General features: G+C 44.4%; 1 protein-coding gene and 1 long non-coding RNA gene across 4 annotated transcripts in view; both read right to left on the minus strand.

Annotated features, from left to right (window-relative positions):
- Positions 1–12,403: 12,403 nt before the first annotated feature.
- On the minus strand, positions 12,404–43,390 carry WDR18 (WD repeat domain 18). The gene is made up of 10 exons (XM_036741483.1): positions 43,163–43,390; positions 35,946–36,056; positions 30,996–31,129; positions 30,720–30,861; positions 29,126–29,269; positions 28,509–28,573; positions 28,215–28,339; positions 19,879–20,045; positions 14,670–14,738; positions 12,404–13,808 (listed from the first exon to the last, which is right to left on the minus strand). Exons 1-10 carry the CDS (start codon positions 43,370–43,372, stop codon positions 13,677–13,679), a joined length of 1,299 nt encoding a protein of 432 aa, XP_036597378.1. The 5' UTR covers positions 43,373–43,390; the 3' UTR covers positions 12,404–13,676.
- An 18,946-nt stretch (positions 43,391–62,336) lies between these two features.
- LOC118858492 overlaps positions 62,337–71,762 on the minus strand; it is a 10,818-nt gene continuing 1,392 nt past the window's right edge. Inside the window, exons 4-8 of one of the 3 annotated variants that reach the window (XR_005010942.1) lie at positions 68,996–69,055; positions 67,614–67,782; positions 65,878–66,009; positions 65,405–65,687; positions 62,337–62,472 (exon numbers count right to left, since the gene is read on the minus strand). This is a non-coding gene — a long non-coding RNA (uncharacterized LOC118858492). Of the gene's footprint in view, positions 62,473–64,998; positions 65,688–65,877; positions 66,010–67,613; positions 67,783–68,995; positions 69,056–71,762 lie in introns of those variants that run through there. The other 2 variants (XR_005010944.1, XR_005010943.1) reach the window with 2 other exon arrangements.

A 71,762-nucleotide genomic window follows, 5' to 3' on the forward strand; every position in this document is an offset into this window, starting at 1 on the left:
AATAGACCCTGCCCTCAAGGAACTTACATTCTACGGGGGGAATATAAGGTGTACAAAAGTAAGTGTGGGGGAAAGAGGGAAAATACCATTCCTCCTCCTCATCTCTCCTCCCAGCTCAGTTGAGATCAGCTCAGAATGTGATCAGAAAGTATTAGTGAGGTGTGAAAGTGACTGTAATAGATACATCTGAGCCCTAATCCCTTTATGAAATTCAAGAGGAACCGGAGGCTTTAAATAGTTAAATTCTGAAGAGCTTGGGGGCGATCAAAGGTTAGAAAAGTGTAGAATAAGAGGGGGGGAGTGGAGGATTTATTTTCCCCTCCCTCCAATCAATCAGGCATCTAGCGGTGACCTGACCAGTCTGAGGGTTGGAGATGGTGCCTATGGAAGATGGAATTTCTCTCTTCTCCCCCTGGTTATTGGTCTTATAACTTTGAGTTAATAATTTTTCCCAATTAGATGTAAAAACAATTTTAACATTTTTTCAGATTTTTAATTCTAAATTCTCTCCTTTCCTCCCTGCCTCACTGAGAAGGCAAGCAGTCTGACATAGGTTGTACATATGTAGTTATGCAAAGCAAGACCTATAACTTTGAATGGATAACACTTGGACCAGTAGGAAACACTGCATCCAGCAGGAGGCAGAGTTAGCACTGTGGTGATGTGGTACACAGACAGGCAGCCTACCTGAGGCACAGATAGACACAAAGAGACAATAAAAGAAGCAGCTTCAAGAGCAGGACCTTTGGCAGTTGAGAGAGAGTCAAGCTGAGGAGAGAGCCTGGCTGAGCAGCCTTTCCCAAAGAGAGCTGTGTGAGGATTCTATAAAAGGAACATCAGGAGCTACAGCCTAAATGCAGGCATCTCTACCATCATAGGTTAGATTTGGATTCATTCTTTCCATGGACATTGTGTATATTTATGGGATAGTATAGCCTGGTTTGTGGGAGGAGTGATATGTAGAAAACGTTTTTGCTATGCTGTCTGAGTAAATGTCTACTAAGAGCTCATTGTTAAAGGCTGACAGTTATTGGGAAGTACACTAGTGGGGGCTTTTAAATTCTAAGTGTTATGTACAACCTATATCGAACTGCTTTCCTTTTCAACGGGGATTGGGGTGGGGTGGGAAGGAAGGAAGGAAGAGAATTTGGAACTCAAAGTTTTTAAAGCAAATGTTAAGAATTGTTTTTACGTTTAACTGGGGGAAAATAAAATACTAAATCAATTTTTAAAAATCATAAATGTTATAGAAATACAACCTCACAGGATTGCTCCTAGAATCCAAGAGAGCAGCCTTCTTCTGGGATCCTAATTCATAAATGTAAGTCAGGGGAAGTATCCTAGGGAATGTTACAAAAGTAATTATAAAGTGATACAGTGTAATTTCAAGAGGAAGAGAGTATAATAGTAAAGAAATAGAAACAAAGTAGATGGCCCTCAGTTGGGACGGGGCCACATTGTGGTGCATGAATGTTGTGAAATGTCGCTCTAATGTGAATGAAGACTACAGAGAAGCTTGGAAAGACTTATTCGTATGAATTGTTGGAGGGGAAAGTGAGCAGAATAAGGAAAACGATTTCTACAACGATTATGACAACGTAAATAGAAAAAAACAGCAACAAAATTGAATTATTGTGGAATGACGATGACCAAGCTTGGTCTGGAAGAAGAGATGAGAAAATGGACCTGCTTCCTTTCTTTAAAGTGGTGGGGGACCGTGGGTGCAGAACATTGCACACACCCTAAGATTTGGTTAGTTTTGCTGAACTGCTTTTCTCTCTCCCCAGTGTCCTGTCCTTGAAGAAAGACGTTGATAAACTGAAGGAAGTCCAGAGGAGGGCAGCTGGGATCATGTAATATGAGGATTAGTTTAAGAACCTGGGGATTTGCAGCCTGGAAGAAAGAAGGCTTAGGGTGGCACGTGCCCATCGCTGTCAAACATTGGAAGGGCCTGCGGGTGGAAGAGGGTACGGATGTGTTTTATGAGGGGCCAGAAGGCACAACTAGAAGCAATGCGAGAAAACTGCCTAATAATCAATGAGTTTCCCACTAGTGGAGGTGTTCAAGGGGCAAGTAGGGGATAATGGATAGAGTAACATACTTGGAATCAGCAACATCCGAGTTCAAATCTCGTTTTATCATTGTGGTTTGTTCAGTTGTATCTGACTCTCCATGGCCCCATCTGGGGTTTTCTTGGCAAAGACACCGGAGCGGTTTGCCACTTCCTTCTCCAGTTCATTTTACAGATGGAGAAACTGAGGCAAAGAAGGTTAAGTGACTTGCCCAGGGTCACACAGCTAGGAAAGGTCTGAGGCCAGACTTGAACTCTTGAAGATGCGTTTTCCAGACTCCAGACCAGGTGCTCTATCCACTGCACCACCTAGCTGCCATATACCTATATATGCCCATACCTAGCAGTATGACCCTCTATCTGCCTCAGTTCTTATCTCTGTAAAATAGGGCTAATAATAGTGCTCCTTCCTTAAAGTGTTGTTGTGAGGACCAAATGAGATAACATTTGCAAAGCACTTTTAAGTTTTATAAGGTGCTAGCTATTATCATTGAACAAAATAATGAAATGAAGAAGCCTTAATTTCTAAATATGTCCTTCCCCTTCCTCTCTCTATCGTTATAACAAAGAATATAAAAGGGAAAATTATTTCAACAAAATGAACACATCTGGTCAGCGCATGCAATGGTCCATTCTCCTTATGACCCTGTCTTAGCGAGAGCAGTGGTTGACGATTCCGCAGCACTTGAAAGTTTGTGAAGCACTTTACAGACCTTATCTCATTTGAGCCTCATAGAGACCCTATGAGACAGGCATTACAGATATGATTAGACTTATTTTACATATGAGGAAACTCAGGAACAGATGGTGTGCTTGGGGTCACACAGCTGAATAAGTCAGAGGCAGAATCCTTAGCACTCCCAGTCATTGCCACCAGGCTGGACCAGGTGCTCGTTCCCATTTGTGTTACTTGCTTATACTAGCCTCCTCCCTGGTCTCCTTGTTCCTACTCCCGCTGCCAGATTTATTTTTCTTGTGATGTGTGAGTGAACACGCACACTTAATTATGTCACTCCCCTCCCCCCACTAGACTGAGTCCCATGAGGGCAGGCATTGCGTCCTGGTCATTTTGGGATTTCCCTTCACACTCCAATCTGGCCTGGCATGATAGTGGGGCATATTAGACGGAGCTCTAGATCTGCGATCTGCACACCTGGCCTTGCATGTCAGCCCCAGTACTTACTTGCTGTGTGACCTTGGTTGCGTAAGTCACTTGACCTACGTGAGCCTCCTTCTCATCCATAAAGTGGGAGTTGCCTGCCTCCCCAGGTAGTTGCGACTTTGTAAAACAGAAAGCTGAAAAAAGGGTCAGTACATTTAGGACCATAGATTTAGAGCTAGAAGCATCCTTCAATCTCATCTGTTCGAAGCTCCCTTTATTTTACAGATAAGGAAAGCCGAAAAGGCCAAGACCACATAAGAAGGCACTCAAGTGGCATACCCAGGATTCAAACCCAGGCCCTCTGACTCTAGAGTTTTTGCTCTTCAGTTGTTATTGACAGAATCTCAGAGCTAGAAGGGTGCTCAGAGGCCATCTAGGCCAATTCCTAAATAAACAGGAATCCTGGCCCTCATTTGACCTGTAACAGAGACTCCCCTTGTCCCCAAGGCAGCCCATCCCACTCTGGGGCAGCGCTAAGTGGTAGGAAGTTTTTGTGCCTTTTTTCCCCTAACAAGGTTCCCACCCCCACCCTCACCCCACCTCCCCTCAGCCCCTCCTCTTCTCCAGGCTAATAGAGAGATGAACGGCAGACAAGGAGGCTGCAGCTGTTTCCAAAGATGACCGGAACACAGAATTGTATAAAAGATCCCCTCTAGATAGCATGTCATTATGATGGGTGAGTGTTTGTTGAACCGAAGTGGTAGGCCGGAAGGCTTGGGTAGGGGCAGTTTATTGTCCTGGAGCTAGGAAGTGCTGAGAGCGATCAGGGACCCCACTGTCGAAAACAGAGGCAGGGACAGAAAGGAGAGCTCCCCACTCTGGTTTCTAGCCACGTTCTCAGCCCCCCTCCTGAGGCACCATAGCCTCTGGCAGTTCAGCATGAAGCAGGAGAAAAGGGTTTGAAGCAACACTCAGCTCACCCTGAAGAATCTGTTACTAAGGGTCTTTGGAAATGAGGGAAGATTTCATCCTCATTCCCTGTCCCAGGGATGACTGGGTTGGGTGGGGGTGGGGAGCATCTCTCTCCACCATGCAAGGTATGAGTTTTACCCTGACTGATCCATTGGCACCATCACAGATGGACTTCTGTCACTGGCCACCTTCCCATAGGCATCTTGTTGTGCCCTCTTCTTCCTCCACTCAAGATTCCTAACCTTTTCCTGAGATGGCAAGATTCCTTTGGAGGGGAAGTTATGGCGTAGTGAAGGACACTAGATTTGGAAACAAGAAAGCTGGACCTGGGTTTTGAACCCCACCTAAGCATAATCCTACAAGACAGTCTATACTATCCCCATTTTACAGCATCTATAGGATTCTCTATAGATCTGAGGTGCTTCAGATGCTCCTAGTTACTGATGACATTGGGCTGATGGCATCAAGCCCTAGAAAAGTTTCCAGATTCCTAAATACATCCTGTAAGTGCTAAGGAGACAGTTGGCCTTACTATTCACATAGGGAAAACCAAGTGGATGAACAAAGTATATTTTCCAGAGTATGCTATGCAGTTGGTTGGTCCCTTCAGGGCTGGCCAATCAGCATTTGTATTTTGGACAGACACTGCAGATGGAAAATTAGTTGGTCTCAGGATTGAATAGAAGGAGGAAAGCAGACCCTAAGACCCTAAGCTTCTCCTTGAAGCAAAAGCTCATCTTTTACTCATGATGGAAAGTGCTATCCACAGGCAGAGAAAGAACTATGGAGTCTGAATGCAGATTGAAGCAGACTAGTTTCACTTTTATTTTGTTTTTTCTTTCTTGTGGTTTTCCCTTTTGTTGATTCCTCTTTCAAAACATGACTTATGTGGAAATGTTTAATATGATTGTACATGTATAGCCTATATCAGATTACATGCCATCTTAGGGAGGGGGACAGGAAGGTAGGGGGAAAAGTTTAGAACTCAAAATCTTATGAGTAAATGTTGAAAACTAAAAATAAATAATTTTTTTTAAAAAGGAGGAAAAAGTTCATCCTTTCCCCGTCAGTATTTTTCCAGTTATGTTGTATGATGTCAAGGAATTAAAAAGTATTGAAGTACATGGTGGACATGTGCAACACATAAGCATCCAATAGGTGAAGTGGTAGAAAGGTGGTCGTGGGAGAGAAGCGGGAACTAGAAAAATGTGTAGGGTGGGGGGTGGGGGTGGGGTGACTAACTGGTTGGCAGCCTGAGGGCCCAAGGACATCAGAATAACGTCCAGACATTGGGAGTCAGTCAGTCTTTGCAAACAAGCTACACATAGGATAAATAGGAGATAATCAACAGAGAGAAGGTAATGGTATTAAGAGGGATCAGGGTGGAGCCAAGATAGACATTTAGAGGGAGCAATCCAGCTGAACTCTCTCAACATTCCCTTCCAAACAACTTTAAAATAACACCTCGAATTAAATTTTGGAGCAGCAGAGCCAGCAAAAGGTCAGAGGGAGATTTTTTTCCAGCCTAAAAGAAGTTAGGTTGGCAGGAGAGGTCTGTGACACTGGGGTGGGGGTTGGCCCAGTGCACAGTGGCAACACCAACAGCAGCAGGCCTTGGAGGCAGTCATGATGGCAGGGGCAGCAGCAACTTTGGGAGCTCTCAGCCCAGACAGAGTAAGGGGGTCGAATAACTGGTCAGAGATTATAGGAGACGATTTGCTGGCACCAGGTACAGCTGGCACTGATCGGCAATTCTGTTGCTCATAATACAGTTCTGGGTGGGGAGGAGCACTGCGGATTGGTATGGAGGGAGTAGGGCCCCTGGTCGAAGTTCCAAGGCAGAGAGGAAACTTCCCTGATATCTTGGAACCAGAGGGTAAAATAGAAATGGAAAGAATCTACCAATTACCTTCTGAAAGAGATCCCAAAATGAAAAGTCCCAGGAATATTATAGTTAAATTCCAGAGCTCCCAGGTCAAGGATAAAATACTTCAAGCAACCAGAAAGGAACAATTCAAATATCATGGAACCATAGTCAGGATCATACAAGATTCAGTGGCTTCCATATTAAAGGAGCAGAGGACTTGGAATATAATATTCTGGAAGGCAAAGGAGCTAGGTTTACAACCAAGAATAATCTACCCAGAAAAACTGAGTATAATCCTTTGGGGGGAAAAATTGCCTTTCAAATATTCCTGATGAAAAGACCAGAGGTGAATAGAAGTTTTGATATTCAAACACAAGACTCAAGAGAAGAATAAAAAGGTAAACATGAAAGAGCAACCATAAGGGACTCAATAAAGTTAAACTGTTTACATTCCTATATGAGAAGATGATACAGGTAACTCCTAAGAGAATTTTAGTATTATTACAGCAGTTAAAAGGAGTTTAGACAGAAGGCATGATATAAGGGAGGCAGTGGTTAGAATCAAAACAGACTTCTGAGAAGTGACAGGATAAAAAAAAAGAGAAATAAACAGGAGAAAATGGGATGGAGGGAAAAAATGATCAGAACTGAAAATGTAGGGGACAGCTAGGTGGCACAGTGATTACAGCACCAGCCCTGGAGTCAGAAGGACCTAAATTCAAATCCAGCCTCAGACACTTGACACACTTACTAGCTGTGTGACCTTGGGCAAGTCACTTAACCCCAATGGCCCTGCCTTCCCCCCAAAAACAAACAAGAACTGTAAATGTGAATGGGATGACTTCACCCATAAAATGGAAGCAGGTAGCTGAATGGATTAGAAACAAGAATCCATCAATACGTTGTTTACAAGAGACACAATTGAAACAGAAAGACACACAGAGTTAAAATAAAGGGTTGGAGCAGTATCTAATATGCTTCAGCTGAAATTAAAAGGTAGGGATAGCAATCATGATCTTAGACAAAGCAAAAGCAAAAATAGATCTAATTAAAAGATAGTAAGGAAAACTACATTTTGCTAGAAGGTACCATGAACAATGAAGTAATATCAAAATATCTTCCAGAAAATTTCTCTGATAAAGGCCTCATTTCTTAAATATGTAGAGAACTGAGTCAAATTTATAAAAATCAGAGCCATTTCCCAATTGATAAATGGTCAAAGGATATGGACAGGCATTTTTCAGAAGAAACTGAAATTAACTATAGGCATATAAACATTCTCTAAATCACTATTCATTAGAGAAAGGCAAATTAAAACAACTCTGAGGGACCACTTCACGCCTATCAGAAATGACAAATGCTGGAGGGGATGAGGGAAAATAGGTACACTAATGAATTCTTAATGGAATAGTGAACTGGCCCAACCATTCTGGAGAACAATTTAGAACTATTTCCAAAGGGCTATAAAACTGTACATACAATTTGATCCAGTAATACCACTACTTGGTCTGTATCCCACTAGAAATGAGAATTATGTCATCCCACTGGAAGAAGCATAAAGAATAGAGGGATGAAAATCATACCGTGCTTGACCTCAAGCAGCTTAGACTATTTTGAGGGGAAGACACCATGTGTACACATACAGGCAGATACAAAATTTATACCAAAAAAAGGAGATAATTTTACAAAGAAGGACTACAGGAATCAGGACTGGGCTCACGGAAGGGCTGGCTCTTGGAAGGAGGCTCAGGATTCTAACTAGCAAAGGAGGGAGTGCATTCTGGCATGAAGAATAGCCAGCTTGGGTAAAGGCACAGAGAGGAAGATGAAGTCGGCCTGGACTGCAGAATGTGTGAACATGTACTAGGCCTGGGAAAGTAGGTTGGTACCGATCTGTGAAGAGCTTTGAATGTCAGAGGACTTCGGATTGAGTCACAGAACTTTGGACTGAAGAGACTAAAGGGACCAATTAGAGGGCTAATACAGTAACCTAGGGGAGAGGTAATGAGTTGTGGCCAACTCCATGAGCTCATTTAGGGTTTTCTTGGCAAAGATATTGCAGTGGTTTGCATTTCCTTCTCCAGCTCATTTTAACAGGAACTGAGACAAACAGGGTGAAGTGATTTGCCCAGGGTCACACAGCTAGTGTCTGAAACCAGATTTGAACTCATGAAGGTGAGCCTTTCTGACTTCAAGCCCAGCTCTATGCACTTTGGAGCCACCTACCGGAACTAGGATGGTGGTCATGGGAGGGAAGGGGACAGATATGAGGCCGAATTGACAAGACTTGACAATGGATTGGACATAGGAGGGTGAGAGTAAAGTCTGGGGTTGTGAACATGTGAGGCTGGAAGGAGGCTGTTGTGCTGGACAGTTAAATTTGGAAGAGGAATGGCTTTGGGGGAGGAGGAATTCTGCTTTGAACATGCTGAGCTGGAGATGTCTAGAGATTATTCAGTCTGAAATGTTCACTACGCTGTCAGTGATGTGGGACTGAAGCCTGGGAGAGACTAAAGATAGACAATCAATCTGGGAGCCATCTGAATAAGGATAATTGAGCCTAGTGGAGCTACACCACGAGTGTAGAAAGGAGGGTGGCTGGAGACAGAATCTTGGGTGCTGTGAACTGCTACAGAGCAGCAGCAAGAGTCTGAGTTGGGAGAATAGATAGGAAGAAAGAGGAACTACTGCTCAGGGCAGATGGGACAGTGATAACCAACAGGTAAAAAGTGGAGCTACTTCCACTTTTACTTTGCACATCCTCCTCCTAATTCCCAGAATGGGCCACCAACCAGTCTCTGGACTGAAAAGGTCAAAAGGAATTGATAGCTCCCTGAGTAGGGAGCAAGGAAAGGACCTCACTGCCTTGGATGACTTCCAGGAACCCACATGAAGCACATCCTAGGGTACTGAGGGCACTGGCCAAGGGGATTGATGAGCCAGCTGTCAGTGACCTATGCAAGGTCACAGAGAATGGAAAAGGTACAAGAGGGCTAGGGGGCAACATGGTGGTGCAGTGGAGTTAGGAAGATGTGAATTCAAATTTGACTCTGGATACTTACTAGCTGTATGACCCTGGGCAAGTCACTTAACCCCTACTTGCCTCAGTTCCTCTTGGAGACATGTTGGGGAAGGAAATGGCAAACCATTTCAGTATCTTTGCCAAGAAAACTCCATGGACAAAGGTCCACAGGGTCACAGTCAGGCATTACCGAACAACTAAAGGACTAGAGCCAGGCAAATATTGCCCGTTTTTAAAAAGGCCAGGTAGAGAATGAAGCCTGAAAACTATGGGCTCGACTTCAATTCTTGGGGGAAAAAAATCTTATGTGAAATACTAAAGGGTGGTTAGCAAAAATCTAGAGAGGGAAAAACGCCAGCATGACCAGGTCAAACCAGTCATGCCAGACTAACCTTGTTTCCTTCTTTGGACAGGGCTACTAGGCTAATAGATCAGGAGAGTGCAGCAGTAAATAGATGACCTAGATTTTAATAATGTACTTGACAAAATCTCTCATGCAACTCTAGAAGAAAAGATGGAGAGGTGCGAATTAGGCATTTAGTTAGTTGGATTTACAACTGGTTGGAACAGGATTGTCATTTAATGACTCGGTGGTAGGTCTCTAATAGAGTGCCCCAAGGATCTGCACTGTTCAACATTTTTATCAATACCTTGGGAAGTCATAGAAGGCATGCATGTCCAATTTGTAGATGACAAAGCTGAGAGGGATAGCTGACATTCAGGAATCCTATCAGGATTCATTAAGATCTTAACAGACTAGAACACTGGGCTGAATATTATACAGTATCTATGAAATTTAATAGGATAAATGCCCACACTTGGGTTCAAAAATTCACCTTCACAAGTGTAAAATCAGGGTGCCGTGGCCAGACGGCTGCTCATATGAAAAAGCCTGAAGTTTTTCATGGACTTTAAATTCAGTATGAGTCAGTGTGAGATGGCAGCCAAAAAGCTAATGTGACCTTGGGCTACACTGAAGACCAGAGAGCTGTAAAGCAGTAACTAGGACAGGATGAGCAGAACTTTGTCTCAGGGTGCAATAACCTACGATGTCCCAGGTGAGAAGGGATATTGATTAAAGTGGCAAGCATGCAAAACAGTGAAGGATCTCAAGTTCAGACAGAACATGACAGGCAAATATACCCCCGATTTTTAAAGTATTTTAAAGGTTATCACGTGGGAGACACATTAAAATTTGTTCTGCCGGAACAAGGGAGAAAGCTGCAAGGAAACAAAGGTAGGCTTGATTAAAGGAGTACTTACTTAACAGAGATGATTCAGGAAGCGCTGGGCTCCCCCTACCGGATGCCTCCTAGCAAAGGCAGGAGCAGGATGCCCACTTATAGTGAGGATTCTCATTCCGTTACGGGTTGGCTTTGATGGACTGAGATCCTGTAGGAGCTAGAGCCAGTCTCTTACTCTAGGCTTATTTCTTTGTAAAAGCAGCAAGCTCAACTACCTGCTCTGATTCCATGGGCAGTCAGCTTGTCTCCGGCTCCCAGGGACCCCAATCAAGCAAATTTCTTTCACTCGCTGCCTGAGTGCCTGCACTAAGGCCATTAGCTGGGAATGATGCTGTATCACATCCCATTTTAGGATATTGACCAACTGGAACCCACCCAGATGAGCCTGACCAGGGTGGGAAGAGGGCTTGAGATCGTCATATGAAGTTCATTTGGGAGTGTATAGTTCAGACCTGTTCTCACGTTCATGTGCAGATTTAGGAGGAAGGAAGCACTTATCGAATGCCTGTGTGCGCCAGGCACTGTGCCAAGAGCTTTGTAAATATTATCACATTTGATCAGTAGGTGTAGGAATGGAAGGGACCCCAGAGGCCACCTGGTCCAGACTCCTTTTACATGAGGAAACCAAGCCTTAGGGCGGTTGGGTGATTTGCCCAAGTTCAGAGATCCTACATGTCAGAGGTGGGATTTTAACCCACTCAGACTCCTGACTCCAGAGCCAGTGCTCCTTCCACTATACCAGCTAGATGGCACAATGGATAGTGTCAAGACTTGGAATCAGGAAGATCTGAATTCAAATGCTGCCTCACTTACTAGCAGTGACCCTGGGCAAGTCATAGTCCCTCTGCCTCAGTTTTCTCAACTGTAAATTGAGGATAATAGCAACCTACCTCACAGGTAGGTTAAGAATGGAGATCAAATGAGAATGCACCTTTATAGCTTTGTTAACATTGGGCAGCAAGGGGCCCACTGGATAGAATGCGGGGCTTGGAGTCAAGAAGACTGAAGTTCAAATCCGGCCTAGGTTTCCTCATCTGTAAAATGTGCTGGATAAGGAAATGTCAAAGCATTCTGGTATTTTTGCCAAGAAAACCCTAAGAACAGGTCATGAAGAGTCAGACATGATTGAAAATGATGGAACAATAAACCTTAAAGTGCTACAGAAAATGCCAGCTGTTACCAAACACTTAAGGGAGGATATTCCTGAGATTACCAGGCTCTCTGTGAGCTGCAGTGGTTTAAAAAGCAAAATACTCCATGGGGTTGTTCATTCCTTCAGTTATCATTCTGGTGATGCCTAAAGACTCAGATGGAGCCCGGCTGATGAATGGGAAACACAGACCAGAGACTGACACCCCCTAGAAATAAGAATCCCATGATCTAACAAGGCATCTCAGAGGTCTGCACTTACACAGAACCCTCCTCTAGGACCTTCGCTAAGTGATCACCCACTCTCTGCTTAGAGAGCGCCAGTGAAGGGGATGTTACTCCAAGAACAGCCCACCACACTTCTAGCAGCTCCATCTGGAAGTCTTTTCCCTTTAATCTTCCCCAGGGCCTTTGGGTGTCCCACACCTTCATCCTACTTCTGTACACTGCGGGAGGCAGAGCAGGCCTAACCCCTCTTTCTTTTTCCCTGTGGCAGCTCTTAAGGTGGCTATCTCATTCTCCCTAACTTCTTTTTCTGTAAAACTGAGCCTCATGTGATTGGTTCTCAAGCATTCTCCCCTTCCTGGTGGTCTTCCAGCTTATCAGTGTCCTCAGAGGGTGCATCCCTGAGCAATTACCGATATAACTTAAGGACAGAGGACAGTGAGGAGTTAGCGGGCAGCTTAATGCTCTCATCACTGCCAGAAATTACCAAATTGAATAGTTGATCCATTTGACCTGAATTTGCCAACCAAAATCTACCTTGTCCTCTTTGCCTTAGTGGGTTGTTCTAAAAGAAGGCACCAGTAAAGCTGTGAAGGCTACGAGCCAGTAAAATGATCTGAATGCTGGATCGACTCCAACTCTGGCAGAGCGAGATGCTGTAGTGAGCTGGAATGAGGAAAGAGGAAGCCAGGGGTGCGGGTGGGGGTAGGGCTAGGATGGGAGCAGAACCAAAGGAGGAATCATCCATTTCTCAAGTCCACAAGTTTTTCAGGAGTCCTATAGCATTAAAAATTGTGTGAACCAGTCCAAATTTGCCAAGGATTACTATCGGTTTACAGAAGAGGGGCTTGGAAACTCTGCATTAGATAATCGTTAGGTTGGGTGGAAAGCAGCCCATGAAAGGATTATGTGTTCACTAAGATTAATTGCAAAGATTTAGGAAACAGAGGGAATGGGGAAAAAAAGCCCACACATCAAGACTAGGAAGGAAAAATACCCACATAGGTTTCTGACCCTTTTTTTGTTTAAAAAAAAAAACAAACAAAAAAAACCAAAAACAAACAACAATAAAAAACCCCAATTCTCTCTCTATATATATAGAAAGATGTTTTCCTGAGACCAAGAGTACCAAGTCTCCAGGGTAAAACAAAAACAAACCAAACCAGGTCTGGAGGGACCTGGAAAAACTATATCAATATGGCCCAGGCTACCAAAGGTCCACTGGAAAGAACCTTTGACTCGGTCAGGTTGAGGATGTTGGGGCCAAGTCTGAACTTGGAGCCTCCAAGTTTGTCTACCATCTATTGCTTTGCCCCAATCTTTAAAAAGGGGGAGGAGAAGGTGTAGAGAACAAAGGGGAGGGGAGGGAGAGGTTGACCCAGTTATTTCATGGGGATGCTCCCTCTTGGGCTACAGGTAACAAGTAAATTGATTGGGGGGATCAATCAAGGTTAGTGGAGGGAGCTAGGGCCTTCACCTCAGAGGAGGGAAGAGACAAAATGAAAGAAAAAAAGCCCTTTTATCAAAATCCAGGATCTCTTGGACTAAAAAACTGTAAACTGCCCCTTAGTTGGATGGTGACGTGTGCTAGCTGTGTTATCTGTGGCCCCAGGAGACCCTGAAGTGACACGGGCTCCTTCTCCTCCTCTGTGTGCCCGGCCCCCCCTCAGCCCCTGGGTAGTTCGGAAGAGTCAGGGTCTGAGCAGACAAAGTTGCGGCCTCAGCTCTCACCACAAGTGCAGAATCTATGGCTGTTGGCCACTGTGTGCCCCTGACTGCCCCATGGCCCAGGCTGTCATGTGAAGGCCATATGTTCAGAATCACCAGGGTAGTCTATACCCAGAAGGGGGAGTGGTCCCAGTGCATGTGACCAAACCATGGGATACGGCCACAAGGAAATGTTTCATCCCCATAACTCATAGCTGTCAGGAGGCCCGCGGACTGCGGGGACCAACTCCACACAGGTCCTGGGGCTGCATGGCAGCGGACTTCTGGGCAGCAGGCCGGGCAGGTGGAGAAGGGAGTCATTTGGGCGGCTTGGTGATGATGTGGCTGGAGAAATCAAAGAGGTCCTTGTTGATTTTCCGCAAAGTGTTCACCTCTTCCTCCAGTTCGGTCACACGGATTTTCAGCTGCTCCTGGTCTCCTAGGGAGTTCTGGGGGGACAAGAGACAAGGGGTGGGAAAAGGCAGGCTCTGGGCCATCTTGCTTGGGGAAAGCTCAGGCTTCCTGTGTCAGATTAGAGGAAGCCCTGGATTCTGAAGGGGCAAGTGTTGCTGGGCCTGAGGTCCCCCAAGTTTGGGAGCCTATGACAGTGGAACACAGACTCCTAGTGGTACATCCAAGTTGGGAAGGCCCTGAAGGGGGGGCTCCAGACAAACTGGCCTGCTGTCTGAGGACTTGCTCAGCCAGGTGAGTAGACCCACCTCCAGCCTAGCCCCAGGGGCCTGCACGTTGTGGACAGAAAACACTCATGAAAAGCAGCCACTGAGGTCTTACTCTGCACGAGTTGGGTGAGAGCTCACAGGATGCCGCCACAGACCTGTGATGTATGCGGCTTCAGGCAGCACTCCCACCCCAGCCCCCAAACCTGAGAGGCTGCCGTCTGACTCTGGAGGGAGCTTTCCTTGTCACAGATCTGCCACAGACCATGGGGCAGGATTTGCAGAAGCCAATTTTGAGAGAACACAAGGAAAAACTTGAGTGTCCAACAACAAGCTAATAGGTAGGTGATGAACTCCTCGTCATCAGATGCATCCAAGCAAAGAGGGAAGGCAGAAGGGATTCCTTCTCTGGTGGGGCTTGGGCCTCTGAAGGCCCCCTGGCATCAAGAGGTTAGGATGCTGGGAGCTCCCTTTGGATCTCTGCTGTGACCTGAACAGTCTGCTCTCTGCCCCGCCTCCCCTAGCAGAGAGTTATGGCTGTCCTAGGGAGGGCTGGCAATGGCCACTCCCTGGGAACTGTCTCTGTGCATCTGAGCTCGATCAAGGCCGGGAGCTGCGGCACTCCAGACTCACCTTGTCCAACGTAGTGCACATCACGGAATGCAGCTTCTCAGCTCTCTCTAAATAGCTCTTCTCGGATCCCTACAAGAGGAAGGAGGTGGGGGTTTTCTCTCCATTTATTACACCCTTAATCATGGCCATTTCAGTAAAATCAGGGGTGAACATTACCCCTGTATCCCACCCCAATCAGGGACTGAAATTTTCACTGAAAAAGTTTCCAAAGCTTTTGACCTTAACTTTTCCTCTTTTCAGAGTCAGAGGGAGGGCTGGGAACCAGGTCTCCCGGGCAGGCCTAGCTGGAGGCAACTTGATTCCTGCCTTGGATCCTGGGCGCTCAGTTATAAGCCTGACCTACACAGGACTGAGTCAAGGCCCTTGTGTTGTGATCTGACCTCACTAGTCACACGATAGCCAAGTCTTATTCTTTTCTGGGCCCCAGCTTCCACGTACAAAAGATGACAATTAGACTAGACAAGTTCCCTTCCAATTTGGACAGCCTCTCAAGGCCCTTCCAGCTCTGACTTTCAGAGTTCTAAGGACCCTCCCAGTCCTGATGTCCTGTGTTCTATATTATGAGGGCCCTCCCAGCTGACTTTCAGAGTTCTAAGGACCCTCCCAGCCCTGACATTCTGTGTGCTAAGGTTCCTCCCAGTTTTGATGGTTTTGATAGATTCCATGTAAAAGAAGCTGGAGGAGAACAAGACAATGATTCTGATTTGAGACTTTAACACCAGAGTTAGACAGGATGCGACCTAGGCAAGAAGCCTAGCCAAGCTGTTCTACAACAAGGAAGGTGATCCCTGGGGAAGCAGAGGGGAACGTGCTGTGTGGAGGTGGGGAGAGGCCTCTCCTCCATCTAGGCTGCCGTCCTAGACAGTAGGTAATCCCAGGAAGAGATAGATGGGCTGGTTCTTTGATGCTTGCAGAAAGAGATTTGTTTCTTGGCTCAGGGCTGTCTGAAAGTTGTGCCTTTCATTAAGCCTGAGAAGGCTGCTCTCCACAGAGGCGTCCTCTGAGCAGAGTTAATCCATCAGGCCTGACAGCTCTGACTGCTTTCTGGAAAGCTAGGACAAGCCTGACAAGAATGGCAAACTGGGCACCCAGCATCGGGCATACCCTGACTAGTCATGTTCCTGCAAAGAGAACCCCCCTCCCTTGTTTTAGAGAGAGGGCCACTGAGGCACATGAAGAAAGGACTTGCCTGAGTTAGTGATGGATTCTCTGTGCTCTTTTCACTACAGCAGATTGAATGATGGATAGAATGGGGTCCAAGGCTTTGCCTTCCCTTAACATGCTGTGTGTCATCAACCCAAGCTAGTCAGGCAGACGGCAGGCATTCCATCACTGCTTACTGTGTGCCAAGCACTGGGCTGATACAAAGAAAGGCAAAAACCAGAGCCTCTACCCTCAAGGAGCTCATGAGCTAATGGGAGCAAACAATGTGCAAACAGCTCTGTGTGTACAAGATCTACACAGGGCAAAGAGGGGCCAATCTCAGGAGGATGGCACCAGCACCAAGAGATGTACATAGCAGGATTTTAGCTGAGATCCAAGAGCAAGCAGGGAAGGCTCTGCCATGAGGCAGGGAGAGCATTCTGAGTATGGGCAGGGAGCAAAGGTAGGAGCCTGAGCTCCTGTCATCACCCATGATGGCAACAATGGTGTCCCTGAGTGGGCGCCTCTGAAAGGACAGAAGATGGCTTGGCTGTGAAGGAGCCCAAAGACTAAAGTGAGGAACACACAGTGCTTATGACTCTGGGCAAGGCAGCACCCCCTTTCAGCCTCATGGGATCCCAAAGGCCATCAAGTTCAACCCTTCCAGTGACCTGCCCAAGGTCACACAGTGATCACGTGACAGAAGGCAGGTGTGGCCTCTTCCCTGTACCAGGCTGCCGCCTCAGTTTCCTTATTTGTCAAATGAACTGACTACACTCATCTATTCTGGCTGATCATCAAGGTTCCTTGTACCTTTAAATCCTACCAGGCACAGGGCTGTGAGCATGTCTCTTGGGAATCCATGCAGACCTTTTTCTGTCTTCTCCTTTTAGGGCTAAGCACTACTGTTCCTTTTCAATCTTGGGGCCAAACACTAAACTGCCCCAGAAAAATGCCTCCCTCCCATGTCCTCCTGGGCCTTAGCCTGACTCCCATTTTCTTTGTACTTGAAAACTGCTGTTTGTTTCAGCCCTTGCCTAAACGTTTACAGAGCTGGGCCAGACCCATGCCACCTGGGTCTGATAAGCATTTCCTATTTACCTCAGCCTGCTTCGCAGCCCGCCCTCTTGTCAGAGTTCTGCTGTGGTCATGGCTGCTGCCCCCACGCCAGGGGAATGTGCAGCGGAAGCTCCATGCCGATGTGTGTGATACACAAGGACAGTGGGATGGTGGGTAGCGTGCTAGGCTAGGGGTCAGGAAGATCACGGTCTGAATCTTGCTTCAAACACAATACCTAAGGCACCTGTGTGCCTCCTGTAGCTCCCTGCGACTCTACAGTTCATCTGTGAGTTAGGACTTGCCTTGATGAAGGGAATTCCCACACTGGGAGCTCCCTCAGTGGCTTTACATGGGATCTTAGGCAGTGTGACCTCATCCAACCCACTCTTTGTGCTCTGGGTAACCCAGGGCTCAGGGCCTGTGATGAAGAGATCTGTGATCTCCCTGGTGGGCTTACACCTCCCACCAATGTGGATCATAGGATCAGAGATTCAGAGCCAGGGGGCCCCTCAGAGGCCATCTGGTTACTAGGGCCCAGAAAAGCAAGTGGTCGTCCAGGGTCACACGGGGTCCTATAAGAACCAAGATCCAAGTGCTCTGATGCCAAACCCCCTACCTTTCCATTTGAAGAGGGCAAATCCCTTTTTTAAAACTCAGACTGGTTTTGTGAATTATTGTATGTTTGGGGAAAGAAATCTCTCCCTCTGACAGGCTGGCCTCTCCATGTTTAGCCAGGCCAGTCCTCATACAATGGACATGCTGCCCAGCCCTTACTTGGAGCCTTTCCAGGTGGATAGGGCCTGCCCAAATTTATGCCTTGCTCTAAAGAACCCAGGACCCCCTCAAAGCCACAGGGAAGCCCTAAAGGAGGAGGTTGGTGAAGAGTAGTGATGACCCGTCCATATGTGGCTCACACCTCCAAGGGTAAAAGCCACTTATTCCTGAAGTCTTTTCCATGCTAGCCATTGTCCGATGTTGGAGAAGAAAGGTCCCTTTCCTGGGAGACAGGGCTTGTCTGCAGATAAAGCCCAGATCAGTGTAATTGAATGCTTACCTGGATCTCATAGACTTCAATGACTCCTCCCTATTCTCCCTTAATCCTAGGGAACACTTAGGTTTTAGCACAGTTAACAGGATTTCCACATCTTTCCACACCTAACCTTGTGAGGTTGCTGGGGTAGAAGATATTGTCCCCGTTTTACAGATTTACAGGTGAGCAGACTGAGGCTCAGAGGGAAGCCTCCCCCAGATCACGTAGCCAGCCAGTGGCATGACCAGGACTAGGACTTAAGTCTCTGCCTCCCATATCTACAGATTTCTGAGGGACTTCGTGCTAGAAAGGTGCAAGAAATTTACAAGTTATCCCTCTAGTCCAGCCCCCTTCATGGGTAGATGGAGAAACTGAGGCTCGTCCCTCCCTTCCTTCCCGTTCCCATTGCTGGCACTAACCCCTCATGGCTGGACCATCACCTGACTTTCCTGGAGCTTCTTCCCCCATCCTGTCCTGTCCCCTCCCCCTATTGCCCCAGGGAGCCTGTAAGTCCTGGGTGAACAATAGTAGAACTTCCCTGCTCTTTCTTTTCTTTTCGAATTCGTTTTTACCTTCAGGTGTTTGTTGTATTAAAGGTAAAAGTCCCATCTCCTGAGCCTGGCATTCAAGGCCTTCTCAGTCTGCTTCCATTCTCCCTTTCTAGCATATTATCCTGTGCTGCACCCTGGGGACTTCATTCTATCCAAAATATCTGTCCTTGAAATATGCTTTCTCCTTTCCTTCTTCTCTGCAATGGCCTTCTTCTTTCCCACTGCCAGCTCTCACCCCTGCCAGCTGTTACAGTCCTCCCCATCCTTCTAAGCCAGGTGCAGTTTGGGACAGCTTTCCTGACCGCCTGACCAGAGTCTTCCTCAGACAGCCACCATTCCAGTCATTGTCATTCACGTGATTACTGTAGCTGGATTTGATTGGTGGTGGCCCAGCTCCTACTCATGTGCCTCTTCCCAGCTGGTGCTCTATGTCCCCAGGGCCCTGCACATAGCAAAGCCTTAACCGATGTGTGTCTAACACAGGCCTTCACTTTCTGTGTGTCCCGGGCCCCTTTGGCGGTCTAGTGAAGCCGGTAGACACCCTCTCAGAATCATCTCTTAAACAGCATAAACTCCTTAGGATTAAAAAATGGAAATGCCACAATCTTACCTTTTTGGTAAGCAAGGCATAGATGGCATACTTATCAAATTCACAAATGTCACAAATTTGGTGACTTAGCTAACAAGGTCAGGATCCAAAAAGACCTTGACAGGCTAGAGTGACAGGCTGAATCTATAAGATGAAACCTACTGGGGATAAATGTAAGGCCCTACTCCTGGACTGAATAAAGCAACCACACAAGTACTAAATGGCAGAGTTGAGGCCAGATAACAGCTCCTAAGAAAAAGATCCAGGGGTCTTAGTGGAGTACAAGCTCAGAATGTCACAGTATGACATGGCAGCCAAAAAAAGCCAAACAGTATCTCAGACATCATTAAGATCTCATCTGGAGTAATGTACTCTGAGTACCCCATTTTAGGAAGGATAATGACAAGCTACAATTCTTCCAGATAAAGGTGATCAAGACAGTAAGGGGACCATGCTATCTATATAAGAAGTAGTTGAAGGAAGGGAGGATGTTTATCCCGAAGTAAAAAATGAGGAAGGACATCGGGGCTGTTTTCCAGTATCTGAAGACCCTTCGAGTAGAAGAGAGAGATTAGGTTTGGGGGCCACAGGGCAACCAAGACCCCCAGATGGAAGGTGCAGGAAGGCAGATTACTGTTGTTGCTTAAATAAAAGATGGAAGATCACTTGTTGGGGTGGCACTGGTAGGAGGCGCTCAAGGGGCAGCCACATCCTGGAGGGCCCTGGCTGCTGGCTAAGAGAAATGATTTATTGACTCTCCTTGATGTCGCCCTTCGAGGCTCAAATCCCAGGAAGGACAGCTTCCCTCCCCAGGCCTGCTCTGCCAGACATCGGTACCTGCCGGTGCATGCCGAGGCGCAGCATCACTGCCTCGTTCCCCGATCCTTCACTGCTCTCCGTTCCCAGAAGGTTCTTGCTGAACTTGGGCAGGGGGAGGGTTGGCTTGCAGTCTGGGTTGAACATGCTGGCTGGGGCCAGCACAATGAAGGCATTGGTGACAGGACCTAGAGAAGAGAACAATGACAGGTTCTCAGACACAGCCTCTCAGAAACAGACTGGATGACTCAGCAACCAAAGGGAAAATGCTCCAGCTGTCTGCAGCGCAGTGGGGGTGGGGGGTGGCACGGGGTAACTTCTTAATTTCACTCACAGCAACCTCTGCCATGACTGAGAGCTACTTCCTTTGGTGCCCTGGCCAGGTGTGAACAACTCCTGAGCCAGGAAAGAAATGAAGGGTCCCTAGGGACCATCACTTTCCTTCTAGGTGGGGCAGAGGCGGGGGTCTCCCTCTCTTGCCCAGAGCCTGGTCCAGAGCTCTCAAGTGCTGACCTTTTCCGTTTGCCCAGCCTGGGCTGGTTCACCTCATCACCATCATGGGCTGCCAACCTCAAGAGAAGCTGCAGAATCCGAAAATGTCAGCACTCAGAGGCCTCAGAGATCACCCAGTTTGGCCTCCTTGGTTTAAAGATGAGGACATGAAGTCCCACAGACATCATACAGTGAATTTGATGCTGGACTCAGGAAATTTTGCTGCGAAAAGAAAAGGAAAAAGCCCAGGTCTCCCATTCTCTGCAGAACAGCAGTACGAGCTGGGCAGGAGTCCCAACCTCTAGGGCAGGGCTTCTTCACCTACATAATGTCCTCAGCCCAACAGGACTGTGGAGCCCTTCTCAGAACCATGTTTTTAAATGCACAAAATCAAATGCAAGGATTACAAAGGAAATCGAGTCATCAGAACAGTCATCACTCCCAAATAGCTGAGCCCCTCCTCCCCGCACTGCAAGGCCGCAGCCATGGGTTTGTGTCCTGTGCCCAAGGATGGCCAGCCTGATGCTGGAAGAGCTTCCCAGGGACGGAGGATGGCCTGTCTACTGCTTGGTGAGACAGGGATATGTCTCAAGAAGCTCTCCACTGCTGGGCTGGAGGAGGCTAAAACTGGGGGCCACAGTGGCTCTCTGAGTCTCTCACCAATCTCAACATCAGGGGAGTCAAACCTGAGCTCTGTGAATTTGTTTTTAAAAAAAATTTTGCTAACTAGGTTTCACTAGTAGTGGCTTTCTCTGTGATCTTCTCTACTTTACCCTACATTTACAAACATGATTCTTCACCAGCCTGCCTGCCACAGGGGTCCAGGACAGGAATCCACACCGGGTCTTTGGGGCAGTGGAGGAAAGTGAGTTTTCACAACTTCGGTACATCTGCAGATGAGGGCTATGGGTCCCCTCATGCCATGTGCAGCCATCTCACAAAGAGGCAGACTGCTCTGCTCCCCACCAGCAGGGTCCTGAGGTCCTTTCTGGCCCTAAAGCTCTATGACCAGAGGCCAATGCCTCCTCAGTGCAGACTTTTTGGCCTCCAGGAAAGCAGCCAAGGAAGGCAGGGCCAAGGGGCACACACCAGAGGCCTGACATCCCCTTTGTGAGCTATCTCCTTGGAGGATACAGACGAACACTGCATGTTCTGGCTGCAAGGAGATGTAGAAGGAAGCCTTGCTATTCCAACTGGCCCAAGTGGCAAAAGGGAAGGCCCAAGGCTGAAGCCAAGGTGACGGAAGGTGAGAGTAGGGAAGGAGTCAGCTTCTTCAGGGCAAATATCCTTGGGGCTGGGCTGGGGGAGGGGGGTGCTCATTCTTTTTTCTTTCTTTCTTTATGCCCTGTCATTACAGATTTATGGTTTCGACCACACTCATCCTTCCCTTTGGAGTTCACTCACAGGTCAGGCATCATTACAAAAAGGCAATTAGCAAAGAGCTCTTTGGGGTCTTAGGAGAGGAAATGAGCCCGATAAATCGCATAAATAAATGGCTGCTGAAGCCCAGGCAGCTGGAGGTAATTATTCAGTGCTGCCTGGAGCCCTTCTATTCCCTGGGGGAGGTGGGAGAGCGACGTCTCAGACGCTGTTTTAGGGAGCCAGGAAGTAACCTGTGACCACAAGTAGGGTGGTACGAACCTGGGCTCAGACCCGAGGGTCTCTGAACACCGCTTCTAGCTCCAAATCCCAACTGTATTGCTACTTCAGGCAATCAACACATTTGCACCATGTACCTCCTGTGTGCCAGGAAACTACTGACTTACAGAAGAAGGTGATGTCCCTGAACCCCAATCATACTGAAAGCCATGGGGGTGCAAGTGGGGCAGGGGCGGAGAGGACAAGGAATCTCATTGGGGTCCCATGTGTCGCCCCTAGCCTGGACGACCCTGTTCTGTCTTGCCTGTAAAGCCCAAATCTCCATTTTCTCTCCTGGCTCTGGGCTTAAATGAGTCGTCTGACATCCTGCTCCAGCTTAACAAATGTCTGCTGAGTTGTTCAAGGCTGTCTACTCACTAGGGAGGCTGGGTGAGATGGGCAAAACACCCTACTCCTCCCTCGGAGCAGGCCAGACTCTGCCCACCTGTCCTCCTTCCAACCATTTCTGCAGATCTCTGGGAATGAGATGGGCCTAGGCAGCCTTTCTCCCTTCTCTGAGCTTCTGCGGCCAGTCTAGACAGGCAGGCTAACATTTTTAAAAGACCCATGTCTGATCATTTGCCTAAAAAGGGGCAGCAGGAAGGAGCTAAAGAAGAGGTGCCAGGATTCAGCTGCAGGACGAGGCATTCTCTGCCAGTCAGCGCTGATAGCTACCTCTCACTTTCACTCCTATACCAAGAGGATGCTCCATGTGGAAATCAGGGCTCAGACAGGGCTCCCAATGGGGCAGCCCCTCGGAGCAGATGCAGACTGACTCCTGGAGGAGCCAGGGCAAACACAAATGGCATAGAATGTCCAGTCCCCAAAGAGAATCACCACATGTCAACTACAGGAATCTAAGGGGACCTGGCAGGACCAGCAGGAAGGCTGAATTTGCTGGTGATGTGGCAGCTGCATAAAATCCAGGGGGAACAAACAGAAAGGAATCTAAAGATGTGTCCGGTGGAAGAAGGAAAAGGTAGCAGATAGGCAGAGTTGTAGGCCCTTTGGGAGTAGGGATCCTCCCCTTCTTTTCTACACTTCAGGCACCTGGGCCTGCGCAGGTTGGATCCCACACTATACGAGAGTGGGAGCACACAAGGAGAAGGAGGGATGGCAAATACTCCCTGGACAGACACCCAAATCAGGCCCCAGAGCTGGACTGTCCAACTCTGGCTTTCCAGGGCCTTCAAGTGCCCAATTCTTAGTTTCTTTCTTTTTTTTTTTTGAAGGGGAGAAGGCAGAGCAATTGGGGTTAAGGTATTTGCCCAAGGCCACACAACTAGTAAGACTGTCAGGTGTCTAAGGCTGCATTTGAACTCAGGTCCTGTGCTCTACTCACTGCACCACCTAGCTGCCCCTCCAATTCTTTCCTTTAAAAAAAAAATACACACACACACATACACACACACACACACACACACACACATATCTCGTGCTGATATCCTATGCCAGAGGTGGGGAACCTGTGGCCTTGAGGCCATATGTAGCCTTCTAGGTCCTTGGGTGCAGCCCTCTGACTGAATCCAACTTTTACAGAACAAATCCTTTTATTAAGAAGATTTGTTCTGTTTAGATTGAATTCAGTCAGAGGGCCACACCTGAGGATCTAGAGGGCCACAGGTGGCCTTGAGGCTGCAGGTTCCCCATCCTTGTCCTATGCTTTCACATCACCTTCCTTTCCAAAAATCTCCGTCCTCACCTAGCAAGCCCTTTCTTGTAACAAAAACAAACAAACAACAGTTTGGCAATGACATCAACTGAGTTGGACAGAATAGAGGACGTTCTACACATCACTCCAGTGAAGGGAGGAAGCTGCATTTCTTTCAATTGGTCGTTGGGGTTGCATATCTAGTTCTTTCAAGGGGTACAAGAAAATTCTAAAAGCAAAATATATTTTAAATAAATAAAATAAACAAATTTATTTAAATAAATAAAAAACTGCCATGCAGTGGTTTGGGGCTGGCTTTTTGTTTTTTGGAGAGGAGTGAAGGATAAAAAGATTCACTACACCTGAGTAGTGTTAGGAATCACAAAATAGAAACAAATGATAATAATTAACAAAAAGGTGTTGAAATGTCCAGTTTGGAAATATTTTTTTAAAAGAAATCGAGTCCCGTGGCAATAGTTAGTACTGAAAGGGTTATGAAAGGATAGGCACACTGATACATTGTTAGTGGGGCTGTGAAGTGGTACAAAAAGAAATGTGGAATTATGCAAGTAAAGGGACCAAAATTTGCATACCCTCTGAACCAGAAACTCCTATTACCAGTTTATACCCCAAAGGAAGCCATTGATATTAAATTATTTCTAGCAGCACTTTTGGAGATAACAAAGAATTGGAAACAAAGTAGATGCCTATCAATTGGGGAATGGCTACATGATACATGAATGTAACATAGTGCTACGGTGCTCTAAGAATTGAAGAACACAGAGCCAAGATGGCGGCTGGAAAGCAGGGACTTGTGTGAGCTCCCCGCCAAGTCCCTCCAAAAACCTATAAAAAATGGCTCTGAACCAATTCTAGAACTGCAGAACCCACAAAATAGCAGAGGGAAGCAGGGCTCCAGCCCAGGACAGCCTGGATGGTTGCTGGGTGAGGTCTATCATGCATGGAACTGGGAGCAGAGCGGAGCAGAGCCCAGCGTGAGCTGCACGGATCAAACAGACCAGAAGCCGGGCGGGGTGGCCCCTAGCGCCCTGAATCAGTGAGCTGTGGCAATTGTCAGACTTCTCAACCCACAAACACCAAAGATAACAGAAAAGAACTGCAGAATCCACAAAACAGCTGAGGGAAGCAGGGCTCTAGCCCAGGACAGCCTGGATGGTCTCTGGGTAAGGTCTATCGCACACGGAGCTGAGAGCGAGGAGAGGAGCAGAACCCAGCATGGGCAGCAGCAGGTCCCACACCAGGAGCTGGGCGGAGCGGGCCCTAGAGCCCTGAATCAGTGAGCTGCAGCAGTTACAAGACTTCTCAACCCACAAACACCAAAGACAACAGAGAAGGTTAGTGGGAAAAGCTGCTGGGGACAGGGTGATAGAGTTCCCAGTTTAGCCACCGCCCCGGGGGCAGCAGAGGTTGGGTAGCTACAGAACTACAGCTGCAGTTGCTTCCAGCCCCAGGCCCACCTGGTGGGAGGAATTAAGTGGGGGATCAGAGCAGGAGTGAAGAGCCTGCTGAAAATCTGAGTCCAGTCTGGGTTGGGGGTTCTTGGGGAAGAAGGAGTGCTGGTGTGGGAGAGCAGGCTGTAATAGCTCTGAAAACAACTGCGCATCCCCCTCAAGCTTGGAACAAAGTACTCTTTACTCTACAAGCAGTCATACCCCACTGAAAAACTCAAGGGTCAAGTAAGTTGGCTGGGAACATGGCCAGGCAGTGAAAACACACCCAGATGCAGTCTCAGACTCTGGAATCTTTCTTTGGTGACAAAGAAGACCAAAACATACAGCCAGAAGAAGTCAACAAAGTCAAAGAGCCTACAACAAAAGCCTCCAAGAAAAACTGGTCTCAGACCATGGAAGAGCTCAAAAAGGATTTGGAAAAGCAAGTTAGAGAAGTAGAGGAAGAGAAATGAGAAGGATGCAAGAAAACCATGAAAAACAAGTCAATGGCTTGCTAAAGGAGACCCCAAAAAATACTGAAAAATACACTGAAGAAAACAACACCTTAAAAAACAGACTAACTCAAATGGCAAAAGAGCTCCAAAAAGCCAATGAGGAGAAGAATGCCTTGAAAGGCAGAATTAGCCAAATGGAAAAGGAGGTCCAAAAGACCATGGAAGAAAATACTACCTTAAAAATTAGATTGGAGCAAGTGGAAGCTAGTGACTTGATGAGAAATCAAGATATTATAAAACAGAACCAATGGAATGAAAAAGTGGAAAACAATGTGAAATATCTCATTGGAAAAACCACTGACCTGGAAAATAGATCCAGGAGAGATAATTTAAAAATTATTGGACTACCTGAAAGCCATGATCAAAAAAAGAGCCTAGATATCACCTTTCAGGATATTATCAAGGAGAACTGCCCTGATATTCTAGAGCTACAGGGCAAAACAGAAATTGAAAGAATCCACAGATTGCTTCCTCAAATAGGTCCCAAAAAGAAAACTCCTAGGAATATTGTCACCAAATTCCAGAACTCCCAGATCAAGGAGAAAATACTGTAAGCAGCCAGAAAGAAACAATTTGAGTATTGTGGAAACACAATCAGAATAACCCAAGATCTAGCAGCTTCAACAGTAAGAGATTAAAGGGCTTGGAATATGATATTCCGGAGGTCAGTGGAGCTAGGATTAAAACCAAGAATCACCTACCCAGCAAAACTGAATATCATGCTCCAAGGCAAAATACAGACTTTCAATAAAATAGAGGACTTTCAAGCTTCCTCAGTGAAAAGACCAGAGCTGAATAGAAAATTTGACTTTCAAACACAAGAATCAAGAGAAGCATGAAAAGGTAATCAAGAAAAAGAAATTGCAAGGGACTTACTAAAGGTGAATTGTTTTGTTTACATTCCTACATGGAAAGATGATGTGTATGATTCATGAGACCTCAGTATTAGGGTAGCTGAAGAGAATATGCATATATATGTGTGTGTGTGTGTGTGTGTGTGTGTGTGTGTGTGTGTGTGTATGTATATATGTATGTGTGTGTGTATATATATATATAGAGAGAGAGAGAAACAGCGGGCACAGGGTGAGTTGAAGATGAAGGGAAGATATCTAAAAGAAATAAAATCAAATTAAGGGATGAGAGAGGAATATATTGAGAGAGGGAAAAAGGGAGAGATAGAATGGGGTAAATTATCTCTCATAAAAGTGGCAAGAAAAAGTGGTTCTCTAGGAAGGGAAGAGGGGGCAGGTGAGGGGGAATGAGTGAATCTTGATCTCATCAGATTTGACCTGAGGAGGGAATACCATACACACTCAATTGGGTATCTTACCCCCCAGGAAAGGAGGAGGAAGAAGATAAAAAAACAAAGGGGGGATGATAGAAGGGAGGGCAGATGGGGGTGGAGGTAATCAAAAACAAACACTTTTGAAAAGGGACAGGGTCAAGGGAGAAAACTGGATAAAGGGGGATAGGTTAGGAAGGAGCAAAATATAGTTAGTCTTTCACAACATGAGTATTGTGGAAGGGTTTTACATAATGATACGCATGTGGCCTATGTTGAATTGCTTGACTGCTTAGGGAGGGTGGGTGGGAAGGGACGAGGGGAGAGAATTTGGAACTCAAAGTTTTAAAAACAGATGTTCAAAAACAAAAAAAAAAAGTTTTTGCATGCAACTAGAAAATAAGATACACAGGCAATAGGGTATAGAAATTTATCTTGCCCTACAAGAAAGGAAGGGAAAAGGGGATGGGAGGGGAGTGGGGGACAGAATGGAGGGCTGACTGTGGAACAGGGCAACCAGAATATATGCCATCTTGGAGTGGGGGGGGAGGGTAGAAATGGGGAGAAAATTTGTAATTCAAACTTGTGAAAATCAATGCTGAAAACTAAATATATTAAATTAAATAAACTAAAAAAAAAAAAAAAAGAAATAAAGAACACAGAGAAGCATGGAAAGATCTACATGAACTGATGCAGTGCAAAGTAAGCAGAACCAAGAAAACAACATGCACAGTGACGACAACAAGGGATGTGGAAGGAATGACACAGAGAATCAAAACCGAATTAATAAAGTTCCAAAAAGGAAGTGGGACCTGAATGAAGAGAAAGGAGAGGGTGCCCCCAAGCTGCCCCTCTGTGGCGGTGGGAGAGCCACAGGGGTTATACACTGCACATGTTAGCAGATTTTTTTCAATGTATCAATCATTTATGCTGGGAGATTTTTTCTCTCTAAAAAATACTTCCTGTTATAAGGGAAGGAGAGCAGGGACACATTGGGGGTAACTATGATGACAAACAGAAGACATCGTTAAAAACTCATTCAAAAAAATAAGTCTGGTCCTCTTTCTGTACCAGGAGCTCAAGACTCTACTCACGAGCAGAGACAGAAACATTCACTGGAAAATGTTGAGAAGCTCAATTTCTTAGCTCACAAGGAACATCCCTCTCTCTCCCCGCAGCACCCCAGGGGAGGGCTCAGCGCCAACCTCTTTCTTCCTTTCCTGGCTGCATCTGTGTCCCTAGGAGATGGGCAGTGGGTGAGTGCCCAGTGGTGCTACGAACCCTATCCTGGAGAAAGGGAGCTCCATGGATCAGGGACCCCTCCCTACCTTTGTGGCTCACGGTCCGAATGCACTGCTTGCTCTGGATATCCCACAGTCTCACCGTTTCATCATGTGAGCCTGACAGCAACAGGCTACCATCGGCTGACACTGAGAGACACGTCACCTGGTTCCTAGGGACAGAGGGACACAGAATGGCACCTGGGTTCTGAGGAGACAGTGTGAAAGACACGTATGTGGGGGCAAAGGAGTAGGCCCCTGCCCTCCCTTCCACCCAGCCTCTTGGACATGACTTGATTCACAAGCACAGAGAAGCCTCCTCTCCTGTGTCAGCCCCCTCACCGGTGTCCTTTGAATAGCTTTCCATTCTCCTGTTCAGTGCGGAAGGTCTTCTCTCTCTGCCCAGGCTACAGGGATCAAGCAAGAAGGAAAGGGAATAGGATGAGGGAAAGGAGGGGCCAACGATTTCACAGCTGGTGCACAGGTAGTAGGCATTCAGGGAGCTCCTTCAAGCTTGCCAAGGATGCTCCATCCATGATTAGCTCAAGGAGGCAGGGGCTACAGCTGTGATTGTCCCCACTGAACACATGAGTGCACTGAGCATAGAGATCTTAGGTAGATGACCGCCGATGCTAAGAGTCAGGGGCAGGTTTTGAGCCGAGGTCTTCCTGACTCTAAGCCCAGCATGCTTTTCACTGTGTACCACACCAGGGAAGATGGAGACTTGGGAGGTTCCAAATTGCGGCTACTTGGGCAAGACTGGCGTGCTGCTGGAGGATCTGGCCAGTGAAAGATCTCACGTTCTTGACTTGGCTTTGTGCCAAGCAGGGGGGAATGGAAACATAGCCAGAAAAAAATCCCTGGGGAACTCTGCCAAGAACCCAGATGAGTCCAAAGTCCCATAACTCTGAGTGAAGGAGGGGACGGAAGGGCTGCTGGCTTCTTCTCCCAATACTCACCCAAGAGAAAAGGTCAACCTGGAACACAGACCCATCGCTGCCCCCGCAGAAGAGGTGGTACTCAGCCAAGTCCATAGTCACGGACATGATGGCCATATCGAAGAGAACAGAGAGGAGCAGTTCACCGGAAGAGATCTCCCACAGCTGGGGGGGACATAAGGAGGACAAGACTATGTAGCTCTGCAACTGATTTGGAGGTTAAGAGCAGAAACCAAAACATCTGGTGTCCTAAGACCTAGAACTGGAAGGAAACTTGAACACTAATTCAACTGCCCCCCCTCTTATTTTATGGGTGGGAAGAGACTTGTTCAAGGTCACACAGGTAGTAAAGCAGAAGAATCAGAATTCACCCCCAGGTTCTGACTCTAAAAGGCGGTCTTTAAGCAGCAAGTGACAAAGATGCCCACCAAACATCAGAGCAGAGACAAGTTATCAGCCTGTGAGGTTTTCACTTCCCATTCCATTGCTACAGGGACAGACAAGCGAAGAGGCAGAGGAGTCCCCTTCTACCAAAGGCAGGGCCGCCAGGAGGCAGAGTGCTTCCCTCATGGGTAGCCCTTGAGAAGGGGGCTGGGACGAGAGAGGACTGAAATGCCAACATGTCTGTGGTGTTGTGGGTCTTCACAGACCAAGCAATATTTCTTTCCTTAAATAATTCATTATTTGGATTGTGAGATACTGGTTAAATTTATGGGCCTCAGTTTCCTCATCGGTAAATTGGCAAAATGACAGGGTTGGACAAGAAAATCATTCAAGTGCCTCCGAGTTCCAAATCCCATGACACTAAGAAATTCCACTCTAAGCTAAAAACAAAAAACAAACAAACAAAAAAAACATTGCTGACAATGCAAGAGATCTAGGTTGAGAGGCAAAGGGAAGATTAATAACAACCAACAAGGGAGAGGGGAGGGGGAAGGGCACCGGGGCATCAGGCCACCTCGCATCTGACCACACGTGTCCCAGGCTGAGTCACTCAAGGCCCACTCCTCAGAAAGGGTCAGACTGTCCCTTTCCCTCTGAGCCAATCTCTAAGCTCTGCCCTGGCTGCCTGCATTCTTCCAGTGGATCTCCTCAGACAAGGGGCTCATTTCAGCCTAGGAAAGCAAACACTTCACTTCTGGCATCATTCATCCTCTTCCCTATCGCTTTGTACAAACAAGTGCTGGGGATGTGCCCCTCAAATCTCTTGGAAGCTGTTCTGGGTAAGGGGGTCAGATCATCTCGGTGAGATGCGGAGGCTGAAGGACAAATGATAATGACCAAGCAGGAAGAAGTCCAGATGTGTTAATCATGCAGCTTCCCTCTGAACAAGAAGAAGCTATAAACCTGCAAAGGGGATTAGAAACTATCGGAAGGCCTCGAAGCTCTTAAGAGACAGCAGGAAAAAAAAAAAAAAAGCCTGATGGCATTGGCAAGACTCCATCACTTAAAAACAAAGGTCCAAACCTGAATTAACTGCAAAAGACAACTCCTGGGACTAGATCCAAAGACTTTAACTCTTCAGAGCCTTCAGCTGGACTGTGCTGTGTTCACTGACAGGTCAGTCATAACTCTGAGAGAACAGATTCTAGGAAGTACACTTGCCACATCTTACCTTCACCGTCTGGTCCAAGGAGGCAGTGGCGGCTCGGGCCAAGGGTCCCCCAAAACCACAGTGCAGGTCTGTGATGGGAAGTGTGTGTTGAGACCACACATGGCGGGGATCGGGAACTTTGGATTGTTCCACCTGTAACACACTAGGGGAATGGACAGAAAAAGAGAGAGGCAGTAGGCCTTGAGGAATAAACTGCCAACTCCCACCGGTCCTCCCACCTGGCTTGGGAAGGCCCGTGGATGCCCAAGACAATAGCAGGAGCAGGGCTTCCCTTACCTATGGAGGCTCCACACCAAGGCCAGGCAGTCTTTGCCACCTGAGAGGAAGTGACTGCTGTCATCTGTAAACGTCAGGCAGGAAAGGTCTTGGTAGTGTCGGTTCAGGATGGCCAGGAGGTTCCCTGTGGAAACCTGAGAAGGAGAGGAGTAAAATTCTGGCTCTACAGACAGGAGAGCGAGAAGTGGGAAACTTGCCCAACAGCCCAAACATCAGATACGGCACGCAAGGGCCAGAGCCAGGAGAGCCGGATCCCAAGCCCCAGTCCCACTTCTCCAAGGCCTACGGTTGGTCAAAAGTCACTTTGCTCTCTTAATACTGTTTTCCCCTCCATAGCTGGGGACAGTTGTACTTGCATTATCTATCTCCTGGGGTTGTGGTGGAGAAAGCACATTGTCTTAATTCTAGGGTCCCCAGGAGAATGTAAGCTACTGGAGGGCAAAGAGTGGTTTTTGGCCTTTCTTGGCATCTCTAGTAGTGAGCCTGGCATCTGGTGCTTAATCAGTGCCCACTGACTGACCACGGCCAGGACACAGGAGGCAGCGTGAGGAGAGCTGGATCTTGAACCCGACATCAGGAGGGATTGACCGGCCATGTTGGGGGAGGAGATCCCCAGACCAGGAGGTGGAAGACCCCATCCTGGCTCTGAGCTTCCTGCATCTCAGAATAAAGATGATCATTCTGATGCCTCCTTTGAGGAAGATATGCCATAAAGCAGCTCATGCCCTGCCTGGTTCCCCTCCTCTCTTCACATCTACTACTGTGAAGCAGGCACCTCTTGGCAGTGATTATCCCAAGGACTCTGTAGGCTCCCTATTGTGCTGCCAAGGAAGATTGACGTGGAGGGTAGAGGAGTCTCCATGGAAGAGGGGGCATAAATGGGATGCGTCTGCTTCATTAGCAGAGTGAGTGCCTGGCACACAGTAGGTGCATAATATATGCTAGTTAACTGACTGACAACGGCGAGCTCACATATCCACAGCAGATGCCAGTCCCTGAGATTAATTTGTTACTGTCCCAAAAATAAGCATTCTTTCTGTCAAATTAGTGCAGCCAGATGATGTCAAAGACAGGCTCCCCATCAATAACGTCCCAAGGGACAAGCTGTCATCCCAACCACGCTGTGCTATGCAACAAGAGCCTAGCCAAGTGCTTAGAATTCAGCCAGGTCAGTGGCTATGCCCTACCTGCGGCTGCTGGAATCCCGTGCAGCCCCGAGGGAGTAGGGTATGAAGAAGAAATCAATTCAACAAGTACAGATTGGGAAGTGTGGCTAGATAGCAGCTAATCTGAAAAAGATCTAGGGGTATCAGAGGACCAGAAGTTCAGAGTTAAGAGTGTGATAATGGTAACCAAGAAAGACAATGCAACCATAGGCTGCTTGAGAGGGGGGTTGGGAGGGGGGGCATTCTATCCAGAATGAGGGAAGTGTTGGTCTCAAGGTTCTCTGCCCTGGCCATACGGTTTGTCTGCATTCCATCTCCCCCATTAGACTGTGAGCTCAAGGGCAGGGAATGACTTTGCCTTTCTTTGCATCCCCAGCCCTTGGCACAGTGCACCACAGTAGGTGCTTAATAAATGGTTGTTGCTGTTGTTGTTCCTGTATCTAGAGCTCCGTGTTTAGTTCTGGTGGTGTCAGCTCCCAGGGACAGTGACCAGGCCAGCGCAGGGCCTCAGAGTCATCTGACGGGGGGATTCTCTGGTAGAAGATGGGTCAGAAATGTTCAGCTTGGCCAGAGAACTAGGAACAACGGACAGAAACTGCAAAAGAGCAGATTTCGACTTAAGGAAAAAAAATCCTAATGATCAGAAGAGTCTGCAAATGGAATAGGCCGCCTTGGGAAGCAGGCAGCTCCTCCTCCTGGAGGACGTGGAATCCCAGATCGAGAGCCCAAAGGGACCTTGGCTCCCACCTAGTCCAACTCTCTCACTTTATGGAGGGGGAAGCTGAGGCCCAGAGTGGCGAAGCGGCTTGCCAGGGTCACATGGCCAGTGTCTGAGGCAGGATTTACACCTAGATATTCCTGTCTCATGCCCACTGCCCTATTCATGATGCCACAATATCACTTTACAAAAAATTAATTTTATTTTTAAATTTTGAACCTAAAACACCAAAGAGACGAACATTTCCATTTTTAAAGAACATAAAGAGTTGTCCAAAAATGTCCATCTTGTGCCCTTTGCTTTTTTAAAAAAATATAAGGGAAGAGAATGGCTGTGCTTTGGGTGAGATGGTCTGTCCTGCTTGGTCTTGCCCTGGGTCACCCGGGCTCCTGGGCCGAGCCCTCCCTCCTGAGGCTAGGTCCCTTGGCTCTTTGGGGTTCAGAGTGCTGCGTTTGCAGGGCCCTCTATGGCATCTGAGAATGGAGTGCCAAAGACCTCGGAACCCATGGGTGCCTGAGCTGTCCTGGTTACAGAGCTGTTGCTGCTCCCTAGGGTTTTTAAGGTGTCCCCCTCACCCCAGGATTCCAATCACCCTGGAGCTTTCTTGGGCTAGGCCTCTGCTCCTGCTGACTCCAGACAGCGCCTTGGAGGCCACGTGTGTTTCTGGTCCATCTCTACTCATGCTAGAAAGCTACTGGCTTTGCTGACAATACTTTCCTATTGCCCATGGCCTACTGGCTAACTTTCTGTGTAGGTCTAGAGTGGAGGTAGTCACTCATTGTATTTTCTCACTGGATTTCTGGTTTATTTTTCGGTCTGGTGCAAATTTTAGGGTTCTGCTATCACAGCCATGTGGGAGCTGGGGGGCTGGCCTCCATTCAGTAAGCCATCTTGGCTGCAGATTCTCTAGGTAATTTCTCTACACCAAGTCTGTACTTGTTGGGGAAACAGTGGGGGCAGGGGGACTCAGGTATGAGTCAGATGACAGCCTTGGAGGTTCTTCCAACTCAAAGATTCTGTGACTCTCTAGCCCTGATCATGCCGCCCTCTATTCTGGCCCATCTCTGTTAAGCTACGGACACCTTTCTTTCACCAAAGTATTATGACTACACGGTGCTGGGTTTTTAGGATGGGAGCAATTACTGAATAGGAGAAGAGGCCTCAGTGGCCTCTCACAGTAAGCAGGAGTGCCCTTTACAGAGTCCATGACAGGAGGGCATCCAGTCTCTGGACACAGGTCAAGTTCAACGTCACCCTCCATATCATTGTGTGCTGTGACTGTGGCAGGAAAAATGATCTTGGAAGTGAGTGGTGAGCACGGCATCCTGCTGGGACACCACACAAGGTTCTGAAGTGGAAGAGCTGAGCTCTCTGCTTATTCTCAGGGAGATCCTGATTGAATCACTGGGCCTCTCTGACCCTCACAGTCTTCATCTGTAAAATGACACTACACATACTTACTTGCATGACTTAGTTCATGAGGGCCATAAGACAACAGGAAAATACACATCACATCCCTGCATTATGTCCTGTGCAATCCTGCCCTAGTCCTATTTTGTGTCTCAGTTTTTCCCACCAGAGAAGGGGACAATAAATACTCTTTGCCCCAGGTATAGTTCACAAGGATTTCATGGGGGGATGAGCTAGCATCTGACGAATCCCCCTTAGAGAATCATTACTAAGAATAAAGGAGAAAAGAGGGTCCGAAGATCATGGTCAAAAGTGTCATGGGGGACAAGGTGGGGGAAGGGAGGGGGACAGCAAATTTCTCTCTCTGTACGTAACATGGGCTATGAAACATACTTTCCTTAACCAAAGCAGATAGATGCCCATGGGTTGGAGAATGGCTATAGCGGTGGTGGCACAAGCATCAATACAGCATTCCTCGATAGTAGGAAACGGCACATGTGATGACTCCAGAGAAGTCTGGGCCAACTTATCAGAGTGAAGTGAAGCGCTCCAGGGAAACACTACACGGTAAGCACAACGTAAACAGAAAGGCTGATGGGCCAAAGAGGAAAGAGGAGGCACCTCAACCTTAATTGGCCTTCCTTGAAGGGGAACAGGGAAGATTACAGGTGGGCAACACCACCAAGAACGTCCAACTTTTCCCGTGCATTGATTGGTTTTACTGAACGATCGTCTCCTTCATTCTTTGTTCTAAGGGACGGCTGGTGTGTTGAGGTGGGGAATACTTTGGGAAATGCAGGTGATATAAAAACAAAATATATTAACACTTTTCTAAAAGCCTAATTTTCCCATGCTCCTATTAATGGACTATCAGGGAAGTAGTGTTAACAATAATTAAAAGAGAAATAGTTAACAAAAGTATTTTAGTAAATAGCCCAAGTGTTATATAATTAGGAAGATGAATTTGCTGCTCACCCGTGACAATGTTGCATATTATTTTGGGGCTCTCTCTTGTACTGTTATGTAGGCTCAAACTAAAAATTTGTCGTACATAACTTGTAGCTTTGAGCATAGATAACACTGTCTCTGTCTGTCTGTCTGTCTCTCTCTCTCTTATGGTAAAACCTACTATTCACAGATCCCAGATTACCAAATTGAATCCCAAGACCCAAGGCTAACCACGAGGCCCCAGAGGAGAAACAGCTGCATCTAGAGTTGGGAAGATTTGAGTTCTAATCTGGGCTCAAATACTTACTAGTTGGGTGACCCTCGCCAAATCACTTACCTTCTGTCTGCCTCAGTTTCCTCTATGAGGACAATAAGGGTACCCACCCCCCAGGGTTGTTGTCAAGATCAAGTAAAACAGTATTTGTAAAAAGCACTTAGCACAGAGCCTGGCACACAGCAGGCACTACATAAATGCTTACTCCGCGCCCCCCCCCCCCCCAAGAAGAAAGAACAAACCAAAGGGCCAGATTTCTGGACAACAGTGGAAAGGAGTGGAATCCTTAATTCCGGCCCGAGAAGATGGAGGACTCAAACTCTGAGTACCAACAGACAAGGCCGGATAATTCTGTCATTGAAAACAGTCTTGATCCAGCCTCGGGAGAGGATTCTGCTCCACAGCCAATGCCACCCAACCTAAGATCTACTCACCTCCCATAGGTATATGCTCTCCGCAATGCCCGCCAGGACGTAGAGGCCATTGGGAGCCGCGGTCAGACACGTCACCAGTCCGGGGCACACAATCTTCTGTTGAAGCTGATCCTGTGGGCAATACAACACAGACGGGGTTAGCACTGAGCTGATGGAGAGACTCACTTTCCTTTGCCTCTCCCTGAGTGACAAGGCCACGGTGTGCTTAGCAGAGTGAGCATTCACCACACCCCTCTTCGGATGAAAGAAGCTGTGAGAGGCCCCCTAGGTCAGGCTGCTCAAGGGCGGGGACAGGGACAGGGACATCTTAAGTGGAGGAAGTGAGGACAGCCCAAAGCCACAATTCCCATCTGTCAAGAAGATAGTAGCAGGACCTGGGTAGAATTGTCAGACACACTTCTCAGAGAATGTCTACTGGGTCTATACTTCTTGCAACAGAGAGGGAGGCAGAGTAGATATGCAGATGGTTACACCTGGAAGTCAGCAGGGATCTGGGTTAAATTTGGTCTCCAGAAATCACTTGCTGGCAGCTTTGAGCAAGTCACTTAAACTTGCTGGGTCTCAGCTTTTTCATCTATAAAACAGGAGTAGTAACACATGAATTAATGAATGAAAAAGCATTTATTAAGTGCTTACGGAGTGACAGGAGTTGCCTTGAGGATACAAATATAAGAAAAGCAGAGAGCTACAGAGGGGGTAGTGTCACTCCAGGCAAAGAGGTCAAAGGTCACCTCTTGGAGCAGAGCCCAGAGGGCAGCTGGTGTGGTTTGGAGATGGCTGGGGAATACTGTGCTTTGAAGACAGTGAGGGGCTTTTTTTTTGTTTTGTTTTGTGTTCTTTACAAATTGAAGGTCTGTGGCACCCTAGTGTCGGGCAAGTCTATTGGTACCACTTTTCCAACAGTATACACTCCCATCCTGTGTCGTCATCACATTTTGGTAACTCTCACAATATTTCAAATGTTTTGTTATAATGTCTGCGATCAGCAATCTTTAATGTTACTACTGTGATTGTTTTGGGGCCCCGTGTGTCCTGCTTGCTCCACTGACCAGCCATCCCCAGTTTGCCATCCCCCACAACCCTATTCTCTGAGACACGATAATATTGAAATCAGGCCAATTAATAACCTTACAATGGCCTCTAAGTGTTCAAGTGAAAGAAACAGTCAATCAGTGGGGCAAACTTCACTGTTATCTTATTTTAGGAAATTGCCACAGCCACCCCAGCCTTTAGCAGCCACCACCCTGATCAGTCAGTGGCCACCAACATCGAGGTGAGACCCTCCACCAGCACAAAGATCAGGACTTACTGAAGGCTCAGATGATAGCATTTTTTTTCTTTAGCAATAAAGTATTTTTTAAATTAAGGTATGTACATTGCTTTTTAGACTTAATAATATCGCACACTTAATAGACTACAGTATAGTGTAAACATAACTTTTATATGCAGTAGGAAACCAAAGAATTCATGGAACTCGCTTTATTGTGATATTCACTTTATTGCAGTGGAACACACAATTTCTCCAGGGTATGGCTGTAATACCTCACATGGCTATTCTAATGAAAACTGCAGGCATTTTATAAATCTGAGTTATTATGCAAAGATATATAAGAGCCTTAGATAATAGGAAAGGAATTCAAACATTTATTCAACACCTCTTTTGTAGAAGGTGCTGGGTATACAAATGGGGACACACATTAAAAACCTTCTTTTCAGTTCAACTGAAAGTATTAAGAAATAAATATTTTTCTAGTCTGCAGTCCTTTTCTATACTGTTTATAATGTAAGAACAAAAGGCCCAGAAACTGTGACTAGGTAAAGCCTTTTGTCTAATTAAGATCTTGGCCTTGCCCAACCCTAGAAGGGATGAAGTATTTATAACCCACTAAAGCAAAGTACCTGGATTACTATCACTCACCTGACACCATTCCCCCCCCATCATTGCCTTGGTGTGGGCAGAGGGACTTGAGTAGCCCAATGAAACTAGGAGCTATGCTCTGCAGGATTACCTGAGACAGACAGACAGGTCATAGTGAAGAAGTCTGACAAAAGGGGATCTTTTTAAAGGAAATGACAAACCATTCCAGTATCTGTCAAGAAAACCTCAGGGACAGTGCTAAAATGATAAGAGGTAACACTGGAAGATGAGCCACTTAGGTCTGAAGGTGTCCAACATGTTACTGGGGAAGAGCAGAGGACAACCATAAGTAGGGCCAGAAAGAAGGAAGCAGCTGGGCCAAAGCTGAAAGGAAGCTCAGCTGCAGATGCATTTGGTGGTGAAAGCAAAGTCCGATGCTGTAAAGATGAGTATTGCACAGGAACCTGGAATGTAAGATCCATGAGCCTTCAGGGTAAGCTGGATATGGTCAGACAGGAGATGGAAAGTTTAAACATCAACATCCTGGGTGTCACTGAACTTAAATGGATGGGAATAGGTGAATTTAACTAAGGTGATCACTATATATACACCACCATGGGTCCCTTAGAAGAAATGGAGTAGCCCTCATAATCGATAAAAAGGTGAGAATAGCAGTGCTGGGTGTAATCTCAAAAATGACAATGATTTCCGTTAGAATCCAAGACAAACCATTCAATATCACAATAATAAGTCTATGCTCCAACTACTGATGCCAAAGAGGCCAAAGTTGATCAGTTCTATGAAGACCTACATCTTCTAGAGGTAACACCCAAAAAACATGTCACATTCTTATAGGAGAATGGAATGTTGAAGAAGGAAATCAAAAGATCACTGGCATAATAGGCAAGTTTGGTCTTGGAGTACAAAATGAAGCAGGGCAAAAACTAATAAGAGTTTTGTCAGGATAACTCTCCGGTTACAGCAAATACTCTTTTTCAACAACCCAAAAGGTGAACTTACACATAGATATTACTAGATGGTCAATACAGAAATCAGACTGATTATATACTTTGCAGCCAAAGGTGGAGAAGCTCTATACAGTCAGTTAATACGAGACCTGGAGATGACTGTGGCTCAGATCGTGAGCTTCTTATTGCAAAATATAGACTTAAATTGATGAGAGTAAGGAAAGCCATCAGACTATATAGCTATGACCTAAGTAGCATTTCTTATGAATATGAAGTAGAAATGACGAATAGATTTAAAGGATTAGAACTGGTGGAGTGCCTGAAGAACTATGTACAAGTTTGCAATATTATATAGGAGGCAGCAACAAAAAACATTCCAAAGAAAAAGAAGAACAAGAAAGCAAAATGGCTGTCTGATGAGGCTTTACAAAAAGCTGAGGAAAGAAGGAAAGCAAAAGGTAAAGGAGAAAGGGAAAGATATCCAACTGAATGCAGAACTCCAGAGAATAGCAAGGAGAGATAAAGTATTCTTAAATGAGCAATGTAACGAAATTGGAAAAAAAAACAAAACCAAAACAACAGAATAGGAGAGACAAGAGATCTCTTCAAGAAAATCAGAGCTATCAAGGGAATGTTTCAAGAAAAAATGGGCATGATAAAGGACAAAAATGGCAAGGACTTAACAGAAGCAGAAGAGGAGGTGGGGAGAACACACAAAAGAACTATACAAGAAATATCTTGACATCACTGATAACCAGGATGGGGTGGTTACTGATCTAGAGCCAGATATCAAGGAGAATTAAATCAAGTGGGCCTTAAGAAGCATTGCTAACAATAAGGCTAGTGGAGGTGACAGAATTCCAGTGGAGCTATTTAAAATAAAGATGATGCGGTTAAAGTGCTCTGTCCAATATGCCAGCAAATTTGGAAAACTCAACAGTGGCCACTGGATTGGAAAGATCAGTTTACATTCCAACCCTAAGAAAGGGCAATGCCAAGGAACGTTCAAATTGCCAAAGTTATGCTTAAGCAAAGTTATGCTTAAGATTCTGCAAGTTGGCCTTCAGCAACATGTGAACTGAGAATTACCAAAAGTGCAGGCTGGTTTTCGAAGAAGCAGAGGAACTAGAGACCAAATTGCCAACGTTCACTGGATTATGAAAAAAGCAAGGGAGCTCCAGGAAAAAAAAGCTTCATTGACTACATTCAAGCTTTTGACTGTGTGGTTCACAACAAAACGTGGCAAATCCTCAAAGACATGGGAATATCAGATCATCTTACTTGTCTCCTGAAGAACCTGAATGCGAGCCAAGAAGCAACAGTTAGAGCCAAACATGGAACAACTGATTGGTTTAAGACTGGAAAAGGAGCATAATGAGGCTGTATATTATCACTTTATTTATTTAACTTATATGCAGAGTACATCATGCAAAATGCCAGGCCAGACAAATCAAAAGCCAGAATTAAGGTTGCTGGGAGAAATATCAACAATCTCAGATACACAGATGATACCACTCTGATGGCAGAAAGTGAAGAAGAATTAAGAAACCTCTTGATGAGATTGAAGGAGGAGAGCCTAAAAGCTGGCTTGAAGCTTAACATCACAAACTAAATTCTTGGTAACTGGTACCATCACTTCCTGGCAAACAGAGGGAAAAGAAATACTATGGCAAATCTGGACAACATACTAAAAAGCAGAGGCATCACCCTGTATAGTTAAAGCTACAGTTTTTCCAGTAGCAATGTATGTCTGTGAGAGTTGAACTATTAGGAAAGGTGAGTGCCACAGGATTGACGCTTTCAAATTATGGTGCGGGAGGAGACTTTTCAGAGTCCTTTGGACAGCAAAGAGATCAAATCAGTCAATACTGACACAGGCTACTCACTGGAAGGACCAATGCTGAAGCTAAAGCTGAAATACTCTGGCCACACAAGGAGAAGGCAGGACTCCTTGGAAAAGACCCTGATATTAGAAAATATTGAAGGCAAAAGGAAAAGGGGAGCGTAGAGGATGAGATGGATAGGCAGTGCCATGGAAACAACGAATATGAATGAACTTGGACAGACTTAGAGAGGTAGTGGTAGAGGTAGGTAGTTAGCACAGTGCCTCTTATTTGGAGGCAGAAGGGCCTGGCATGCGATGGTCCATGGGGTCACAAGAGACTACCAGACAGCACAACAACAAAGCCTCCTTGGCCGTGGGGGATAAGGGTATTGAAGACAGGGAAGAGCAACCTACAGGAGTGCATCAAAGAAGGAAATGAGTAGTTTTAAGAGCCCATTAAGTGACTATTGTTCTATTAAACGGTGTAGACCCCAAACTGACTTTTTCCTTGTTTAAGACTCCTACAAATGCCCAAAGGCAAGAGGTGATGCTACAAGTGGGCATTTTTCTCTCCAAAAGAACAATGCTTGAATTTAGAATAATGGTAATTAAAACCCTTCTAGCACTCTTCTGCTTAATATATTTATTTCAACAGGAGTATGATCATCTCTGTCCCCAAGTTTATAGTCTATTGGGAAGAGAGGGGAACTACAACATGGACACAGGGATAAGAAAGGGGTGTGATGGGAGAAAGGAAGTAATTTTTTTTAAGTGCCCTAGGAGAAATTTGAGAGAAACACTTTAAGAAGAGGAGCTAAGAGGAGGGAAGCAAACATTCTAGATGCAAAGGCAGGCTTTTATAAAAGTCCTATGTGCATGAAAATCACGAAGGTTAATTAGTATGAAATAAGGCTGGAAGAGTAGGTTGCAATCATGCTGGAGAAAGAACCTATTTTGTTCCCAGACCTGCACAAAAGACAGATTATTTTAAAGGAAGGAAGACTGGGAAAACCCAGAAGTAGAGAAACCAACTGGAGGTTTTACTACAATACAGTAAGACACTATATCCCAGCAGAATACTGCGACGGTTTGTTTGGTGGTTTTATTTTGGTCTCCACTTTCCCCAAAATTAGCAGAGTGCTTCTTATTTAATTAAAATGAATGCTAAAGTAAAAGGGTGCCCATAGGGGTGGAGACAAGAGATGCTGTCCTAGTAGAAGGGAGACTGCTTGGCTGAGGTGGGAGCTGGAATCATGAGGAGCTGTTTGGTCTTAACATGGAGAAAGAGGAAGAAACAGGGTGTAGCCTCCCCTTTGGTAAAGGAGTGAGGTGGGGGGAAGTAGAATCCCCAGCTGCCTTCAAACCTTAGCTCTAGTGCCCACCCTCCAGGAAGCCTCTCCAGACGTCCACCCCACTGCTAGCGCCTTCCTCCCAACTACCTTCTATCCACTTTGTATGTGTTCTGTGTTAAGTTTATATGCACACGCCCCTGTGCATGGTTAAATCTCTTCTACCTCAGTTACTGGTGCCTCATCCACAACGTTTTATATATTAATATATGTAATATATAAATAAAACCTATTTTATATTTTGTCTGAGAGGGAGCTTGGGGATAGTGCTTAATGCCAGAGCCTTCTCTCCGTAATTATCTCCAGTGTATCCTGTCCATATCTTGTCCTACATGGATGTTGTCTCCCTCATTAGACTGTGATCTCCTTGAAAGGAAGGACCATGTTTTTGCCTATCTTTGTATCCTCAACGTGTACCATGTGCACAAATGCCTGGCACATGGTAGGAGCTTAATAAATATTTAGTTATGGACTAATGAGTCACAGTTCTGTATCCCAGTATTTTGTACATAGGTGTACACACACACACACAGTGCCTCCTCCAGCTGAATGACTTCTCCCTTTTTGTGTTCTGTATCCCCAATGCCTGGAGCATAGTAAGTGCTTAATAAATGCTTATTGTTTGGCTGATGACCGGAAGACCCCTCAAAGGTGATCACGTCCAACACCCTCCTCGGAGCGGTTTAGAAACGGCCACCCAGGGGAGGGATAACGATTTACCCAAGGTCACCCGGCTGGTGGGAGGGGGCAGGGCCAGGGCTGGCACCCACGCCTTCCAGACTCTGGGTCCAGAGCTCTTTCTAGAGGATGAGAAAGGAGGGAATTTTGAGAAGAGGAGAGATCGGTTAGGCTAAAGAATGCAGGAGGAAGAGGAGGGCAGGGATGGGGAAACACATGGGGGAGGAGGAGCACGCACGAGGGGAGAGGAGAGACGCAACCAATGGGAGCCTCGGGTGGGCTCAGCCACGCCCCCTTCTCCCCTCCCCCTCCTTCTCTTACGGACGACCACGCGCTCTTCACCCCCGCCCCCACCACCCTCGGGGTAGCCCAGAAGCCAAGCTTTTGCCCCTTCTCCCCCCCCACCCCTCTGCCGCCCCTTCCCAAGGCGGCTGCGTGCGCCCGGCCGCCCAGACCGAACTTTTCTAGCCCACAGGGCCTCTCCCCTCCCCTCCCAGCGGCCGCTCTCGCGCTCTCCCGCCCCGCGCGCCTGCGCGAACCTTCCGCTGCAGCTCCCAGGCGCAGATGTAGTTCTTGCCGAGCTGTCCCGCCAGTAGGTGCTCGCCGTTGAGCAACGCGAGGCTGCGGGGCCCGGTCTGCCCGCCACGGTACGTGTGGAGGCTGGTGCCCGAGTGCAGCTCCCACACGGCGCAGTTCCACAGTTGGCCCGCCGAGTCCGTACACACCGCTACTTCCACGGGCGCCGCCATCTTTGCCTCCCGAACACTAGCCCCACCTCCCTGCCCGCGCTGCGCGGTGATTAGCCGAGAGCTAGCCCCGCCCCCTGCTCTGGTTGGGGCAGGGATGAGCGGGTAAGGGCTCAGCGCCCTCTGTAGGGCGGGAGGACCTAGCCACGCCGACTCGTTAGCGTCTGGCCCGCCCCACTCTCTAATGTGAGGCGGTCCACGTGGGAGGAAGCCTCTAGCTTTTATTAGCAGAGACCGCGAGCAAGTCCCTTAACTTCCCTGAGCCTCAGTTTCCTCATGCATAAAACGAGGGGGTTGAACTACCTAGCTTCCAAGATCCCTTCCAGCTTTCTAACCTCTGAGACTGTATCATATCTGAGTCACTGTTGGTTAGAAAGTTAGCCTTCATTTCACAAAAACTCGTCCTTCATTTTCTTGCTATGTAAATTTCCATAGTCAATTTCCAACTTGCAATCCAAGTAATTGTATTCCAGTCTCCAAGGTTCTATGTTCCAAGGTCCCTCCCAGCCCAGACATCGTGTGTTAAGTAGTGGTACGCTAGCAAATGTTTAACAACTGGGTCTCCGGTACCGCGTTTTAAAGTTTAATCCTCATTATTAAAATTTTCTACATCACTTTCTTCAGTTTAGGATGACTAGCAAAACAAACAAAAAAAAAGCCCTAGAAGATCTCTCCCCACTCTGACATTCTCTGTTCTAAGGACCCTCTAGATCTGACTTTCTATGATTGTAAATGAAATAAATCATAGACATAAAGCAGTTGGGAACTGTTGTCTCCTCCCGTTAGAATGTTAAGTTCCTTGAGCACCAGGACTGGCTTCACTTTTGTACCTGTCTCCCGGTGCTTAACATGGTGGCTAGCCGTTGAGAAATACTTTTTTCCTTCATAGAGTCTGACATGTAAACCTCTATAAAAATGTGAGTTATGGAGTGAGGCTGAAAGCTGTAAAGCAGGGAATAGAACCCCTGGACCTGAAGTCAGAAAAGCCCAGGTTTGAATCTAGCTTCAGACACTAGCTATGTGACCCTGGGCAAGTCACTTCACCTCTTCTTTGGTTTCCCTTTCTGTGAAATGGAAATAATAGCATCTATCTCCCAGAGTTGTGAAGATAAAATAATAGGACATTTATAAAATGCTTTATAAACCTTAAAGCACTATATTTTGCTGTTCAGTTGTGTCTGACTCTCCATATCCCTGTTTGGAGTCCTCTGGTCTAAGATACTAGAGTGGTTTGCAATTTCCATCTCTGACTCGTTTTACGGATAAAGGAACTGAAGCAAACAAAGTGAAGTGACATGCCCAGGGACACACAGCTATTAAGTGTCTGAGACTACGTTTGAACTCAGGTCTTCCACTGTGCCATCTAGCTGCTCTAAATCGCCATCAATACTAGCTATGGTTTCTTATTATTTGCATTTTAAGCCAGTGCCACAATTCTGGATGTGATTTCTTTGAACCCTCTAAGGCTGTACTAAAGAGCTGTTCTCTATGTCTACATCAACGTATCACAAGTTAAAGAAATAGAAGGAGGAAAGAAGGAATAATAAAGATAACTTCCTTTATCCTAACACTGTCTTAACAAAGTCCTTTCCTTAACTCTCCTTTGAGGGAGTCAGGATAGATTTTTATGGAACATATTTGATGGTCATCTGAAGGTCTGAGATTCAGAGGAAGAAGATGGGGTTATCAGTAGGGATGGGAGCTAGAAGCCAGGTCTCCCAATTTGCAGCCCAAGGCTCTCTCTGCTGCAGCATTCATGGAATACTGGGACAAGAGAGGAGGGACAGGCGGGTACTCACACCACTGTAACCTGGGGAGGTGGGGAATGAGTCTTTCTTGAATCGATCCCAGCATCCCCTTTCCACATGCCTGCTGTTGTAAAATACCATCGGCCTCCTGCGTGCTCAATAATCATTGATGACCACAACGGGAGAGCCATAGCGTCCAGTACTGCTGAGTAATCCATCGGCGTGATCTTCAGAGGCGATTCATTGATGTCTTCCTGGGAATACAAGGTCAAACGAGGCAGAAAGAAGAGAAGGAAGAAAGGAAGGGTGGGAGGAAAGAAGGAAGGAAGGGAGGAAGGAAAGAAGGAAGGGAGGAAGGAAGGGAGGGAGGAAGGGAGGGAGGGAGAGAGGAAAGAAGAAAGGGAGGGAAGGAGGAAGAAGAATGGAAGGAAGGAAGGAAGGAAGGAGAGAAGAAAGGAAGGAAGGAGAGAAGGAAGGAAGGAAGGAGAGAAAGAAGGAAGGAATGGAGGGAGAGAGGAAAGAAGGGAGGGAGGGAGGAAAGAAGGAAGGAAGGAAACAAGCATTTACCAAACACTAGTTATGTGCCAGCCCCTGTGCTAAGCATTTTATGAATATTACTTCATTTGATCCTCATAACCACCCTGAGAGGTAGGTGCTGTTATAACTCCTATTTCCTTATTGAAGAAACTGAGGCCGGCATTAAGTGACTTGCCCAAGGTCACATGGCTAGTAAGTGTCTGAGGGCAGATTTGAACTCAGGTGTTCCTGACTCCCGTATCGACTGTGTCCAGTATCGACTGTGTCGAGTAGGTACTTGGTCAGAGAGTGGGAAGCAAACATGGGGAGGAAACAGAAGCTGTCAATTAGAAGAATGTCAGGACAGGCAAGGACCTTAAAACATGGAACATCTATTCCAGCTCTCAGAATATCCTGATGAGCAAATGCGGAGCATGCCCCAAAAGGCTATTCTAGAAGAACAAAGGTGGTGGCCTGAACAGGATGGATTGGAGGAGGAAGAACTGGGGACCCTTCCCAGGACACGGGGTTGTCTCAAGGCAGTGGGCACTGCTGACCCTTCTCTCATCTCGGAAGTTCTCCCAGCTTAGCCTGTAGTACTGTGCTCTCCTTGTGTGAACTAGAGTTGACAGTGGCAGAAACAATAACCAGAAATCCTATTCAAAGGCAGTTAGAAGGAGTAGTGAATAGAGTGCTGGATTTGGAGTCAGGATCGATAACCTGAGTTCAAGTCATACCTCAGACACCTGGAGCTGTGTAGCATTGTGGAAGTCACTTAGTTGCCCTAAGCCTCAATTTCCTCATTTGAAAAATGGGTAAGATACATAGGTTGTATGATTATAATATGTGTAAAGCACTTTGGAGTCAGTCAATAAATGTTTATGAAACACCTACTATGTGCTGGTATGACAGGTGAAATCTGAAACAACCAAAGGAAACAAAGGTTTGAGTGTCTGAGTATATTGATTTATTAAGTAATGCATACCAATGGCATGACAAATTGGGACTAGGCCTCCTTAGCTTGTTACTGGACCCCAAATACAGGGGGTGACAGATTTTTATGCATTAAAAGAAAACAATAAACAGGATATAAACCAGGATACCAGATTAGGTAATCTAATTTCTAATTGGAGGAAAGATTAGGGACTTTCTGAGTTGGGAGGGGGATGAGCAAGTTTTGGGAGTTGGGAGAGGGGATAGTGAGCAGGTGGACTTTCCCAGATGTGAAACAAAATGTCACTCAATTCCCATGATTAGCAAGCAGGTAGAATATATAGGAAAATGAAACTTAAGTCTCAAAATAGAGTCAGTTTTATAAGATGGAGTCAGTTTGGTTCACACAGTTCTCTCAATTCCCCTTCTTTGATTCATGGGGGAGGGGCCAGTCCAAAGTCAAATTTATAAGTTTCTAAATGCTCACTATTAAAATTCTGTACCTAGAAAAGACCACTGGGAAGCATCCTCTCACCTCGATTAGCACAACAGCTAACACAGAGTCTAAGAGCAGTAATGATGGTATCCCCTGTCAAGTTAAGCTACAGGTCAAACTATTTAGAAGGCTCACAATGGACTAATTTTGAGAGGAAAGATTTACATGTCACCAAGATAACCAAGAAAATTCAGAAAACATAAATACCATGAAACAAAAAGCCAAAGTAATACAGTGATGATCATCAATATTAAATAATTCAAGTCTCCTTGTATCCTAGTAACCCATTCCCAATGTCCATTTAATCAGCACATTTTTTCTTGAGTCCCAGATGTCCCATGGAGTTGTCTGGTCCCTGGAAATATCTTCTCTAGGACATTTTGGAATGGGCTTCATTCCCAGGACTGCTCTTGACAGGGGCTCTGCTTTTCTAGTTCCAAGTCATTTGAAGGAATTCCTTGGCAGTTCTGCTAAAATTTGCCAGTAACAAGACTTATTACAATTTTGTAAAATTTGGTTTTCCAAACCTGAAACTTCAGAGCATTTAAGTTTTTATATGCCACTTGCTGATTCTTTCTTTACCTAAACCCTGTGCCTGATATACGAGTCTAGAAAAAAAAATTATGAGGGTCTGGCTTGTAAAATGTACCTTTCTGTTTTTTAAAAATGATCAGACAGGTATTTTGAAATGGGAAAATAATTTCACTTTCTTTACAATTATCAATGCAATTTTATATGTAAAATCCTTAATCTAATTTTGAGAACTTAACATATGCAATGCTGGGATTTCCTACTAGAAACATTTGGATGGCAATCATATAGATATGTTTAGAAACCCCTGATACATCTTTGTCTTAATACTTTATCTAATTCTTGCTTAGGAGGATATCATCCATATATTATCATTTTAGCACAAATGCAGATTAAAATTTTAAGATTTTCATATTTGTATCCTATTATAGTAACTCAGAGATGTTCCAATATTAATCTATTAATTGAGTTAGTATTTCAACAACAAAACTTCAGTTCAAAGCTGTTTATTGAAATTTGCTACAAAAGGAAAAAGGCAGGACATAGTTTTAACAACATCAAGACATCAAAGGTATAGACAGCCCTGACATATATCATAACAGAAGGAAAAACTCCCTTAGCTCTGTTTGATTTCAGGCACGAATCACATTTGACAGCCAGTCATATGACAAAGCTCCACATTATTCACAGGTTCCTGTTGACAAAGAAAATGGCACAATGGGAAAACTGAGTCAAGAGGATTTTACCTTAGGCCATGCTGAGGTCATCCCCTCAACTCTTTCGAGGGACAGACATCCACCTGGAGCAGTTCTCATACTGTAGAACATGCCATTTTCTTTTTTTTTTCTTTTTAGTTTACAACACTCAGTTCTACAAGTTTTTTAGTTCCGAATTTTCTCCCTCTCCTTCTTCTCCCCTCTCCCCCGCAACATGGAATGTAATCTGATATAGGTTCTACATATACCTTCGCATTAAACTTATTTACACAATAGTCAAGTTGTAAAGAAGAATTATAACCAATGGAATGAACCATGAGAAAGAAGAAACAAAACCAAAAAAGAAGGAAGAAAAGAGAGCAAATAATATGCCTCAATCTGCATTCAGACTCCACAGTTCTTTCTCTGGATGTGGAAAGTTTTTTTCATCATGAGTCTTTTGGAGCTGTCTTAGAACCTTATATTGCTGAGAAGAGCCAAGTCTATCAAAGTTAGACATCACAGATAACCAAGTGTCAGTGATCATGTATAATGTTCTCCTGGTTCTGCTTCCCTCACTCAACATCAGATCACATAAGTCTTTCCAGGTTATTATGAAGTCTGCCTGTTCCTCATTTCTTATAGCACAATAGTATTCCATTATATTCATATACCACAACTTGTTCAGCCATTCCCCAATTGATAGGCATCCCCTTGATTTCCAATTCTTTGCCACCACGAAAAGAGCTGCTATAAATATTTTTGTACATATGGGTCCCTTTCCCATTTGTGTGATCTCTTTGGGATACAGCCCTAGAAATGGTATTGCTGGGTCAAAGGGTATGCACATTTTTATAGCCCTTTGGGCATAAGAACATGCCATTTTCAACTTGAATGGTGGACCATTGGTTCAATGGGCATTTCAAACAATCATATCTGAAATTAAACTCAGAACAATATTAAATCACGATCCTGACAGATTTTAACTAAAATAGCAAAATTTCACTAGTCACAGTTTAGGGCTTGAATATTACTAGTTTTCTCATGTTGCCCTAGCAGTTGCATTTCATTTATACTTCACTTGTAAATTAAAAATAGCTATATTCTGTAGTTCTTCAAATTACACATGCAGTGAATACATGAAAGGTAACTCATATTAATGTATTGAAGTTATATCTTTAAACCACCCTATACATTTTCATAATTTCAGATGAAAATATACTCTTTAATATAGTAAACTTGTAAATTCCTCCATTTGACAAGGAATGAGAGAGGGGATCCTATTTTCTCAGTTCTAGGTTCTTAAACTTCAGTACTTTAGAATTTTTCAACATCTGGTCAGCAGGACTGATAAGATGTTACGATCTAGCCTAAATACAAAGTCTCAAGGGACCTCACAGATAAGGATATCTTAAAGGGCCTGTGCAACCTTTTCCCCCCAAACAGTAAATTATTATGATTATTATTATCTATTTTAAAACAAAATATACCCCATTAAATAGTTAATAGATTTTAAATATCTATTTTTATCACATTCTTTTAAAAGCTCAATTTGTAATCCAACAGCACTAAAAGTTGTCTAACAGATTTCTGATACAATAAAAGAAAAAAATTTTAGAAACACAATAATAACATACACAACAATATTATGTGTTTAAAACATCAAGCAAAACTCATTACCAGTCAGATGATGTCAGTTCAGCCAAATGCATTTCCAAATTATCTTATAAAGGAAATCATTCATTTTGTCACCTTTGGCATTTTATACTAATCACATTTAAAACCTGGTATAGAGTTATCCAGGATGGAGCAATTGCATTCAATTAAAGAAATGATAATAATAACAGTCGATATTAATATATTGCTTACCATGTGCCAGCCCTGTGTCAAGTGCTTCACAATCATTATATCATTTGTTGTGGTCCCCACACCACTCTGGGAGGTGAGTGCTAATCCTATCCCCTTTACAAATTAGGAAACAGAGGTAAACAAAGATAAAGTTACTTGCTTAAGATCACACAGCTGATAACTTTCTAAGACTGGAGGGTAATTCAGGTTTTCCTAATCAATATGTTTTTCTAGAAAATTTTTCGTTTGATCCCACAATTAATAAGAGAATATGTTTCACTATATAATAATTTAGTTATAGGACAAATCTCAACCAAATTAAATGTGGATTTACAACCACAAAGTCAAAACCTCAATTTTCCAGAGCGCCTGTGCTTTAAAATTTAGAGCCCAGAGTTAATAATTAGCTTATTTTCAAAGGTTTGAGGCAGCACTTTTACCTTTCCATAAACTTTTAATTATTTTCTTTCAAAAATAACCCAAAAAAACAAATCAATTCTTTTCGTGTTCATTATCTAGTCCCATCCTCTTACCTTTCCTGAGGCTTTTCAGTTTCAACTCCCATGGAAAGATAGGGAGAAGCTCCAAGCAGTGGCCTAACATTTCCATCCCCCTACTTTGGAGCCCAGGAAGTTTCAAAAGATTGCACTTTCAGGAGCAGATTTTCCAGTCGTATCCTACACTACCTAAAGAACTGACCTTCACTCTACATAATTTCTCCTTTGTAATTTAGCACAAAATTTTTAAACAACTCCAATTAATTGCAATACTGTTACCTTTGGGGGTTTCTAAGAGCTTACGAATGCATGAATTCTTTCTAATATTCTTTAGCGACCTTGTTTCTAATTTACCTAAATAATTCTGTTATATAAAGCTTTGAATATTCTACTTAAGGTTTCCCAAAAGACATTCCTAGTTCCTGGTCACCTCTCTCTTTCTCATCATTGTGAATATCTATCCCCATTATCCAGAACAGGGTCTGGGCCTAGGCAACAGTAGGGGTGGGGTAGGAAGTCCTCCCTCATAAATTTTTCTTCAGTTTAATTTACCTTTTACATTCCTTAATTAAATTTTATTCATTTTAAAGTTGCTCCCTGATTTAAATAAACTTTTCTCTTTCCTTGGTCAAGAAAGGGTTAACAAGAGGCAGTTCTTAAGCACCTGAACTTTCTTTAATTGGTGAAACGGATTTCCTTTATAGCACAACAAAAAAAAAAAAAAAAAAAAAAAAAAAAAAGCTCTATCAATCTCCAGTCCAATCACTTTAATCTGAGTGAATGAAGATCTCTTTCCCAACTCCAAATCCTTCCCTCCATAAAGAGGAGAGAGATGCTTAAGTTTAATTTATAAACCTTCAAAATCTACTAAGATGTTTTTAAGTTACCATAATTTAGAAATTTACAGTAAACATACTACATTTCAGTTACAAATTCAGTTTCTGCTTCATTTATAACACCACAAATTTCTACAAACTAGGAAAAAGTTTTCCTTTCTTTGATTATCTGACTTTATCTCTGTAACCCCAAACTGGCCAGGCCTGAAATGACAGGGAGAAAGTATCTTGCATGTTTTTTTTTCTCTTTTTTAACCTAATCTCCCACCAGAAGCCAAAAATGGGGGTTAGTTCTGCTTACTGGGACAGAGAATTTAGCATCAGATTACAGAAAGCTGGGAGATCTGCTTCAAGTATGAAACTATGAAACTTAATTAATTTTCCTCAGCATTCTAAATGCTTTGGCTGCAGCTTTTCTACAGTTTTTCTGGCTGGCTGGCAGCATTTTTCCCTTAGAAATTTTCTAAGTAGCAGAATCTACAAATAAGACTAAATACAACACAAGACAAAGATTTTTCTGAAAATTTTACAAAGGCATTAAAAAATGCAAAACAATAAGATGGGAAAAGTTAGTGTGCACAATTTTCTAAAATCATAGTAACTGAAAATCCCTCCTTCAGGCCAAATTTGGGACCCATTTGGATTTTTATATGTTGTAGACCAATCTTAATTTCTTTAATAATAAGAAAGGCTAAGTCGAGACCAAAATAGGTTATCAGTTTAATCTCTTGCAATTGAAAACCAAATTTCACATAATTCAACGGCTCCCAGTACCAGTCTGTTAGTCACTCACTAACTATGGTTATTTGTGACTACTGGTCGTGCCGTGCCATTTGCCAATATGGTTATGTGTGACACGTAGTGTGCACTCTTCTCCAATTTAAATAGAGGCTTACCTATTCACTCAAAGGCACTTCCAAGGAAACACCTGCCCCAACAATGTGGGAGCTTACCTTAGCTCAGAAGAATTTGAAATCAAGACAGAGTCTGACCGCAACCTGCCTTGGCTCACCAAAAACTGTTATGGGAGAAATCTGAAATAACCAAGGGAAACAAATGTTTGAGTTTCCAAGAGTATTGATTTATCAAGTGATGCATGCCAATTGCATAACAAATTGGGACCAGGCCTCCTCAGCTTGGCACTGGACCCCAAATACAGGAGGAGACAAATTTTTATGCATTAAAAGAAAATGATTAACAGGATATAAAACAGGATAGGAGATTAGATAATCTGATTTCTAATTGGAGGAAAGATTAGGGGGCTTTCTGGGTTCGGAGGGGGATGAGCAAGTTTTGGCAGTTGGGAGGGGGATAGTGAGCAGGTGGGCTCTCCCAGATGTGAAAAAAGATGTCACTCAATTCCCATGATTAGCAAGCAGGTGGTATACACAGGAAAATGAAACTGAAGTCTGAAATGGGGTTAATTTTACAAGACAGAGTCAGTTTGGTTCACACAATTCTCACAGTTCTCTCAGGGCACTAGGATAATTGCTGGGATACAAAGAAGAGCCAGAAGCCCTGCTGTCAAGTAGCTCACAGCCTAATAAGGGGGACAACATACAAACTACTCCATAGAAATGAGATGTGTATAGAATTAATTGAGCAATCTCAGAGGGAAAGCACTAAGGTCAAGGAGGACTATGAATGGCTTCTTGAAGAAGGTGGGACGTTTAATTGAGCCTTGAAGGAGGCCAGGGAAGCCGGGGGAAAATGTGAAAAGGAAGGGAATCACAGGCATGGGGGCAGAATACTGGATTTGGAGTCAGGTAAGCAGGGTTTAAATGCTGCCTCTGACACTTTACCCATGTGGCTTTGGGTTAGTTGTGTATTCTCTCTGGGTCTTAGTTTCCTAATCTGTAAAGTAGGGGGCCTGGGCTGGATGACCTCCAAAGGTCCTTTCTGGCTCTAAATCTATGATTCAGTACAGCACAGCTGTTGAGTCTGAGTGAGAGAGGAGAATATTGACAGAGATGGCTAAGTCAGGAAGAGAGGCCAGTTTTTCAGAGGATGGTGTTAAGCTCTGTTTTAGACCTGCTGAGTTTGAGATAGCAATGGAATAGTCAAGTGGAAATGTCCAAGAGACAGTTGGAGGCTCAGGGATGAAGAGGAGTCAAGTGATCGAGGTACCATAGAGGCATCACCTGGAGTCACCTCCGTGGGTGTAGATAGAGTAGGGGAGAGGGTGAATGTATATCAAGAGAAGTAAATGCTGGAGATTGGGTCCAGAGGGGTCTCTATATTTAATGACTGAGATTTGCAGTGTTCTGTGTATACCATCACTGGATCCCCATAATGAGCCATCTCCATTTTATAGATAAGGAATCTGAAGCTCAGAAAGGATGAGTTATGGGGCATCTAAGTGGCTGAAGTGGACAGAGCACCTGGAGTCAGGGGGACCGGAGTTTAAATCCGGCCTCAGACACTAGCTGTGTGACCCTGGGCAAGTCACTTAACCCAAAAGGGGGGGAGGGAGATGAATTATTTACCCAGGGTCACACATCTAGTAAGTGTTTGAAGTAGGATTTGAACTCAGGTCTTCCTGTCTCCAGGTCCAGTACTCTATTCATGACACCTCCTGACTGGAACAGGGGAAAGAGTTCTGGCCCTGGAGTCAGAAAACCTGGATTCGAATCCTGCTCCATTAACCAATTTTAGGTTGTTCTTGAGTCCAGGCTTCTTCAAAGAGTCAGGAGAAGGAAAAGGAAGTAAGGAATAGTTAGTCAGAGACTTAGGAGGACAACCCCAAGCAAGGCAGAAGAGAATCACTAAAATTCTAAATCAGAAGAGATCTCAGAAGCCATCTGGTATAACCCATCCCTGAATCTTCTCTTCAACAAACCCAAGAAGTGGGCAGCATTCACTGAGAGATGGCCTGTGAGGAGGAGCCAACCCACTCCCTCCTGAGGAAGCCCATTCAACTTTGGGACACTTCTGATGCTGGGGAAGTTTTCCCTCACATTAAACCCAAATGTCAAAAAGAGCAAATCTGATCTCATCCAGAGCACAGCTCTTTAAATATTTGAAGACCACTATCCAGCCTTCCTTTCATCTGTTCTTCTTCAGGCTAAACACCTCAAGTTCTTTCTTCATACAGCATTATCTTGGTTGCCCTCCTCTGGATACCCTCCACTTTAATCCGTGCTCTCCCTCTAATGTGGCACCCAGATGTGAACACAACATTCCAGATGTGGTTTAACCAGGAGCAAGTATGGTACAAGGAGTCTCCTGATTTCCTAGTGCTAGACGTGAAGCCTCTCTCTCTTGTAAAATATAAACATTTATTGATATCTTTTGCCTCCTAATACAGTCTGAGGTCTCTTTAGCTTGCATAAATAGATCTTGTAGTCCACTAAAACTGCCAGATCTTTTTTTTTTTTAAAGATGAACTGTTCTCTAGCCATACCTCCCATTTTGTGCTTATGAAATTGACTTTTTGAACCCAAGTGTAAGTCTTGACATTTATTTCTAATTTCATCTTATTAGACTTGGTCCAATTCTCTAACTTATCAAGATCTTTATGGATCTCGATCCTGTTGTCCAATATATATTAGCTATCCGCTTTTAGCTTTGTGTCATTTGCAAATTTGATAGTTCCAGGAAGGAGAGGAAGTTCTGAGAAGAAAGGAAAGGAAGAAGCCCTGAGTTTCAGTTGTGGGTCTGTCTACCACGCATTATTGATATTGAAACACATTATTGATATTGAAACACATTATTGATATTGAAACACATATACATACATATACATACCTCTCTGACCCTCAGTTTCGTTATCAGTAAAACAAGTGTAATAATCCTTACATTCTTCCACTGGCATCTTCTGATGAAGGTGATCCTGGGTTCTAGGAGCCTATGCCAACAAAGGCATAGTCTCTGACTTAGAGGCTTATTATGGGGAGATGAATTTTTTGGTGACAGCAATTCTAGAATCCTGGCTACTTACAACTGAGGTGTGAAAAGTCTTATACAACTCTTGACCTTGTGTTCACCATGGGGGATTTAATTAGTTTGCTGGGGAACTCTTGATAGTTAAAGGCTGAGAAAGAAAAATAGAAAATAGTCCCCAGTCCTCAGTGGCCCTCTTCTACTTCTGTGGTGACAGTGGTAGAGTTGGGGGGAAGGGAGGCAGGGGTTGCTAAGGATCACATTGGCCCTAGACTGCCTTTACATGTCATCTTTTAAAAAAATTAATGGGATAAAACAAGCATTTCCATAATATAGTATAATAAAAACAGATGATTGCACATGAAACTGCAAATCTATTATGTACAACTTGCTTTCCCTTTAAAGATATAATAAAGTTCTCATTTAAATTTCTCTTTTTCTTCCCTCTCCCCTGCCTGAGAGATGGCTACCATTAGACACAAATAGGTATATATGTGTAAAATTATTTTATACATTTTTCTATTTATCGGTTTTTTCCTCTGGATGCAGGCAGCATCTTTCCTCCTATGTCCTTTATAGTTAATTTAGGTATTTGTAATAGTCAAATGACTTATTCGCTCGGTCAATTTAAAAACAATATTGCTGTTACTTTATACAGTGTTCTCTGGGTTCTGCTCACCTCTCTCTTATTTCATTATTATAGTCCACCTTAATGGCCAGAATTCAATAGGAGATCCTTGCCTAGTAAATGGTGCCATTGCTGGAAGAATTGAATCATATTAAGGCATATGCCCCAACAAGTATAATATAACAGAGAGTTTCTAACAACTAGAGAGTGCCCCAAAGTGGAATGAGCTGATTGGCTAGGTAATGAGTTCCATGTTACTCAAGATATTCAATAATTGGAATCTGATGAGACCACCATTTGCTTCAACACTAGGTGGCAGTGGTGAGTCATAAATAACAGGGCGGTTGAAGCTTTTCTTCGGGGCCCAGGGCTATTCACTTGGGAGAGGAGGGGCGGGGCCTAAGCTCCCATCCTTTCAGCTGCCCAAAGGGAAAAGCCCTCGGAGACTGAAAGGGAGGATTGGGGAGGGAGTCCCTCTTCCCCTATGGTCAGGATTGAGAGCAGGTTCAGGCACAGAAGGGAACCCCGCCCCATACACACATCCCCCGCCCCCCCTTAGTGCAGGGATGGCTTGGGGGCTGGAGGGTGGAGGGCGAGCACGGAAGGCCAGGGTTTATTTATGGCAGGAAGCAAAGCGTGTCTGAGATTCCCCCTGGGCCAGAGGGCAGGCGAAGGGGCCGGACCTCTGGGGGCTTAAGGGAGTCTCAGAGGTTAGAAAGGCCACCTTTTCTGAGTGGGAGGGCATTTCCAGACCCCTCTCTTTACTGTCTCCAGCCTTTCTCTTTCTCCAGACCATGGGATCATAGGATTTAGGTCTGAGAGGGACCAGAGACATAGTAACTTGTCCAAACACCCCTCTCATTTTACCCAGGAAAATGGCCACAGATCCAGGGTTAGGCTTAGGAGATGGAGACCAATGAAGGCAGAAAACATCTTCATAAAAGCTAACATTTCAATCTCACTTTAAGGTTCCTTTAAAAAAATTTTTAATTGACATCTTTGGTTTTTGCATTTTTGAAATGTATTTCTTGCTCCCCTATGGAGAGACCCACCATCCTATAATAAAGAAAAACAGGGGGGAAAGTTCAGCAAAACCAACAAATTACTCCTGTCTGACAGTACGTCATCGTTGAGTTGTTTCAATCACGTCCGATTCTTCCTGGCCCCATTTTGGGGTCTTTCTTGACAAAGATACTGGAGCAGCTTGCCATTATCCTTCTCTGGCTCATTTTACAGTTGAGGAAACTGAGGCAAACATGGTTAAATGACTTGCCTAGGGTCACACAGCTAATAAGTGTCTGAGGCCAGATTTGAACTCAGGAAGAAGAGACTCCCTGGTTCCAGGCCCAGTTTGCTATCCACCACAACACCTAGCTGTCCTGTCTGACAATACATTCAGTATTTTACTTCCCAAATCGCCCCCTCCCCCAACTCTTACATCTTAAGGGCTACAAAGCTCTTTACTTACAGTAGCCCTGGGAGGCAGAAAGTTTGAACTGTCAGTTCCATTTCATATGAGGAGAAACTGAGGCTGAGAAAGAAGGTGACCAGCCTATCACCCAGCTGCTAAATGCAGAGGCAAGACTGGAATCCGGGGCTTCTGACTCTCAGTGTTGGGCCCTTGACATTACATTGAGTGGCTAAGTTGTTTGTGTCTCGGGGTGATAGACATTTCACAGACACATCAGATACTGCCCCACCAAATTGTACTTTGCAGGGGCTCAGTAAATTCTGAGTGAACTAATAAAGATACATCCAGTCAGGTGGGTTAAAGTGACTTCTGAGCCCCAGGCATTGTTTTCTAAAACACCAGTCTGACTGTCACTCACTTGCTGCAGAAACTTCAGTGGCTACCTACTGCCTCTGGGGTGGAATAATGGACTCTTGGGTTTGACATTTAAGGCCCTTGGCAGGCGGTAGTCTGGTTCCAGACTCCCTTTCCAGGCTTATTCTCCTTCATGAGGTCCACCTTCTGGGGCAAAGCGGCTCATTTACTGCCCCTGAAAATCAGTGCTCTATCTCCAGCCTCCATACTTTTGCACAGAATGTGCTCCATTTCTGGAAACATATGTCCGCCTCTTAGGATCCTCAAAGTTCAGATCACAAGCCTTCTGATCTCCTAGGTTACCTGAGATCTCTCCCTCTACTCAAATTATCCTTTATATGTGGCTTTGTTTACATGTTATATCCCACTTCCCTTCTCTCCCCTTTTACCCCAGAAAGTAACCTCTCTGAGGGCTGGAACTGCGGTCATTTTTGTCTTTGAATGCCCAGCACCTAGGACAGCGCCTGGCACATAGTAGGTACTTGGTACTTGCTTACTCCTTCCATAACCAAGCCTGCAGAGAGATCTGTGGGAAGATAAATGCAAAAGCAATTTCTTGGATGCTTCTTTGGCCCCCTCCAGCACTGGCAGAGGGTGGACAGAGGCTCCCCGGGGAGAAGCTGGGGTGCAGAGGAGAGATACAAGTTTGAGGAAGCAGTTAGCAGGGTGCCGGGTTTAGACATGATGCCTGAGACCAGGGAGCCCTGTGATCTCAGACAGGAGAGGAAGACAGATCATCTCAAGTCAATGACAGGGGAGGAGTTCATCAAGAAACCGTTGTAAGAGAATTTTTAATCTCTGGTTTGGAAGCAGCTGTCTCATGTCAAGCTGTCTGCATAGCTTCCCAACCATGCTGATGGTCCTCCATCTGCTTGAGCCCAGGCTGGCAATATTAGGCTAATCTCCCCCTAGCAACCTCCCTTCCTCCCCCATCCCAGGGGATGGACAGGCCAAGGGCTGTTTCCCTGTTGTGAAGGTCAGAGGTCACTCCTCCCCCATCCCACGGCTCCATCACAAGTTCCCTGGAATGAAGACAGACCAGTTATGTCAGGGACAGCCCTCCTGGGGCCCAGGAGGACAAAAGCCATAACATGGGTGATGTTTCCCTCAAGCCCCTGACCACCCAGCCTCAGGGGCTTCTCTGTTGCCCGCTGTGAGTGGCATGCACCTGGCCTCTCGATAGCGCCGCGCCCCCAACCCCCTCCATACACACCGACCTAGGGACAGATCAGGTGCGTTGTCTAGGGGGCTCGTGGTCAGGGACAGGTGGACTAGATGACTCTGACTCACAGGCAGTATGGTATCCTGGGAATCTCCTGAGGTTCAGGAGAGATATGGATCCCCATCCCTTACTGCCCTGGTGACCCTGGACAAGTCACTGGACTTCCTCATCTATAAGCTGGGAATAATAGTAGCCCTGCCCCATAGGACTGTTGTGAAGTGATGTGTAAATATCCCGGTATGTCCCAATACGTAAATTAATAACTTTACAGAAATGCTGGCGCTTCTTATTAGATTCTGTTACTAGCCAGCTAGTGATCTTAGAAGGAGCTGGAATTAGGCCTAGGCCGGCATGTGTGGAGGACTTAGCATGTAGCAGTTGAGAAGTGCTTACCTGTGGGACCTCAGACGAGTCATGGGCTCCACTCTGAACCTCTGTTTCCTTTTCGAGTGAAATGAAGGATCATGGGATCACATGCTTCCCGACCTGGAGTCAGGAAAATCTGAGTTCAAATCCAGCCTCAGACCTTACCTGGGGTAAGTTGTTTAACCTCTCTCTGCCTAGGGATAATAATAGCACCGACTTCTTAGGCTTGTTATTAAGGATGAAATTAGATTGCTGTATAAACTTTTAAACGAAGTAAACGCTAGCTATTGTGGGTCAGAGCTGGAAGGTACCTCAGAGATCAGTCCAACCTCTTCCTTTCTGAGAAGAGTAAAGTGGGGTACAGAGAAAGAAGTGTCTTGTCCAAGGCCCCACAGGGACTAGGGTGATGTCTAAGGTCCCTCTGATTGGACGCTTGGGTTGGTTTGTTCTTGAGAAGAGTTATTTCAGAAAGGGATCAGAGTCTGCTGAGGCTGCTTCCTCCCCTCCCCTCCCCTCCCCCTCCTCATTCCCCCCCAATCCAGCAAAAGCTCTGGCAAGGGTCCCAGCAGAGCAAGGGCTGGGCGTGTAATCAGGTTGCAAGGACAAAGATTTCAGATTCAATACTGTTATCTCTGCTAATGGAGGAGGGGGAAGAAGGGCTGATTGAAAATTGAAATCCAATGATAATCACCAAGTCATTACTGAGTCATTAGTTTCCACTGCCTCTTCTGCAAAGCCTTTTTACCTCTCTCCACTCTTCTTTTAACCCAGCTCCCTAGCGTGGCCTTGAGGGCCCCCCACAATCAGGAAACTTCCTCCCTTTCCAATTTTACCTTCTACCATTCTCCTTCCTGTATACCCTATGCTCCAGCCCAAACAGACTACCCATGGGGCTTACATTTGTTGTTGTTCAGGTGTGTCCAACTCTTGGTGACCCCATTTGGGGTTTTCTTGGCAAAGACACTGGAGTGGTTTACCATCTTCTTCTCCAGCTCATTTGACAGATGAGGAAACTGAGGCAAACAGGGTGAAGTGACTTGCCAGCATCACCCAGCTAGTTTCTGAGGTTAGATTTGAATTCAGGTCTTCCTGACTCCACCGGACACCTAGCTGATGCCTAGTTGCCTCTATGCCCTCCACTTTCCCACCTCTGGGCCTTTGTCCAGGGAAGGAAGGTAGATTTCATTTTCTGTTCTTGGGAACCATTATTGGTTTCTCATTCATTCAGAGTTGAGCTTCCTTTTAGTGATAAGCATCATCTCTCAACAGTCTCTAACATTCAAAACTGAATAACTCACCATTACTCTCATGTTAAATGACTTGCCTTTAATTATTTTGATAATTAACTACCTAACCCTCTTAACATAAAAAGTCTGACTTCTATATCATCAGTAATATTCATGCCCCATAAAAGTTAAGAAATCTTATACCATACACCACAATAAACTCAAGACAGACATGTGACCTCAATATTAAAAGTCATGCCAAAAAAAAAATTAGAAGTGAGCCACATAAAGTACCTCTCACAATTATGGCTAGGGGTGAAAGCTTAAAGAAACAAGTGTGTTCACAACAAAGCACACAGATAATTTCAATTACGTGGAACTGAAGAGCTTCAATATAAACAAAATTAATGCCATGAGGATAAAAATGAAAGAAATCAATTAGAGGAAAATCTTTGTAATAAATATATCTGATAATCTAACATCTAAGATATCCAGTTAGGCAATGAACAGAAACATTGAGGACTAAAAGCTATTCCCCAACAGACAAATAGTTAAAGGATATGAATAAATAGTTCTCAGAGAAGAATTGCAAATTGTTAACAACCATAAAAAAATTGCTCCAAATTACTAAAAAGAAAAATGCAAATAAAACAATGCTATCGTTTTCTCTTATATTTGGCAAATTGGCAAGGATGACAAAAGATGGAGATAGACAATGTTGGAGAGGTTATGCCAAGTCAGGTGTGCTAATGCATCATTGGTAGAACAGTGAATTTGACCAACAATTCTGGAAAGCAACTTGGAATCATGCTAAGGTGGCTAATGTCCTTAGGCATATGCCTCAAGACAAATGATTTAAACAAACAAACAAACAAGTGGTCCCATATACTCCAAAATAGTTATGAGGGCATTTTTTGGTAATATCAAAGAACTGGAACAAAGAAGATGTCCATAAATTGGGGAATGGTTAAGACATGTTGTAGTACATGATACAGAAGTATGGGAAGACATTTGAACTGATATAACATGAAGGAACCAGACCTAAGAAAACAATAAACATGCCTACAACAGTGTGGATGGAAAGAACAACAAGATAATTACATTGTTCAAATATTGATCAAATTATAATGATCATTTCTGGACCCAAAAGAGAGATATGAGAAGGCACCTTCCTTTGAGGGGGTTGGGGAGGCTGTGGCTATATGACACTGCATACAACGTCATACTTTTTTGATGTGAATGTTAGTTTTGCCAACTTTTTTTGTGATCTTTACTATAAGAGACAGCTCTCTGGAAGAGTGTATGTGGAAATAAAGGTAAAAGAAAACAAAATTTCTTTTTTTAGTTAAAGGAGAATGATTTAGGGGTCAGAGGCAAAACTAACCTGCTGGACAAAAATGGATCTCCTTGAAGTATCACTATAAATAAACTTCATGTCTTCTATCAAGAACCCAATTAGCTTAAGAAAACGATGTGAAAAAGGATATTAGTTAAGGAAAAAAAAGCTACAATTTTATTTCACCTTAGGGGAAATGGTTTGAAATGATGTTAGTAACTGGAGTCCACTCTAACACACACTGATAGAAACCATGAGAAGCAGACAAGGTAATAACAAACAGCAGCACGCTCAAGAGCAGAGACGAAGTGGTGCTGACCACATCAGCATCAAATTCCTTGGTTACTTTTGTCTCCCCTATGTAGTCTCAGCATACCTGTAATATGCCAAATGTACACTGATATCCCATTCGAACCAGACATTGGAGGGTCAGCTTCAGAACCATGGAATGTTTGAATGACACAAAGTTTCTTACATTCTCTAGTAGGAAAGACCTGGGTCTGTAGTAGTCGCAGTAGCTGCAGGAGAATGGAGAGGAGTTGAATAAGATTCTTTACAAAAGGGAAGAAGAACCAAACAACTGAATCCCACAGAAACCTTTATTGCTGAGCAAACCAACTGACTGAGCTCTTTAAGAGACAGTGTGGTGGAATGACCCACATCCTTTGAGTTCTCACTGTTACATTTGAATCTGCCCTTGAACAGCACTTCTAGACCTTGAAATATAGAGTAAAGCAGCAGTCATCAAAACCGTCTAGTACTGGTTAAAAAGTAGAGAAGTGGATCAATAGAACAGTCCAGATAAGAAATAGAAACACTGAAACTCAGTAACTCAGTGTTCAGTAAAGCAGAAAATATAAATTACTAAGGAAAGAACTCCCTAAAAACTGCTGAGAAAAGTAGAAAGCAGTCTGGCAGAAATCAGACTTAAGACCAACAAGTTATACCATATTGCACAATACAAATAGATACATGACCTTAATATTCAAGATCATAGTATTAAAAAAATTAGAAGAGAAGCAGACCATATAACTCACAGAAATAGGTAAGAGATATATTCTTTATTTATTTTTATTTTTAGTTTATAACACTCAGTTCTACATCATTTTGAGTTCCAGATTTTCTTCCCTCCCTCCCCCAGACGGCATGGAATCCCATATAGCTTCCACGTATAACTTCGAATTGAATTAATTTACACACTAGTCAAGTTATGGAGAAGAATTATGACCAATGGAATGAATCATGAGAAAGAAGAAACAGAACCAAAAAAAAAAACCCAACCCAAAAACAAGAACAAAAGAGATAAAGAAAAAAAAAGGGGATGGGGAAAGGCTAGCATGAAGTGTGCCTCAATCTGCATTCAAACTTCATAGTTCTTTCGCTGGATGTAGATAGCATTCTCCATCCTGAGTCCTTTGGAGTTGTCTATGTACCTTGTGTTGCTGAGAAGAGCGAAGTCTGTCAGGGTTGGTCATCACAGAATCCATATATCTGTGGGTGTGTAAAATGTTCTCCTGGCCCTGCTCCGCTCACTCAGCATTGCGTCGTGTAGGTTTTTTCCAGGTTGGTATGAAGTCTGTATCATCCCCATTTCTTATAGCACAATAGTATTCCATCACCTTCATATACCACAGCTTGTTCAGCCATTCCCCAATTGACAGGCATCCCTTTGATTTCCAAATCTTAGCTACCACAAAAAGAGCCGCTATAAATATTTTTGTACATATGGCTCCTTTTCCCGCTTGTGGGATTTCTTTGGGATACAACCCTAGAAGTGGTATTGCTGGGTCAAAGGGTATGAACATTTTTATAGCCCTTTGGGCATAGTTCCAAATTGCTCTCCAAAATGGCTGGATCAGCTCACAACTCCACCAGCAATGTAACAATGTTCCAATTTTCCCACATCCTCTCCAGCACTTATCATTTTCCTGTTTTATTATTTTAGCCAATCTGACAGGAGAGATGTGGTAAAGAGATATATTCTTAACCAAACAAGGAAGACAGGTAATTACGAAGATAAAATAGATAACTCTGATCACAAGAAACTGTTTGTGCACAGACAACATTAATGTACCTTGGCTATATGGAGGGGGAAAAAATAAACATTTACACAAAGCCCGCTATGTGTCAGGGACTGTGCAAACATTATCTCATTTGATCCTCACTACTTATCTCACTGGGAGATAAGTGCTCCCCATTTCACAGATGAGGAAACTGAGGCAGAATTTAAGTGACTTGCCCGGGGACACATAGCCAATAAATGTCTGAGGCCAGATATGAACTCAAATCTTCCTGACCCCAGGCCCAGTGCTCTCCACGGAGTTACTAGTTGCCTCTAATGGAGAAGGGAAATGGTCGGACGGGAAAAAAGTCTTTGTATCATATTTCTGTGATAAGGGTTTGGTATCCAAGATAAACAAACAATCAACAAATAAATTATAAGACCAAGAGCCATTCCTCAATAGATGAGTGGTCAAAGGATATGAACAAATAATTCCCAAAAGAATCCTAAACTATAAACGACATGAAAGAATGCTCCAATCACTAATAATAAGAGAAACAAAAATCCCAACAACTCCAAGGTTACACCTCCTATCCTGCCAACTGGCAAAGATGAGAACAATGCGGTAATAGTCAATGCTGGATGGGTTGTGGACAGACAGGCACACTGATGAACTGCTGGAGGAGCTGTGAACTGGTACAACAATTCAGGAATTATGCAAATAAAGTAAGTAAAATGCCCATATCCTCTAACTCAGTGATTCCAGTACTAGGCTTATCATACTCGAGAAGCCTTTGATAAGAAGTTCCCACATACATTAAGATATTTACAGTAGCACTTTTTGTGACAGCAAAGAAATGGAAACAAAGTAGATGCCCATGGATTGGGGAATGGCTAAACAATCTGTGCCACACAAATACAATGCAATAATTACCATGATGTAAGAAATGATGAATATGAGGAATACAGAGAAGCATAAAAGAACTACATGAACTGATGCAGAGCGAAGTAGAGCCAAGAAAATGATATACACAATGACTGCAACGTAACTGAAAAGAACCATGCCAAAAAAAAAATCAGAAGTGAATGTTGCATGACTTTTTGTGTCTATAAAAAAATACTATTTGTTATATAGGGTTATTTGTTATGTGAGGCTCTCTGGAAGGGGGGGAAGGGTAGTGGGGAAAACCATGATGATAGCAATAAAAGGTTATTTTAAAAAACTGATTGTCTTCTTGCAAACAAATCCCTCTGTAGCAAACTTCCACACAGAAAAATGGAAAGGCTGAACCCCTGTGTTCCAACAACAGAAGTAGGGACTTCTTACTCTGGAGTAGGGATGTCCTCACTAAGAATGAAAAGGCTCCCTGTGCTTGCCACCCCCCAGTAAGCAGCAAGCAAAGACTATAAGCTAAAATGAGGGGATAGTTATTCCCTGTGCCATTCACCTGAGTAAGGAGACAACTAGGGAGTTCTTGAACTTGGAATAAGTGCGTGAGTTGAAGCGGTTCATGCCACTAAACCCTTGGCAGGGTGGACCACCACATAGCATTTCTACATCTCCTTTCTGAGGCAACTTCTGGCCCAGGGAGTTGGTCTTCTCCCCAGACATAACCAGCTTCAGGAGAACATTACAATCTTCTGTGAACACAGTAGTCCCAGGATTATTCAGATGGAATGCTGGGGCAGCAGGGTCCCACATTTCAATGGCCCATAGTGTTTCTGATATTCCTGGAGGGGAAAAAAAATACTTCAGCTGTTGCTTAAGAAAGATATGCTATGCATGTCATACATTTTTAAAGCAAGTCTCTTTAGCTAGAAAGATGAGACAAAGGGTTTAAGAGCCCTTACAGAAGAACCCTACAGGAAAAAAAAAAGGCTCAAACTGCAGCATCCAGGGGCAAAAACCTGCTGCCTTTACCTGCTTGGTGAAAGCCTTCAAACAGTCATCCACAGCCAGAGAATACATCCAGGGTGCGAAGCTTGGGCAGCTTTACTTCTATTGTTTCCTGCTCACTTGGCTCGACTGCTACAGTTTTTCCCCTGCTTTTGCCTGGAGGTAAGAGGATGCCCATTGCTTATTAGTTCACAATTGCTAAGCCCAAAGTCACACCAAACACAGAGATTCCACTTTCCCTAGAAACTCCCAGTGCCTTACTATTTCAAAGAGAATGCCAAAAAATACAGAATAAGAAGGGGCAGCTAGGTGGTGCAGTGAGTAGAGCACCGGCCCTGGAGTCAGGAGTACCTGAGTTCAAGTCCGGCCTTAAGACACTTGACACATTTACTAGCTCTGTGATCTTGAGCAAGTCACTTAACCCCAAGTGCCCTGCCTTCCCCCCCTGCAAAAAAAAACCCAGAATGAAAAAACTTTTTCCCTTCCCTCTTCCTCTCCCTTTATTCCTAGGACTATGAGCATGATTTGGAGGATCTTCAAAACTTTTAGTTTTAGCATTATATGCCTAAAAGGACAAAAATCTGACATTAGTTACTTCAAATAAAAGAATAAGTCAATAAACAAACATTTCATTCATGTCTCAGAGAAGAACTGAGTGGGAAGGAACTTCCAAGGGAGCATACTGCCCAACTTCTGTAAGAATTTACTCCATAACATAGCTGTTAAGCAGTTATCTAATCTCGTCTTCAAGATCTATAGTGATAGGGAACTCTTCATATTCCACAGTAGGACAGACATTCCATCTCTAAATATTTAGTCCCCTTAAAATGCGGTATCCAGAATTGAAGATAACATATATGTGATGTGACCAGGCCAAATTACTGCAGGACTATCATCTCCCTTAAGATGCATATTCTATCAAAGTAAATGAAAATCAAATTGGTGGTTTGGGTTTTTTGCTATCATGCTGCAGTCATCATCAAGATTTAAATGCTCTAAAATCCACAGGTCTTTCTCTGTTGGCTGTCTGCTAAACTTGGGTTAAAAAAAAACCCCAAAACACTAAAGTCCTACATATATGTATCTTTTTTCAATTTATTCTTCAATTTGGTCCCATCATTTCAGCTCACTGAGATCTTTTTATGCATCAATTCTTTCATCCAATGTGCTAGCTCGCTTTCCCTCCCAATTTTGTAACCTGTGTAAGCCTGAGAGGCCTTCCCAAGACCCAAATCAATTCAGAAGAAAGTTGACTGGACAAGAGCCAACATCCTGGGGGCACTCTAATAGACTTCCTTCTAAGGAAACACCAAGTAAGCTTGTCAAGTTCTTAGAGGTTACTGAGAGATCAACTATATAAGCTTATGGTATAGATAAGGCTCCCTACCAGGAGCTACCAAAGATGTAAAAAGATAGTCCCCTAAGCCAAGAAACATACAATTCTTGATGTAGAAGGGAAACCACAAGCCAAGTTACTTTTTAGCTAAGTCTCTCCCAGAGATGTACTTCACATGATATGTTGAAGCAGAAATACTGAAATTCAGAAGAATAGATTTAGAAGATCAGGTAACAAGCTAACTCAGGTAAACATGAATTTGTCTTGAAAACATAAATTCCATATTTGAAAAACATACACCTCTGGCTAAATGCTTATGAGGGAACGATTTTCTATATTTAAATCCTGCTTTGTAAAAATAACTTCTAATAATTTCATAAAGATATAGAAATAGATATGGATACACTGATGGATGAATACTAACTTAAATCCAAAAGCCTCTGGCAAGAAGAAGACTCCATCTCCTACACTGTACTCCATTTTTCATCGCCAGGCCAAAGAGCACCTTGTGGTCTACCTCCTCCAGAGGCTCTGTGACTCTAGCGATTTCTTTCTGCCTCATTTCAGCGAGATGCGCACAGCTTATACAGAACCTGGAAGAGAGGAATCAGAAAGCCAGGCGACTGCTAATGATTTAAGTGGAAGAGAATAAAGACCAAATGGGTTAAAGCAGGACCAGGCAGACCTGAGCCACAGATCACAAGGCAGGTTAGCTGGATAACCCAACATATTGGGGTTTTTGTGAAGTCTCCCTAGGGGAGTTTAAGTAGAAAGCTGTCAAGGAGAACGTATTTCTGGAATGTAACAAAACCTTTCCCTACTATATCCCTAGATTGTCACCAATTTCCAGTTATGAGAAACTCCTGACCTCCTGAGGCAGCCCACATGGAGAAGTTCAAACTGAACCAAGATCTTCCTTTCCGCCATTTCCATACATCGCTCCCATCCCTCCCCTCCCTGCAGAAAATCAAGTCTAATCGTTCCTCAACAAAACAGCCTTTTCAGGTGAGGTGAGGAAAGTACTTTGTTAATCTTAAAACATTAAAGGAATACAGAGGCATACTATCAATTATAGTTTGTTTGTTGAGTGAAAAGTAATTAGCAAAAATACATTGAACTGAAATGGATTCAGTACTCACTTTTGGGGCAATGAGTTTACAAAATTATCCCTACCACGCACCATCTCTGTCTTCTAAGGCTGCCTACTTTTATGTTCTTTCATCCCCAAATATTTTAGCCTTGGATTGAGCCTCCTCATAGCTCTCGTCTTTCCAGACTGGAAAAATATTCATATTCCAAATTCATTCTCATGTATATTCCTCCTATTTATTCTCTCACTTATTCAGTTCATGTTCCCCAAACCTTTTCCAATTCCAAGAAAACTTCCTTTCTTAAGTATATACACGGCCCAGAACCACCAATAAAGCTGCAGGACTCCTCACTATTCCTGGCTTAAGAGTATGTGTAAAATCACTGGGTCCAACTACTCATGTTTATGTAGATTTCTAAGGTTGGCAAAGAACTTTGCTCACACTTCTGTGAGTTAGGTGGAGCTTTATTACATCCCTTTTAAAGATGAAGAAGCTAGAGTTCAAAAAAGTTAAATGACTTGCCCAAGAATACATAGCTGCTCTAAGTGTCAGGGTCAGGATTAGACCTCTCCTGACTCCAAGTCTAGCATTCCTTCCACTGTTATCAGGCTGTCCTATTCCATAATGAGCTAATGCAAGGGAACAATATCAAGAAGGGCCTTGAAGAAAAAGACATGGAAAGAAATATACTGTCCAACCCCAAAATGGTTCTCACCTTTCTTCTTGCAATAGCCTTAGATGCTTTCCGAGTTTCAATCCTGAAGGTACGGACGATCTGTAAAATGGGTAAGAAAAAAGACAGATTGGGGAAGGATCCATTTAGTGGGTTAGTCAGTAAATCCCACATGGGAACTGGGAGGGACCACTATCCTACCAGCACCCCTGCATTCTACCTCTTCCTTTAAGGTAAGGTAATCAAATCAATATTTGCATTGTTATTGGAAAACATGTGTCATTAACTCCTCAATGACTTCAAAATACCAATCCTGTAACTTCATAGAAGAAAACACTCCTTTATAAAGGCATACATGCTACCACTGCCCTATATATGTGGTCTCCCAAATTAGGAGCACCTTGAGAAGAAGAATTACATCCCTGTTGTACTCGCATCTTCAGTGCTGAGAACATTCAACAAATGTTTTTTCATTCATAGGGCCCCCAAACCTGACCCAATGGCCAGACAAGAAAAAGGTGGGAAAGGATACAGAAACCAGTATAGCCCACATTGAACTTCTTGTCATCTTCTTCTACCTTTTTTAGTTTTACTGACTGCTTTTTTTAAAATATTTTTTTATTTAATATATTTAGTTTGCAGCATTGATTTTCACAAGAGTTTGAATTACAAATTTTCTCCCCATTTCTACCCTCCCCCCCACTCCAAGATGGCGTATATTCTGGTTGCCCTGTTCCACAGTCAGCCCTCCCTTCTGTCACCCCACTCCCCTCCCATCCCCTTTTCCCTTCCTTTCTTGTAGGGCAAGATAAATTTCTATGTCCCATTGCCTGTGTACATCATTTTCTAGTTGCATGCAAACTTTTTTTTTGGTTTCTGAACATGTTTTTAAAACTTTGAGTTCCAAATTCTCTCCCCTCTTCCCTTCTCACCCACCTTTCCTAAGAAGTCAAGCAATTCAACATAGGCCACATGAGTATCACTATGTATAACCCTTCCACAATACTCATGTTGTGAAAGACTGACTATATTTTGCTCCTTCCTAACCTATCCCCCTTTATTGAATTTTCTCCCTTGATCCTGTCCCCTTTCGAAAGTGTTTGTTTTTGACTACCTCCACCCCCATCTGCCCTCCCTTCTATCATCCCCCCTTTTTTTAGTCTTCTTCCTCCTTTTCTCCTGCGGGGTAAGATACCCAATTGAATATGTATGGTATTCCCTCCTCAGGTCAAATCTGATGAGAGCAAGATTCACTCATTCCCCCTCACCTGCCTTCTCTTCTCTTCCTACAGAACTGCTTTTTCTTGCCACTTTTACGCGAGATAATTTACCCCATTCTCTCTCTCCCTATCTCCCTCAATACATTCCTCTCTCATCCCTTAATTTGATTTTACTTCTTTTAGATATCTTCCCTTCATCTTCAACTCACCCTGTGCCCGCTCTCTCTCTCTCTATATACACATACATATATACATACATACACATTCACATATACATATATATATGCATGTTTCCTTCAACTATCCTAATACTGAGGTCTCATGAATCATACACATCATCTTTCCACGTACGAATGTAAACAAAACAGTTCAACTTTAGTAAGTCCCTCGCAATTTCTTTTTCTCGATTACCTTTTCACGCTTCTCTTGATTCTTGTGTTTGAAAGTCAAATTTTCTATTCAGTTCTGGTCTTTTCACTGAGAAACCTTCAAAGTCCTCTATTTTATTAAAAGTCCATATTTTGCCTTGGAGCATGATACTCAGTTTTGCTGGGTAGGTGATTCTTGGTTTTAATCCTAGCTCCAGTGACCTCCGGAATATCGTATTCCAAGCCCTTCAATCTCTTAATGTGGAAGCTGCCAGATCTTGGGTTATTCTGATTATGTTTCCACAATACTCAAATTGTTTCCATCTGGCTGTCTGCAGTATTTTCTCCTTGATCTGGGAGCTCTGGAATTTGGTGACAATATTCCTAGATTTCTTTTTGGGATCTATTTGAGGAGATGATCTGTGAATTCTTTCAATTTCTATTTTGCCCTGTGGCTCTAGAATATCAGGGCAGTTCTCCTTGATAATTTCTTGAAAGATGATATCTAGGCTCTTTTTTTGATCGTGGATTTCAGGTAGTCCGATAATTTTTAAATTATCTCTCCTGGATCTGTTTTCCAGGTCAGAGCTTTTTCCAATGAGATAGGTCACATTGTCTTCCATTTTTTCATTTCTTTGGTTCTGTTTTACAATATCTTGATTTCCCATAAAGTCACTAGCTTCCACTTGCTCCAGTCTAATTTTTAAGGTAGTATTTTCTTCAGTGGTCTTTTGGACCTCCTTTTCCATTTGGGTAATTCTACCTTTCAAGGCATTCTTCTCCTCATTGGCTTTTTGGAGCTCTTTTGCCATTTGAGTTAGTCTATTTTTTAAGGTATTGTTTTCTCCAGTATATTTTTCAGTATTTTTTTTGGGGGGGGTCTCCTTTAGCAAGTCATTGACTTGTTTTTCATGGTTTTCTCGCATCCTTCTCATTTCTCTTCCCAATTTTTCCTCTACTTGTCGAACTTGCTTTTCCAAATCCTTTTTGAGCTTTTCCATGGCCTAAGACCAGTTCAGGTTTTTCTTGAAGGCTTTTGTTGTAGGCTCTTTGACTTTGTTGACTTCTTCTGGCTGTATGTTTTGGTCTTCTTTGTCACCAAAGAAAGCTTCCAGAGTCTGAGACTGAATCTGGGTGTGTTTTCGCTGCCTAGCCATATTCCCAGCCAACTAACTTGACCCTTGAGTTTTTCAGCGGGGTATGACTGCTTGTAGAGTAGAG

Source organism: Trichosurus vulpecula, chromosome 1, assembly GCF_011100635.1.
Source record: "Trichosurus vulpecula isolate mTriVul1 chromosome 1, mTriVul1.pri, whole genome shotgun sequence".
NCBI classification, from domain to species: Eukaryota; Metazoa; Chordata; class Mammalia; order Diprotodontia; family Phalangeridae; genus Trichosurus; species Trichosurus vulpecula.

Coding starts and splice junctions, on each gene's coding strand:
- WDR18 (XM_036741483.1), bottom strand. CDS start 43,372: ATGGCGGCGCCCGTGGAAGTAGCGGTGTGTACGGACTCGGCGGGCCAA. Junction 28,340..28,508: donor AAGCTATTCAAAGGACACCG/GTGAGGGGGCTG, acceptor CTCTGTCCCTAG/GAACCAGGTGACGTGTCTCT. Junction 20,046..28,214: donor TCGGACCGTGAGCCACAAAG/GTAGGGAGGGGT, acceptor TCTCTTCTCTAG/GTCCTGTCACCAATGCCTTC.